The sequence below is a fragment of the Onychomys torridus genome, chromosome 4, assembly GCF_903995425.1.
Source record: "Onychomys torridus chromosome 4, mOncTor1.1, whole genome shotgun sequence".
NCBI classification, from domain to species: Eukaryota; Metazoa; Chordata; class Mammalia; order Rodentia; family Cricetidae; genus Onychomys; species Onychomys torridus.
In genome coordinates this window covers 29,874,271-29,946,359 of record NC_050446.1, presented here as the reverse complement: position 1 = coordinate 29,946,359, position 72,089 = coordinate 29,874,271, and the positions used below count along the sequence as shown (strand labels likewise).

The following is a 72,089-nucleotide window of genomic DNA, read 5'->3' as shown; positions in this document are numbered from 1 at the left end:
ATGTGTATAACAATCAAATCAATACAGTTGTCAGGTGGTTTTTTTTTTTTCTTCTTCCAAAAAACGTGGTCTACAGAATGATAAAATATAAGTTATTGATAGAAATACTTCAGTGTCACTTTCAGTCTCTCTAATGTGTTTGCTAAATGTCATTCTTGTTAAAAGCAACCCCCAAATGGAAAAACCATCGCTATATAAATTGCTCCATGCTAGGCTGGGTGTACGAAGCAAACAAAGAGAGCTGATTCAAGTTCTTCTACCAATTGTGTTTTATATGCTCAGTATTATCTTTAGAAAATATTTTTAAAAGAATAGACATTGTGTAGTGCTCACCTTTAATCCCAGCACTTGGGAGCCAGAGCCAGGCAGATCTCTGTAAGTTAGAAGCTAGCCTGTTGACATAAGTTCCAGGCCAGCCAGGGCTACATACTAGACTATGTCTCAAAACAAAAAACCCAACAACAAACAAGATTTTATTAGATGTATTTATGAAAGTTCAAAGCACTTTGTTCTGCAGTATGGACACATACATCTTAAAGCGTATACTATTTCGTTTTACTATAAATAATAATTATTGAGACTAACAGTACCTGCCATTATTGTTTCCCATTTTAGCGGAAGTACAAAGTGAAATTGAAAGAATTTTTGAATTGGCAAGATCTTTGCAGTTGGTTGTCCTTGATGCAGACACCATCAATCACCCAGCACAGCTCATAAAGACGTCCTTAGCCCCCATCATCGTTCATGTGAAAGTCTCATCTCCAAAGGTAATTGCTGCATTCCCGTTTATGGGTCTAGAAACTTACTTCTTGAGGTTCTCTCACTCTGCCCTTTTAGTTTGTGGGCAGAAGAATGTCTCGAGAGTCAGTTAATGAATGCATTTTAAAACAGTACTCAACTTCTAGGGATTTGAGGGTAGCTGAGAATAATACCACATCTCTTCAAGAAGCTCATGTCTGCAGCCAGAGATGATAATATACAAACAGGAGCACAAGGAAGGAAAAGAAAAAGTGGACCCTGGCCTTTTGTAGGCTGTATATTCCCCCTTGGCAGATTTCCTGTGCATTATTGATTCTTGAATCCCTTAGAGTCTCTGCCCAGTCGAGAGAGGGAGTACATAGTTCAGAAGGAGATCTTATGTAAGGTAAAAGATCACTGTGCACACATCACTTAGAAATGCTGCTGGCCTTGTCATTTGTGCACAGCTGGCTTCTTTGAGGATATAGTTCTTTCTTGGTTAAGCACAATTGGTCACAGATGCTACCAGAGTGACAAGAACCGGGGGAGGTGGTCCAGACCGCACTCTTGATTTTGATGTCTTTTATTCTTTAAATTACTGCCTTAGTTTCCAGTCTCTCTGGGTGTGTGCACACTTGTGCTGGCACAGCCTCTGTGTGGAGGTCAGAGGACAACTTGTAAGTTCTCTCCTTCCACCATGTGGACTCTGAGGCTTGAACTCAGGTCACCAGGCTTGGTAGCATCCACCTTTACCCATTGAGCCTTCTCACTGTCCTCCCTTTGGTTTTTACATAGTGATGGGTCTTAAAAAACTAAATATGAAATAGATACCCATGAGAGGCAACAGCTTTTTTAAAGATTTATTTATGTGTTTTACATCCCAGACTGCAGTTTCCCCTCCCATCCCCTCTCCTCCCCTCCCCTCTGTACCCCGCCTCAATCCACTGAGAGGAATTCTCCTTAATAGTTCCTTTCCATTGGCTCCTAGAGGCAAACTCAAGTCCCCACCCAAACAGTGGTTTCCTTCTGTGGTTAGAGAAAAGCCTACAGAAGCTGTGGCTTGTTCTACTTCCCAAGCTGTCAGCATCTTGGAGGGACTGTTCCTATACAGTAACAGTGGGAATCCCAAGCCCTGCCAGTTAATTCTGGGGTGTGAACAGAACAGACTGACATTGCCTCAACCACTGGAAGTGTCCTTGACTCCAGCTGCTGGGGTTCCAAGCATCCTCTGTAGTGAGGCTGAGGTCACCCCCACTTCAGCTACCCCATTGCTGTGGTGTCTGGAAATGCAGGGTCAGGGGCTTGCATGGACCTGTGCACTAAGGTATCAGAATTTCATAAAGTAGCACTGTTGACGTGGAGAGGGCCGTTTCAACCTGAACAGAAATAATGAAAGAGGAAGCATATGGCTAAATGCAGTTATAGCTGTGAGCAAAGGCATAGATATAGACTGTTTTAGGTGTAGCAATGTTCCAATACAAATGTTTTACATAGGTTTCCAATCCTGAAACAGTTTGATTAATATAAAATTAAACCAAATATTTTGTTAATTATTGAAAAAGATGACATAAGCTAAAGAAAAAGATCCTAGTGTGTTTGATTTTCTTTCAACTTGTTAACATTGACTCAGGTTCCTGTCATCCTCTGTCAGGTTTTACAGCGGCTGATTAAGTCCAGAGGAAAGTCTCAAAGCAAACACTTGAATGTTCAACTCGTGGCCGCCGATAAGCTGGCCCAGTGCCCACCGGTAAGTCAAGTCTTTTCTGTGTTAATTATTGATGACTAGTTACAAGACAGGGGTCTTCCTTTCAATATTAGCTTGGTGGCTTTTCTTCTACAGCAGTAGTTCCCAACCTAGGGGTTGTGAGCCCTCTGTGGGTCAAATGACCCTTTCTTTTTTTTTTTTTTTTTTTTTTTTCCCCAGAGCTGAAGACCAAACCCAGGGCCTTGCACTTGCTAGGCAAGCGCTCTACCACTGAGCTAAATCCCCAACCCCTCAAATGACCCTTTCATAGGGGTCGCCTAAGACCATGGGCAAATGCAGATATTTACATTACAATTCCTAACAGTTGGAAAAGTATAGTTATGAAGTAGCAATGAAAATAATGTTATGGTTGAGGGTCACCACAGCATGAGGAACTGTATTAAAGGGTTGCAGTAGTAGGAAGCTTGAGAGCCACTGCTACAGACATGGTGGTGATGGTGAGTGGTATCTTGGAGCGAGCTGCTGTTGTTACATTGGGTGGGTTCAGGCTTCCAGGATAGGATGGTGTCTGCCTTGGCATGCGAAGTGAACCTAGAGTCTCAAACCTGCTCTTCTTCCTACTCCCTTGATTACCTTGCCAGCACCCAGGCGCCATATCCGGTCATGGAACACTTCTAAGGAAAGAGCAAAGCAAAATATGCCAGTTTGGCTTTCTTTTAGCTTTTCTGCTAGAAGATTCTGGTGGACACAAGAGTGTAATGTTGAAGGTCAAAACTGGATTGCATTTAGAGGGTCTCTATGTTTATAACAGATGAAGGGACCAATGTTGGGGAGTGAAAAACTGTATGCCGCCTGGTGCCATTGCTAGAAAATACCTGCAGGGTTAGAAGGCACATGTGACAGGGTGGGCTGGGCTGGGAAAGGTGGCTGTCATCGTAGACAGTCAGGCAGTGATAGTCAGTCATGTCTGTGCTGGCTCAATTGACTGATGACTTCTGTGCCCAGGTTTCTCTAAAAGAAATAACATCTCCTTGGTTGGTCCACTAGATTTTTAAAAAATATTTATTTTGTATGCTTATGTTATGTTAAATATGTATTAAATATGTTGTAATATTACATATTTATATTTATGCTCTGTCAAAGTATAAACTCAAGTACTTGGAGAGGTGACACAACATGGCTGTTCAAAGCACAGATGAGCTATATAAACCTGAGCAAGATGCCTGCTGCATAGGGTTAGGGTAAAAAAAAAAAAAATCAAGATGCTCCGGGCAGTGGTGGCACACACCTTTAATCCCAGCACCCGGGAGGCAGAGCCAGGCGAATCTCTGTGAGTTCGAGGCCAGTCTGGACTACCAAGTCAGTTCCAGGAAAGGCGCAAAGCTACACAGAGACACCCTGTCTTGAAAAACAAAAACAAAAACTCAAGATGTGTAGGTGTGTATATGTGGAAAAAATTCTTAGACTAGTGCCTGGCACATGGTACGTGCTGTCCAGGTGCACTCTGTGCTATGCCAAATCTAGTCCACTAGATAGACTCTGTGAGGACGTTCATCTTGGCTTCTGTTGTATCGTACTTCCCTGTCCTAGTGGGTTCGTAATAAATATGTGTAGAGGGAGTGATGAATGAATGAAAGGTCATACAGGCAAGAAAAGCAAGAACAATGATAGACCCTTTCACTGGATATTTAACATGGGCCAGGCAGCTCTCGCTACAGATTATCTGGAATCCCTGCCGTGAGCTTGTAAAATACAGCCTAAGCCCCACTTTATCGACGAGGCAACTGAAAACAGAGTTGATCAATGAGTTTGCTGAGATCATTTAGCAAATGAAGATTAGAAGTGGATCTGTCTGGCTTCAAAGCAGTTTCTTCTTCTCCCAAGCACAGCCCTCCCCACCACACACACAGTTATCAGGTTACCACCCTGCAGATAAATCCAGAGAACTATATTAAGACCTTTAATGCCACGTTGCCTACTAAGGAAGTTGCTTGCAGAGTGGAATGTTTGATTAAACACGGAGAAACTATAAAAGAATATGTCATCCTGATCCTGTAATGTTTCACAGTTGAAGAGAAATAATCTTTACTAGACATCTACTAAAAGCCAGGAACTGTGCTATTCTTTCTACTTTTTAGGACAGTCAAGAGTGGTGGTTGGTGTGGCATTCCAGGAAGCAGTCACTAAAAATGGAAATGTAATTATAAGAGATTTACTGGAGAAAACATCTTTTCTTTTTATGTCAGTTTATTAACTCTTGCTCTGAATAATTACTAGAAAAAATAATTTACATCCTATGAAAACTGAGGAATTTGAGCTGCCCGAGGACATTATTGAAGTTTTTAGAGTCGAAGCCTGGGCTTCAGCAGCCCTCACAAGCACAGTCCCGCCACTTATCCTCAGTGTGCCAATAAAGAAACAAGTAAGGAAAAGTAGGGGGAGAAGATTCAGTGTGACCACACTGGGAACAAGAACAATGAGATCACTGGCTTCTTATGAAGCCCACCTTCAGGACGCTGGCATGAAGTTTAGGCTTCAATAAGGACCAAGGGTTCCTGGTCACGGTGTGGCCCTGCCCATCATTGACATGCCACCATCTCCATCTTTCCTACAAGCTGTCATCTGTGGAAACCTTTTCTTAGAGGATGAGCTCTTCCTCCAATGCCAGGGCCTCAGCCTTTTCCTCCACCTGCAAAAGATTCCTGAGGAAATGCCAATCCCTTGGACTCCATTGTTAAGAGCCCAAGAGGAGGTCACAAGTGTCTCTTCAGAATGTCTTTCTTCATGCCAGGACGATTACAAGGGGTCTAGGCAGTGGTGTATGGCTACCTCTGTGATAGGTGGGACCAAAAACAGACCCATTCACACACTTACATATACGCAACACTGGGCTTGTCCCTGGTTTAGTAATCTCAACCTGCCAGGGTACTGGGAAGACAGCCCTCCTCTATCATAGTAGCAGGGCAGACATATCTTTGTTTTGAATAATTGGTTAGATAGCCTGGTACTGTCAACAAGCAGTCTGACTAAGTACAGTTACCTTGTATGTTTCTAAACACATGATGTTGTGTGCATGGAATTCGTCATTCTGGGAAAGAATCGTGCATTCTATTTTGGCCCATGTGAAGAAATTTTCAGATTACAAAAGCTAGGAGTAATTTTTAAATGTGTCTGCATTTATCCCTTTACGTCAAGACCATAATTATCATTGTCACCCAGAGATTGGTTATCACTGTGTCATTTTTAGTTCCTTTGGGAGAATCTGCAGCTCGCTTACTTGGCCTCTGTCTCCAGTCTGGGGACTCGGCAGTTCCACTAGCAGGGTCTCACACTGCACTGATATTACAGACAGCAGGTGTTGGAAAGGGACCTCTCAAGGGGCACTGAAGAAAAATTAACTTTCTGTAGCTAGAAGAATGATTTGAGTTCCAGGGACTCTTGGAGAAAGGGCGGACCACACAGAGTTTCCTGCAGTATGCACCTCACTATGGGTTCCGTGGGATGGTGTCAGCTGATATGGGGAAAAGAATGCTGGATTCTGAGATGTCTGAGAAGACGCTAATGTAAATGCAGGTCATTGGGTTTCTTTGCTCAGTAGCCCAGTTTTGCTAATATGCTCTTTGTATCTCTAATGTGTCTGCAGGTCTTTTTCCACAGAACAGCCTGTGGGTTTAATGTTTCATGGAACACTTAAAAGGAACTACAGTTCTGTTCCAGTCTTCTCATTTTACAAGTGAGAGAACTAAGACCAAGAAGAGGAAAGACTGCCTTCCCAGAGGCCAGATGCCTTGGACAATGACAGCATCTCTTTCTGTCTTAATCCAGGGAGACTCTAGAATCTAGTGGTTCTCAGCCCATGGGTCACAATCCCTTTTGAAGGGACAAATGATCCTTTCACAGGGTTGCCTAAGACCATTGGAAAATACAAATATTTACATTACTATTCACAACAGCAAAATTACACTTGTGGTTGGGGTCACAACATGAGGAACTGTATAAAAGAGTCACAGCATTAGGAAGGTTGAGAACCACTGCTCTAGATGGTAAATGTCAATAGGTTAGTTGCTATATATATTAGGGTTTCTGTTGCTGTGATAAAACACTATGACCAAGAGCAACTTGGGGGGGGGGGGTTATTTCATCTTAAAGCTTGTCCCCATCATCCAGGGAAGTCAGGGCAGGAACTCAAGTCAAAAGCCTGGGAGAATGAAATAAAGCAGAGGCCATCAAGGAACTCTGCTTGCTGGATTGTTTCTTTCTCAGCCTGCTTTCTTCTAGCACCCAGAACCACCAACACAGAGGTAGTACTGCCCACAGTGAGCTGGGCCCTTCCAAATCCATCATCAATCAAGAAAACTTGTGGAGGCATTTCCTCAGTTGAGGTTCCCTTTCCCAAATGTCTCTAGTCATGTCCAGTTGACGTAAACCAGCCAGCATACTGCATATTCTCCACAAGAGAGAATACTGGGTTCCATGGATAAGGCTTTCACTAGAAGGGTCCATAAACTTTTTAGTAAAGGGCCAGATAGTAACTAATTTAGGTTTGTTGAGTATAGTGGTGTCCTTTAAAACACTATTCAACTTTGCCTTTGAGTTGCCATGGTCATTATGCATGTAAACCATGGGAATTACTGGACTCCATTCAAACTTTGTAGAAGCAAGAGGCAGACCCAGTTCAGATGAAAGAAATTGCCACTTTTCTTCCAGGCCAACTTTTGTTATCTATTACTGCAAAATAAATGGCCCTAAACATGGCAACTTCAAACAGTGGCTAGGGCGTAGCATTCATCTGATGGCTGACTGATCTCCCAGCAGGGTTGAATAGGAGGGACTCAGCCAATTCTTCCTATCCACTTGGTCCAGGACTTTGTTATGAGCTCTTTTCTGGCTTCTTACGTTGTACCTATATGATAAAATACAGTCTCCTAAGGTTTCATCTTAGCCCAGCCCAGCAGCATCTCTACAACATTGAACTGATCAGAGTGGTCACAGCCACTACCCAGATCCAGAGGGGACAAAATGTTCCATCTTAGTACAGGGAGGACCAAGGAGTCTGTGCCATTTAAAAATCTGCTCTAGGCAGAAAAAGTAACTGAGACAATACTGAGAGGCAAATAGGAAAGTGTCCCTAGGCACTGGGATGTAGGAGCCATCACAGAGTCTTTATTGTGTGGATAGCCAGATTATGTTTTCTTGGTGTGTGTCTACACACCATATTTTTATATTTCAATTGTCTTCTTCAGGGTATTGATATCTTTTCCTTTTCAGAGAAGTTGAGAATAGTGCATTTTAAGAAGGCCAAGTTCAACTTGTCCCTGTACCATGGTAATAAGAGTTGCATAATGCTTGGCAAGAAAAGCAGATAGACAATTGGATGATAAATGAAATATAATCCTTTAATCCCACTTAGTTACAAGCTGGCTTATGTTACCAAAAGCTGACCTGGTGGCTCTCTGAGCTGCGTAATGGCTTTTTGTGTGTGTAAATTGACATTGACCACTCTTTCTACAAGAGGTGAGCTCATCCTCCCAGCAGAGGCTTGCTTGCAAAGCTCTAACATTTTGAGAGCCAGAGTGGCTCTCTTCTATCCTGCTTTATTTCTCATTGCTGAAAAGACTCCAAGTCATTCTAGCATGCATGCAAGTTCTGAGGGGAATTTTCCACTGCCCAGTTCCAGCGATATTTAAATTATTGAGAATCCTACAGATTCACTCATCTGTTTGACACATTCTCCTCCTTGCTGCATGCATTATTATAAAACTCTGGATGCCTGCCATTTAATTTTTAACACTGCTTTTTAAAAACAGGGTAGTCTGTTCTACATCTTCCCGTGAAACAAGGCCTCCCAGGATGCAATTTCAGCATACACATTTCTAGAGATTTTAAGCAACCAACCTGGGCATAGCATGGTGGAAAGTGTTTCTTCCTTCCCATGCTGTGATATAGCACATGCAGTTGATATAAACCTAACGAAAACCCTGAGTGCCTTCCCCATGGATAACCTCACTGCCAGGTGCTGTTCTAGTCTTTGAAGACTGGGCAGCATGGAAAGACATGGGGAGGGGAACATGTTGGGATTCATAACGAATGTCATAAATAGGAGACGAACTATAAAGAATCGATGTCCCTCCATTCTTACCTTTGTGCCAGCTTCACCCATTAGTAGCAAAAACTGATTTTCTTGTTTGTCGCCTTAAAGAAGAGCTCCTGTCAGAGTCTGTCATTACTGATTGGTTTTACTTTATCCCCACAAGACCTCTTAGATCTTTCCACAACAGCAGATGCTTAAACGTGGACTCTAGTTTCCAACCAGCGGTTGAGTACTTAAGACCACAGAGACTTCAGTAACACAGAGAATGCAATTTGGGTGTGAAAGTAACATTTACTCGCTGGTTATCATGTAGTTAATATTATTATGTGTTGAGCCAGCCAGCCAGCCAGCCAGCCATGTTATTTTACTGAATAGTATTTGCTGGTCATTCTTCTTAAATGGTGGCACTTTAGGGGGCTCTCTATATAATAGTTGCAAAGAAATAGAGGTGTACAGATCCTTAGTATTGACTACTCCCTCTTAGAAATAACAAAGATACTGCACATGAGGCTGTATCTATGCACAACAAACAAATGAAAGCAAAATATAAGCCATGGAGTTTGCACACATATAATCTGCATAGCTAAAAGTCAATAGTGAACCATCTTTTTTTTTTTCTTTTTCCTTTTGGTTTTGGGTTTTTGAGATAGGGTTTCTCTGTATAACAGCCCTGGCTGCCCTGGCACTCACTCTGTAGACCAGGCTGGCCTTGAACTCACAGAGATCTGTCTGCCTCTGCCTCCTGAATGCTGGGGTTAAAGGCATGCACCACCATGGCCCAGCTCAAGAGCCAGTTAAGAGTACTGGCTGCTCTTCCAGTGGACCTGGGTTTGACTTCCAGAACCCACAAGGGTGCTCACAACCATCTGTAACTCCAGTTCCAGGGGATCTGAGGATGTCTTCTGATCTCCTTAGGCACCAAGGATGCATACATGCAGGCAAAAACACTCATACACATAAAGTGAGAAATTAAATTAAATTTAAAATTAAAGGGAAGTAAAACTAACTGCATAATTAGTTTCTAAGGTTTTTAAGCTTTGCATTAAAAATAGTAAGTTACAACTCCCTGAATAAACACGTTGGACAAGATACACGAGTAGTTTGTATTCTGTAGCCATGAAAGAAAATTTACCAGTCATTCCCTGTATGTTTTCCCTACCAAAAGAACATAAACAAATGGAATTTATGCCATTCCTCATACAGGATGAGAACACTACTGTTTCTTTTGCAAAAACTGGAGTGACCACTTCAATTTGCTCCTTCTCTGGCTTCATCGCAGACAATCCCTGCAGGCAGTGCTCAGTCCCCAATGAAACCCCTTAACAAGGGAGGTAGAGAAGGACTTAGGTGTCTTTTAAACATCAAAAACCTTCACAGTTTTCTCTCTCTTCCCAGCCTTGCTTTTTGTCAAGCCCTGGGTGTATGGCATGCCTGTTTCCACTACCTAGAAATCCCAGTGTTCTGTTCTCAGTCAGTCTTTCTGAACGTGCATATCCAGAAAACAGCTGCCCTGCACCCCTGTTCCTGATGCTCCGGCTCCTCTGCTCACTTGGTATTTGCTTTCTTTAGCAGCTGCATGAAACCCACAGGCCTCAGCTGTAGAAAGGGCTCCATCCTGGGATGCCGTGGGTGTTCAACATGACAGCTCTCTGAAACTGCTCTGTTCCTTTTTATCATGGGCTGTCACCACAGGCATGATAGTGGAGGGGCCTTCACTGCCTGGGATGTTGCTGATTAAGTAGCTCTCCATCTCTTTCCATGCTTACTTAGGGCTTCCTGCGTTGCATGGGAAGCAGCTGACTAGACAAGACTTTTATATTCATTTTAAAATGTGGCAAGCTGGTTTGCAGAATCCATTCAATTGCCTCACTCTGAATTTCTCTTTGAGTTTGTATACTTTTTAAAAAATCCCCTCCTGCTGTCTTTCTAGTATGTTGCTCTATTCAGCTGTGTTATTTCCCAAAGAGAAAAAAAAATTGTCAAGACACATAGTCTGTGAGATTCTTCCCAGTCAGAAGTAAGTACGTACGTCAGTGTCATTCAAAAGGTGAAATTCACTTTCGCTGTGCTTTTGAAAGCCTAGGAGCAGTTTCAAACAATCCTTTATACCATACAGCCACCGTTTAGCAATAAAAGAAGCAGTTTGGAAGAACTAATCGGGCTTAAGCAAACAGCCCTGTGCTGATGTGTACAAATTCTACCCATTGGCAAAGGGAAGCACTTTATTAAAATTCCTTGTAATTAACTGTGTGCTGATTGTGGTTTCCATAGTGACAGTGTAATGGGGAACAGCCAAGTACATATATACCTCACTTAGCACCTTGCAGTCTGGTTTTGAGCTTTCCTTTTTAAATTATTTTATTTATCAAATATTAATTGTACAGATTAAATGAAGTTCACTCCATTCTTCAATATGCTGTGCATTGCACACATTCACTCACCCTTCTACAACCTGGGACCACCCCCCCATTCTCTCATTACCCTCCCCGGTTCCTAAAAATCCCTCTCGATTTGTTTGTATTTCCCAAATCTTTCCCATCCCCCTGCCTTTAGTTCTATTCAGCACTTCTACAGGGTTGACATCTTGGTTTCCATCCATAAATGAGAAGGTGTGTCTTGCTGCATCTGCCTTCTTTCACTCATGACACCTTCTCTAGTCATCCCATCTGAATCACATCTGAAAAGTATTCTATTATGTAATTGGACTACATTTTCTTTACCCACATATTTAATATAGGGCATCTAGGTTGGTTCTATATTTTGGTTATTGTGAATGGTGCTACAATGATCTTGGGGGTGCAAGTCCCTTTTAGATATAAATACTTCATCTCAGATCATGTAGTATTTCTACTTTTAGTTTTATGATGAGTCTTGGTTTTTGGTTTTTTTTTTTCCATAATGACTGCACTACTGTCCACTCTCACCAAGAGTGTGTAAGAGTTTCCATTATGTCTTATATTTTGGTAATAAACATTCTAACTGGAGTGAGATGTTATTTTTTTGTTGTGTTGTTTGTTAAGAATCAAACCCAAGCCTAGGAAATGCTAGGCAAATGCTTTGGTGCAGAACTGTGTCTCCGGCCCCTGGTTGGTTTGTTTTTAGACAAGGTCTCATTCTGTAACCTCAGCTGGCCTAAGGTTTGCCTGGCTGACCTCAAACATGTGATTCTTCAGCCGTAGCTTTGTGTGTGCTGGGACTTCAGGCTTGAGCCAACACAGCACACTCACTGTAGTGTGACTGCATCTGTCCTGTGATTAGGGAAAGTTGCCGTTTGCTATGTGCCTGTTGGCCATTTGTGGGTTTCATTTTAAGAGGTGTCTGAGTAGTTCTTTAGCCTGTTTAAAATTGGAGTGTTTGGATTTTGATCTTCCTCTTTTTCAGTTCTTTCTGGATTCTGAGAGTCAGTATGCGATGTTCCATTGGCAGCTATTCCCCCTCACCTGTGGGTCGGCTCTTAATCTTGTTGTTGATTTTCTTATGCTGGCATATCTTACGGTGATGTGAGCTCATTTGCCTATTTTGACTTTTGTTGTCTGTGTATTTAGATTCCTATCTATTTTTTTTCTTGCCTGTATTAATGTCTTAAAGAATTTCCCTTATTTTCATATAGTCATTTCATGGTCTCAGGCTTAAGAGTTAGTTAGATCTTTAATCTGTTTTGAATTAGGTTTCTTGTGTGGTGAGAGAAAATGATCCAGTTTTATTCTTCTGCATAAGCATATCCAATTTTGTTTACTATTTATGGAGCAAACTATCTTTTTTCCACTATTACATTCTTATTACCTTTGTCAAAAACTATTTGTATTGGGATGTAGCTCAAGATTAGTCAAGAGTGTCAGGCAGTGGTGGCGCATGCCTTTAATTCCAGCACTCAGGAGGCAGATGCAGGCGGATCTCTGTGAGTTCGAAGCCAGCCTGGTCTCCAAAGTGAGTTCCAGGAAAGGTGCAAAGCTACACAGAGAAACCCTGTCTCGAAAAAGAAAAAAAAAAAAAAAAAGATTAGTCAAGAGCATTTGACTAATATGTGGATGGTCCTGAGTTCTAGGTATAGCAACACACACACACATACACGTGTATGTGTGTGTGTGTGTGTGTGTGTGTGTGTGTGTGTGTGTGTGTGTGTGAGAGAGAGAGAGAGAGAGAGAGAGAGAGAGAGAGAGAGAGAGAGAGAGAGAGAAACAAGCCACACACATTATTCCAGTCCAAGAAAGGATCTTTAATGTCTTGTTGGGAATAAACAAGCCCATACTAATGATTGAGACCTATACAATCAAATTTGTACAGTGGGTATCAACAACAATAGTAAGAACAGGCTCTAACTCACAGAGCATGTGAAACAACAGAGCTGGTAGAGCCGAGGGGCCCTGTGAGCACTGCCCACTGTCCTCTTCCCAGTGCTGTCCTTAGAGCCTGGGGTGCTTTGGGGCTGTAGCCATTCCTGTTCTGCCCAAGGCAGCATTGCAAAAACACTGGCTGTCAGGGCACCAAGGATGGGTCCCGGGTCTCATCTGTGACTTGCTCAAGTTTGTGCTAACCACAGAAGGAAGTTCTTGAAGGCAAGAGAGAGAAGTTCTTTGGTTTTCATAGTGGGAAGTGACATTTACAGTCAGGGTTTCTGGCAACCAAAGCTCTAGGTACTAGGTGTTCTGTGTCTTGTGGGCCACAGCATCTTCTTTACCTGTTTTAGTTGCTTTCCTCTCTGTACGGCATTATTTTACTTATCATTTCCCCTTCCTGATAAATTCAGCAAGTCTCTAGACCTCTTTGTAAGTAAGAGAACTTTAAGCCACAGCTCCAAACTTAACTTGCTTGGTTTCTGCATAGTTCTGAATTGGTCTCGGTGTGACATGGAGTAGTAAGTGTTTGGGTACTTCAAGGATTGTCTCTCCTCCCAGATGGTACGAATGACTCTCAAGCACAGGGTGAGGTCAGACTTCAATGCCACCAAATGCCTACACATCCTGGGACAAAATAAATGCTGAGTAAATGTTGTATAAGGGAATGAAATGTGCATTGAAATTTCTGTTGATAAGTGTTCTTGGGGAGCATTTTTCTACTAAGTTGACCTGGTTGAGTCTTCCCAAATGAGTCAGTGTGGACTGAAGTCACTAGCTTTCAAAGTCTCATGATAAGGGCCTTCAAATTCCTTTCCAGTTTAGGCACTAATTTGCTGTCAAGGTTGATTCGATGAACGTTAACAGTAGGCTGGGGCATCAGCTCAGTGGGACAGTATGTGTTTAGCTTTCCTGAGTTCATGGGTTCAACCCTCAGCATCAAAACTAAACAATTAGTAAACGCTGGCAACAACATAGTTCACATAGTGATGACAGCTTCAAGACTCCTTTGTTCTAAGCACTGAAGAGAATGAATTAGCTGGGACACCACCCCCTCCATGTCTTCTTGTTGCCCCTAATCTTTCCCAGCAATGTCAATGCTGGTGGCAGGAACTATTTGGCTTATGACTGGAATTCTTATTTTGGTAAAATGAATTTGTAAAACCAGGGGAATGTGGTGAAGGGGTGGGAGAAGGAAGGTTCACCACCACCCTCTGCTCTGTGGGGTGTGCTACATTTCGCCCTAGAATGGCTTTCTCTTGGCGAGGCACCAAGGTCTGCCTTTCTCTCCCCAGAGTCCATGTGTTGGGTATATCCTCTTTTTATTCCCGGTCACACCGCCATAATACAAGACCCATTCTACTCTTTGGGGGAACCAAAACAGCTTCCCATTTTTAGGTAAATGTTGAGCAAAGTTCTTACTGACATAAACGTGGACATCAAGTGCTTCTTGTGTGGTTCCTTCCTTCCCCAGCTAAACACCCTGTTCCTGACCAGCTCACAGAACAGTCTGCAATGGTAGTAACCATCATGGCTGTTCTCTAGTGTTAGGCTCAGACTTTCTTTCCTTACTGTTTTATCATGAGACAGAGAAAGTCATTTTCATGAGCATTCTGAAAATGAACTATGTACTTGTTATAACCTTCAACACAGTTACCGTGATAATATTTATTTCAAGGTCATGGTCATGGTTCCAGTAACTTTCAGAAAATTCTCTTTTTAGCATCATCATTAACTTGTTTCTTTTGTATGTTGAAATTGGTAGAATTCAGCTGTATGGGAATAGATGGACAAAAATGAGGTATGTGTATATTTCCACATTCCTCAGCACTGTCATGTCTGCCTCATCTTTTTCTCTTTAAATCAGGAAAGGTCTGCCTTAGTTAGGGTTTCTATTGCTGTGAAGACACCCATGACCATGGCAACTCTCACAAGGAAAACATTTAATTGGGGTGGCTTGCTTACAGTTTCAGTGGTTCAGTCCATTATCATCACAGTGGGGAGCATGGTGGTGTGTAGGCAGACATGGTGCTGGCTACATCTTCATATGCAAGCCATAGGGAGTCTACTGAGATACTCATGGTATCCAGAGCATAGGAAACCTCAAAGCCTAACCCCACAGTGACACACTTCCTCCAACAAGGCCACACCCACTTCCACAAAGCCACACCTCCTATGAGATTATGGGGGCCAATTACATTCAAACTACCACAAGATCCAAATATTTAATAGTGGCTATTATATATATGTATATATATATGCTCCTTCTGCCTTAAGTGGAGTTTTCAGTAAAACCTACAGTGGAAATATGACGGATTTTTCTTATAATCTGCAGGAAATGTTTGATGTTATATTAGATGAGAATCAGCTTGAGGATGCTTGTGAGCATCTGGGCGAGTACTTGGAGGCATACTGGCGTGCCACCCACACAAGCAGTAGCACCCCCATGACCCCATTACTGGGGAGGAATGTGGGCTCCACAGCCCTTTCACCATATCCCACAGCAATCTCTGGATTACAGGTACTGTATTTTTGTTTGTTTGTTTGTTTGTCTTATAACTTTTGCAACCTTATTTTTAGGATCCAATAGATAATTAAGATGAAGACTCCAATTGTTCGTAATCTGAAGAAGCATGAGAAAAGGACATAGTATTTTTAAAACACTGGGGGGCTGGAGAGATGGCTCAGCAGTTAGGAATGCTTTCTGCTCTAGCAGAGGACTCTGGTTCAGCTCCCAGCACCCACAGAGTGGCTCAAACTATCTGTAACTTCAGTTCCAGGCGATCTTACCTCCATGGGCACCTGGCACACATATGGTACACAGACATACAGGCAGGCAAACAATTTATACTTATACAATAAATAAACCTTAAAGTTTGTTTTAATTAGAGAAGAAAAACTAAACCTTATACTGATCCTGACCTTTCACTGACAAAGCCTGCCTTCCCAACAATTTCCCTTTCTGGACAATTTTGCTATGAACTGATCATGGGTTTTACTTAGATCAGTTCATCTCTGGGAGACTTCATATCGAGGCAGTGTAATGGTTCACAACTTCTGTATGGCACCACGGACAGCTGAGCACAATACATCAGGATAGATGGGCCTCTTGGCTGCCTTTAACTATTCTTGGTCCACAAGCTGCTGAACCTGCCTCCCTCCACCTTGTACAAACAGAACGAGGGAGCAGATTTGGAAATGGTGACAGATCCCTGAGTTTCCAGGGGTATCTAGAGGCCTGCCTTGGTCAGCATAGGGAATCTGAGGACAAGTCAGAGAAAGTCAGAGCTCATCTCTTCTGCTGCTCTGCTGCTTCAGTCAGAACTAGATGGTGCAGGCCAAAGGCACTGTGGTACAAGATGAGCCCTGCCTTTCTGCATTAATTATTATTTACCATTTGTCAAGCAGCTGGAATGGATCCAAACTCCAAGCTGAGGAACATACAGTCAAATGAGCCTCTTGGCAACATGACTGGTTTTGTTTTAATGGGTTATAATGATAGTCATAATTGAAGATTTTGTAGAGTTAACTTGAAGCTAAATGGCACTCTCTGAAATGCTATTATAACTACATTACTCTACTTCAGACAGTACCTCTGTAAGCAGGAAACCTGCCACGTAAATGAATTTCTTTTGAGGCTAGAAATGATAGGGAAAATGGACGATAGTAATGTTCAGCATGTCTGCATGCACCAGTGCTATTTCTTGCCTTGTTTGCCTCCCTGTGTGCCTGTCTCCGAGTAACATTCCCATTGGCTTGGGCTGGCTCTGGATGGCAATAAAGGGGATGGATGAATGATCCAGTAAACTTTGTAGTGTTGGGGGAGCTAATGTTGCACTTCGTTTATAACACATAGCCCTACGACTCTCCACCTACAGTAGGTCTCCCAGCGTCATTAATGAGGTGATGTGGTGCCCTTTATCCTGTGGCCTACTTCTCCCAGGAACCATAGGTGTTTAATGGCATGATCTCTGACCCACTGAATAAGTTCCCTTCTGTGTGAAAGTGATGTACCTGACCCTGAGTTGCATCAGGTTCCTGTCTCTAATCCATGTGACCTACCTAAGCTGGTAGACACAGACAGACGGGTGTTCCTAAAGTGAAAGAAAAAAGTCAGATGATATATTCTGGGCCATCAAATAACTGCCTTAAGATGTTAATTTCAGTTACGAATATTGAAAGAATTTGGTTTATATCTGACTATTATTTTTGCAGAACTCAGTTAAGAAAGCAAGAGTATAGAAAGGCCTGCATTATCTGGCTCCACAGTGCTGTGTGTTCCTTTGGAAAGAATATTGCTGAGTTCCACATCCATGTCAGATACAGAAACAAATGCATTATTTAATGGATAGCACAGGTAGTAATTTCAGTCATTTTTTTAAGCTATAAGGATCATCAATCTAGAGCAACATGAAGTAAGTGTAAAGTGTGGGACTTTAAGAAGGAAAAAGATTTTTTTTATGAATTCATGAAAGGAACCAAATTATATATCTTACTCTAAATTTTATTTCCCAATAATAAAATAATCCTCTTGGTTTTTTGTAATAGGAGAGAATTATTACGCTTACCTGATAGATTATGGTCTGTTTAACACTAAAACAGTTCTGTGTTTCAATAGGAAGCAAAGTCATTCAGCATCATATACTTACACCCATAAACTATCAGCAGTGAAGCATCTGTGTATGGTGTATCTCAAAGGAAAAGACCAGCTACATTTATGTATCAAATGCCTTATTAGGTCAGACAGTTAGCATCCGTTTCGCAGACCCTGTTATTGCACATGTATTAACTGTTTAGATGAACGAAGTGGACCTTATCTAACCAGTGAACTGTCTGATACTTTCAGAGTCAGCGAACGAGGCACAGCAACCATTCTACAGAGAATTCTCCCATTGAAAGACGAAGCTTAATGACCTCTGATGAGAATTACCACAACGAGAGGGCTCGTAAGAGTAGGAACCGCTTGTCTTCCAGCTCCCAGCACAGCCGAGATCACTACCCTCTGGTAGAAGAAGATTACCCCGACTCATACCAGGACACTTACAAACCCCATAGGAACCGAGGCTCACCAGGGGGTTACAGCCATGACTCCCGACATAGGCTTTGAGGCTGCCGAGACAAACACACAGAAATGCTCATCTGTTGACAAATTGTCATCACACTGCTAGGATAACCAATCGTCGTAACTGGCAAGCACAGCACAGTATCTGCTGTGGGTGGGCTGCTGTCATTTGATTTAAGGGGCAAGAATTAAATAGAAGTACATTATGCCCTTGAGTCTAGATGGGTATTAGATGCCCAATCAGATAGGCATTTTTAAGTGTTACATTTACATGATAACAGTACATTTTGTTTTCTTCATAGAGTTTAGACACATCAATTTGTAATTTAGGGTACTTATCAAGGCACATATAAAATAATTTCCCGTGTAGGAAATTCCAAATGACCAGTTCCACTTGGAACCAATTTATAAACCAATTCCTGTTGGAATTTGGGTGAATTGACTGGAAAGTCTACTCGAGCATGTTGAAATCAATTGAAAAATCAGAAAAAAAATACCCAATAAGAAAATCAAAATACCAATAGAAACCCCAAACCAACTGTGGTATTTATTTGCTAGAAGCTAAATTTACACTTCAAGTTGGAATGTATAAACATTTAAATAATATGTTAATGTTGCCAGAATGGCTTTTCAAACCTACCAATGTATTGATAGTGCCAAAAAAATCTCAGAAATCTTAATGCAGAAATTATATAATTGCCTCAGATTTTAATATTTGTATTTTTCCTGATACAGCTGTTGTATTCCGGGTGTTTTGCTTTCTGTTCAGTCAGTACTGTTAGCTAGTTTGAAGCTGACAAAATCAGGAGGACAAGTTTATCAGCAATGAGGACAGTAAAGAGAAACCCAAGCGTGGCCAGTTCTGGGAAATGGGAAATGAGGAGTTGCTTCTTCTGTAATCAGTCTGTGTACAACCACACACATCTCAAGTCAGACGACAGAGACAGGGCCAGACCTTTCTGGGGCCAGAGGAAGTCATCCATCCCACTGCACACCAACACTGGCTCAGGAATTCTGCCAGGATGGCTGATGTCTTTCCCTAACTTCACTCAGTCTCTGTCTTTAAATATAAAGAATGGGTTAGCACTACACCACAGTATTTAAATCAAATTAACAACTTTTTGTTTGTTTGTTTTTCATGGACATAATCAAATCAGGTACTGAAAGTTATGTTTTCACAAGAAAAACTAATTGGGAAAAGTTAAGACACTGAATTAAAATCTTGCAGAAACAAAACAAAACAAAACCCAGATTCAGAATATATTTGTTCATTAAAAGTAAGGCACTTTCAATGCAGGGCCTTAGAGAGATTACAGACTGCTGTATTTCATTGCTAGTGAACAGCCTTTAGATTTCCAATGAGTGTATTTATGGAATGGGTGACCCATATCCTAAAGATTAAAGAAGACTTTAATCCAAGAAACCTTTGAAATTGACTCTTTTGTACAAGAAACAATTGTCTTTATGAAAGGACTTGTTTCTAAAATGACACAATGCATGTGTTTTCTAAAACCCCAATTGGAGCTAGACATAAAGGTCTTTCTACTAATGCCTTGAAGTCCATTTTTGAAAAGTAGTATAATTAATTTTATATTGTTATTTTCTCCAAAATTTCAAGACCTGGGCCCTCAAAACTATGTACCAGTTCATTCATTTTCCTGATTGAGAGAAAAAGTTTCCTATTCTTGACCAGTTATTCATATCTTGAATCCCATCAACCTCATGTGCCCTCCCCTTGTCTTGACTGTATGTGCAACCCGTTATGAACCTGCTTACCTGACAATGAGGCTGCCTGAAATTTTGTAAGTAATCTCAAACATTGATACATTTAAACATGGGCTCAGTACAATGGACAAGCTAACGTATGATACTGGCTTGTGAAGCTCTTTCGTCATCTAGCAAGGCTTACAGGATTTTCTGTTAAGACTTTTAAGAGCGCTATATTCATTGGGCTCTTTAATAAGCATATAATATTCCATTACTGAATACTTTGTTAGAGCACAGAAGAGCATTTTCCAGCAAACAAACTATATTTATTACATGTATAGCACATATTTGCATGAGAAAGAAAACATTAGGCAAACATTTTCCTGTATGCTTTACTGGTTCCTTGTCTGTGCGCATTAAAGCATTTAATTGCAGAGAGTGCCCTCGGGTGTATAAATTTAGAGTAGACTGCTGTTCAGCTTTTTCTGCAGTAGCATTAGCAATCTGGTTATCTAACTACTTTAAGATGTTTCTATTTTATGGCGGGTAGCTGTGACAGCATTTACACATATTTCCTAGTCAACAAGGGCACCATTTCTCTCCACTTTTCTTCAAGTCTCTCCAGCCTTCTTTTCCCCCCTTGCCCTTCCATGTCATGCTGAAAGAGGGAGGCCCATTTCATCTGTGTACAAAACTCCCTCATCACTTGCCATCAGACGTCCATAGCTATTTTGCTTTGCAGTCCTATTCAAAAGCTAATAACGATGGAAGGGTAAAATGTATACTTTTGATGGTGTACTTACTATTTCACTTTAACTTGGCCTATCTTTCTTTCATCTTCCTCTTCTAAGAAGTGTCTCCCCTCCAGATGAAGAAGAGATACGACTCTTCCTTTCTTTGTAAAGGCTCAGAGTTGCTTATGTAAATGTCTAAAATCCAGATATATACTAAATAAAAAGTTTTAATTTTGCCCAGCATACCAAGAACCTCTAGGAAATACATATTACAAGTACTTTGTTTTAATTCATTTCACTCAAAATGGCAAATAATGACAAGCAGGAGAAATATTTCTTTATCATTTGAAGCTGTTTTCACTTATAGAATAAACTGTGTTAGAATTCTGTGATTTTTTTTTTTAATGATATGTACTAATGCAGACTCGTCTAACAATGTGGAAATGTGGTCCTGGAAAAAGGAGAAATGCAATTTGTGGGTCCTTGTGCTTATTTCCAAGGCTATGGTGTACTCCAATATTATAATCAACACTGTTACCTTGTTTATGCTAACACTTAAAACAATGTGTAGTGGTGTTTATAAATGACTGATGATTCGCTCTCATCTTTCTATAGCTCTGAAGGGGAGAAGATTTGGATTGTTAGCAATTTGACGCATGGTCTTTCCTAAAAAGTGTCTCAATTGTGTGACTATACAAATCATTGCATTTCATCCTTAATGGAATGAATTTTAAAGTCTGAAACAAATTGAGACAACTATTAGTTCCAGTTTAAATAATGTGCTTATTTACTCCAATTATTATTGTTGTTTGCAAAAATGTATTTTTAGAACGTTAACCTCTTTTCATACCTGCATACTTGAACTTGTCTTTTGTTGGGGGGCCTTAAATTTCATAGTAGAGAACAGGGGAAGTAAAAAGGGAATGAAGACAAGGAAATTGTGGCAAAAGAGAGCTCACAATCTTCAGCTCTTTAAATGAACATATCCCAAAATACTGAGACACAGTATGTCAGTTAAGAATGTTTCTAGGCAACCTTATTTGCAAGCTAGTATATTTTCTTACATAATTTTATTTTGCTATTTGCTAAAAAACAAAAGATCACAATACCACCACACAAATTGCCCTCTCTAATGATATGTATACTACCTCTTCTGTAGAGAAAACTGTCTTTGAAGGGAAAAGTCCTGGTGATAGAGTGTCTGTTCTGCCAACAGTGCGGCAGTTAAGTGTTTACAAGTTTAAACTCTGCCTGCCCTTTAGATTTTACATGATTTTCAAATGCTCTCACCATGGTTTCATTTCTTCCATGTTAGTAAGGTTTGCTTGGAATGGATTCACAGCTTATCATGAAGTGAGTTTAATTTAGCAAGAAGCCATCCTAAGAAACAAAGCAAACTGAAAGGAACTACCTCTGTGTGCAAAGTGTAGCCTACAGTTCAAGGTCTGAGGAAGAGAAATCCAGAGACTTGCTGTTTAAAGCAGAGCTGGTTGATCCTTGACTTGTATGGACACCGAGGGTATGCTGTAGCCCCTTACTGGGGTTGGATCTGCATTGTCTAGAACTCCCATGTAATTGGAACAAACTTCATATCAATGTTTCAAATAAATGCTTATGTAACCCTTATTCCTTTATATTTGCCTTTGTCTTTCATGACAGAGTTACAGTTTTTTAGTTATATAAAACTTGAATAACCATGAATGAAAACTTTACAGGAAATTATGTAGTAAAATCTGTTTTATTAGTCCCTATATCTTTAAACACTGTCAACACTGTAAATGTTAACTAGGTTACTTACTCCAGCTATGTCTATGTGGCAAACAACAGTCCTTCTCTTTTAAATGATAATGAAGATTAAACCAGTCAACTAAGAGCTGTTAGATGGGCATTGAGAATAACTTTTTGTTAAGCAATCTAGTTAATCAAAATAGTAAAACTGGCTTATATGGGCAGATAGCTCCAGCATTCAGAAATGACTCTTCAAGGTTTCCTCTTGTGTTAAAAGAACCTTTCTTCAATGAAATGCATCCTCCGATAGCAATGTCTTTATCTACTTGTGGATAATTTAATACCAAATGCTGCAAGTAATGAAGGTGTATTATGAAGAGCTTAAAAGAGTATCTCATCAGATAACCTTAATTAAGGGCTGTAACTCCTGCTTGCCATAAATACATATAAATAAGAGGGGATCATGCTGAGCTTTGGTGAGCTATAATTTTTCATGAAACTTTCTTTTTGGTGGATGTAAAATGTTCACAGAGAGATGGAAGAAAATGTTACCGATGAATTTATAATAGTTTAGAGAATACACTAATGCTTCCTCATGTGAAACTTATAAGAGTTAAAATGAGAACCAAGAGCTGAAAGTAGCAGGTCTCTAGCTTTTCAAGCGTTTGGGGTTATATTTTGAACACTTAAATCTCCCAACAAATGGCTCTGTCTATGTTTATGCAGGGGCCTTTCTTGCCCTACTTGTCCGCCACTTCACACCACAGAAACTAGTGTGAAATCCGTATGCACAGGGGTATTGCAGATGAGGGGTCATTAACGCTATAGTGTTGCATACTATTTTTCATATGCCTTACAGTATTTTCTGGGATGTTATTAAAATGAAAGCATTTTATTGCCAAAATAAATCTATGTTGTTACTTCTGCATTAGCAGTAGAAAATAATGTAGCAAAAATATATATTGTACAGTACAAAATTATAATATATATATATATATTTTGCCAATAAATGAAAATAGATTGAGGAGGAAGAAGCACATGTGTTCTTATAGCACAAACAACAAAACTCACTGTTAAATTTGGCAGTCCTGTTTTTAGAAGTATGTAGATTTGGTTCTGTGTTTTTTCACATCTATTTCATCTCTCACCTTTGTAACTTTGCTGCTTGATATTTTCCAGCAATTTATTTCATAGCCTTCAATCTGTGAGTGTAATTTACTTATTTTACTCCCTTATATAAAACATATGAGTTTTATTTTGTGTTAAGACTCATACTATTTTACTATATTTCCTGTTCTTGTTTCTCCTCCTTTGGTAACAAATGGCACACAGGTGAGCTCATGGGCTCCTCTGGCCTTTGGATGTTTGAAAGTTTGTTTTTTTCCCAGCCTGAAGTTAGAGATCAGTAAAATGTCCCCATGGAAAAATATTAAGCAGGGATTCTTTGTTTTGTTTTGTAATTGATACTATTTCAAGCATAAGTTAAAGCCATTAGCTGTAAATTTAAGTGGTGGGAGGGAATAAAAAAATAACATTATTAATAGAAAACATACTAAAAGTAACTATGGCAAAATGATATAAAAAGACTCCCCCTATTCTGAGGGCTGTTGATACCCCAGGCTATTACTATGTCTCTGCTGATGTGGTGGGGAAAATGCCTTTGTCAAATAACTTTTCTTTTGGTTATTTATTTTAATAATTTGTCCCTTTCATTCTTGTTATCTAGGTATGTGTAGCGTTCTCCAAGGCATGCTGGGTAAAATACACTATGCAAATGTATACGTGCTGCATGCTTTGTCCTCCCTCTGCTTTAGTGGCTTTAGAGAAAAAAAAAAAAAACGTGGTGTTATTTTTGTGAACAAAGACATTTAACAAAGAAAATGCAGAGTGCATGCATACAGTATCCTAATTTCTATGGATTTGTTTTATGGAATTTAAATGTGTACAAAAAACTGCATTCATTTTTTTCTTTTATATAATAAATTTAAAAAAAAACACTGAAACAAGCATTCTACCTCTCATTTATATTCTGTAAATGTACAGAGGAAATGTCAGAAATCATAGGGATATTCCTGTAGCTTTTAATGGGAAATAAATCTATATATTTACTCTTTAAAGAAAAAAAAAAAAGAGTCAATGACGCGACCATTTCCCAATTATTCTGCTAGATTCTATGATACAAAAAAATGTTGTATTAGAAAGAATGTATAAGTTGCGCACACACATGTGGAATATACCACAATAAATGTGTGAAATAAGGCTAAATACAGAAAATATACTAGGCAATCCTTCATGTTCTCAAGACAGCCTTAAATGGTCGTGTTGCAGTTGCCAGACACTTCCAGAATAATAGCTCTGGAATTCTGTTAGGATACAGATTATGACTGGACATTTCACATGCACCCCAGCCAGTTGCCTGTGTTCTGTAACAGGATTGGCATTTGACTTTCATCTCGTCGTGGTGTATAAGAAGATGTTAGTAGAATTAGAATGATACAGTATACATTATAGCCAAGTTATTCCACAAACTTTATCACATTTAATTCACATGAGCTCCCTGAAAGAGCAGGCAGAGACCAGATTAATAGACCCAACTACAATTAAGAACACCAAAAGCTTAGCACCACTTCTGTCTCTGAAGCATTTATAAAAGAATAATACACTTAACACTCTCCAGCGAAGTAGTAAACTGAAGCACACAAAGCCGTGTGCAAACACAAGGTGTTGGCTGCATGAATAATTTTGTTATTAGAGGGGTCTTACCTAAGACCACCCCAACAACCGGCCAACAATCTGAAACTCCCAACCGGAAAACAGCAGTTCCTCACTGTTGCATTAACAGGGTATTTGCCTTAACCACCTCTCTTGTCATTAGCACATTTCCATTGGGCTGTAGAAAGAAATCTCTTGTCTTTTCATATAACATGCAGGTCAGCCTAACCAGTGCCATCTAGCAATCACTAACTACAAGTTATTCAACGTCCCTGTGCTCACATCTGTTACCCTCACATCTTCCTTGCATGACCGTTAGATTTACATTACAATTATATTAGTGATGTCCACTTCTTGTATTCCTTTGTGGAACATCAAACTTGTTTTAACAGGCAGTTGCTCACTTGGCCAAAGTTTATCCTCCTTGAAGGCTGGTCTCAACTGGGGCCTATTCTTAGACTCAGCTCCTCTTTTAACATCCAGGCATCTGCTGAATGTCCTATGTTTGAGTTTTCTGACTGAAGGGATCACTTTACATTAATGACTCCTGACCCTTTGAAACTATTATCTGGAGATTATTTTTGCAACAATCCTGGTATGTTTTCCCTCTGGAAATTGTTGCTAGCCAACTACCTAGAATTTCATCCTATACAAGTCATATGGAGCTGAACACTCAATGGTCTCCTAGCCCATTTTCTGTAGATTTTCTTTCTTCTGTCTCTTGGTGACTCTGCTTCCCTAATCCCGGCCTCCCTGACTATGGGAACACAGAGCTGTGTCTTTGTGGCCAGGGACCATTAGCTGGGAATTGTTTTTGCTAAGGCACAAATACAGGGCAATGGAAAAGCTCACAAGTTAGGGAATCACAATCCAGAGCCTGTTTTCCAGTATCTGGAAACAGTTGTTTCTTGTGTTATATTCAGTGCTCTGCTTATTAACAGTAGAATGGTAAAGCAGATGTTTTATGTTCTATACCTTAAAGCAGAAGTCTTTCATGGCATTTTGCTCATGACTTTAAAAACTGATAAAATATTTAGAAGGTCTCAGAAGGAGAAACAAATAGTTTGACATCCCTCATCAAAGATTCCAAGTTATAACTATAGTACCAATTTTGTATTTTACCTATTAAAGTTAGCAAAGATTTTACTAGCCAACTCCCCCCCCATGCGCCTTTGTGAGGGGCACTTGGAAAATAGTCTAAGAGATCACTTCCTTAACAGAGTTTTAAAACACGGAGCCCTAACTTCACAAGTAAATATGGGTCTGGCATACATGAGTAAATTGTCAAAGATGTGTGGGAGTTTGTAAAAACATCTCAACAGTTGCTAAAGTGTTACCTACATTGGATGAGAATGGAAATACTAAAGAGTTCATGTAAGCTGGTTATGCAAACATCGTTTTTCTAAAAAGCCTACAAGCTATTAAATAAATCCAGATATAATATTCTAAATGTGCAGACGAGTCTAATGACTTTATTCTCCTTTATGTATGTCTCAAAGATTGGCATTTGGACATAAGTCTCCAAAGAAGATGAAGAACTGCCTTTTCCATATATTGAGATAGGACAGTATATGGTTAGGAGTGGGTAGAAAGGTACAGTTTGTGGATGAGGTGGTAACAGAACAGCTCCAAGAGCCTTCCACAGGTCTCCCACATTTTCCCATCTCTGCCTTTTTTCTTTCCTTCTTCCTTTTTAAAAATCAAAGGAGACTAGAAAGAAATGAAGCTGCTTCAGCTTTTTGTTTATTTTTGTGGAAGAAGTAAGCAGCAGAAATTCCTCCTTCCTATGTACTTCTTTTCCAGGAGTCAAGATTATCAGAGTCATCGGTCACTTCACAGATCAACCCTACGCTGCTTCTACATCAGGAATATTGAGATCTGGAGATCTAACATGCTTAGATAAAAGGAACTAAAAGAAGTAGACAAAAACGAAACAGAAACATGGACAAGAACTCTTCCGATCAAGTTCACCAACGATTTTATATATTATATATATTTTATATTTTAGTTTCAACCACTTGTCCTGCAGGGGAGGCAGGGTTGGACACTCGAATACCCAGAGGCACAACTGTTCAAACTGTAGGCGAGACGACTGAAGAGCACAGAGAACATTTGGCCATCTATTTATGAGGAAGGTGACTGGAATGAAAGGAAGACATTTGGGGCCATAAAGAACAGTGACTGTCTGTCTACAGTGTTTTTGGACGCGACCGCTCAGCACAGACAGCTTTTGTGACCACTAAAACGGGGGAGATTGGAAGAGAACTGCTCTAACCAAGAGCGGCCTGAGAGTGGAGGGAGAATTGGAGCGGGGAGAGCGCCAAGGTGCAAAGACAGAGGTAAGGAAAATTGCAACCACTTCAGCTACTGTCCAGGGGTAACGGGCTCAACGGAGACTTAAAGCTTACCGTCGTCGGGACCCAAACACGGGACTTTTGGAAGTGTGTGTAGGGCTGGAGATGGGCATGGTTACATATTTGCACTGTGGCTCCAGGCTCAGAAACAACCTGGAACCTGGACAACAGCGGGGCATCACTCAGCTACCTCCGGCCGGCCCTCCCCGCGGCCGAAGCCTCGGGTCCCCGAGCCCCGCCTCCAGCTCCGCGCCTGCGCCTGCGCCTTGCCCCCGCCCCGCCCCGCCCCGCCCCGCCCCGCCCCCGCCCTAGCGGCCGCTGGAGAGGAGCTGGGGGAGGACGGTGGCCCGCGAGGCTCGTGCAGACAACGCGGCGGCGATGTCCGCGAGCCAGGCGAACGCCGCGGCGGTAGCGGCGGGGCCTCGCGCGTGGCTGGGCGGCCTGGGCTGCGGCCTCCCCGCCGGTCCCTGGAAGCGGGCGCGCGGCGGGCGCGGGAGCAGTGGCGGAGGCCCCGGCGCGTCCTTCTGCCCCGCAGCCTGAGCCCGGGCGGCTGGAGGGCTCCGCTGCCCGAGGATGGGAATTCTCTTCACCCGGATCTGGAGGCTGTTCAATCACCAGGGTGAGCCTGGGCCGGGCGGGGTGGTCCCGGCGGGTCGTCTTTGTCTCCCGGGGGCTGGGGAGAGATCCCTCCCGCCGTACACCCATTGCTCGGATTGGATCGCAAGCGCCAAGGGTGTCCGGACCCACGCCGGGGCCCTAAGCGCACGACCTGGCCTGCCTCCATCCCCGTCGCCTGCAGCCAGTTGTGCTTGCGCCGCACGGAGAAAAGCTGGGCTTCTAGAGGGGAGCCTGGAGACCCTGGCCTTGGCCCTGGAGGCGCCCGCGGAGCCTGCGGGTTGCAGAATGCGGAAAACTGGAACTCGTGCTCGGCTAGTCCGCTTCGCTTGGGGCGGCTCGCTGGGGGGAGGGGCGGGGAGCCCCACGCCGCGGAATGGTGATGGGTGGCTCTGCTTCGCCTTGTTTGTTTCTGTGGTTAAAGGTCAAGCCTAAGGTCGTTTTCCTTCTTGGGTTATTAGAGCGTTTTTTGTTTTTTGTTTTTTTTTTTTTTTTGGCCCTGGTTAAAGTACGTCCCTGACAGCTTTGAAAAGCATACCTCGGGAGGCACTCGTTAGCCTTAGGTAACTAGCAGGTTACTGTTCCAGTTCTCCTAAACGCAGACGTTGCCGCGGAAATGCATAGGGGATTTATTAAAATAAAAAAACCCGAAATGAGTGTGTGAAACTGGAGAGAATACAGTTCTAACGGACCACATAGTTACTAAAATGAAATGTGCTTAAAAACAAAAACCTCTGGTTGTAATTCATTGCTTCTCAACAACGTACTGTTTTTCTCTTGTGTAAGTTGGTAGCGTTGTTGCACCCCCACTTTTCCCAATTAAAACTTAATGAACGGTGGTGCCTACTTTAGACCTTCCTCCTCCAGGATACAGCTGGTTTTATGGGAAGAGAGCATACTGGACCTTGTAATCCCCAGTGGGTTTTGCTTTTTTTTAATTATTAAAAAAAATGATAGTTTAGATAACGGTACTAAATGAAGTGGAAGGTGGTAAAGAGGATATTGCTAACAACACTGGTCAGCAGAGAGAGAGGGAGAGGGAGAGAGTGTGTGTGTGTGTTTGGGGGTGAGCTTCACAATTCTCTGGATCTAATTATCACCGAGGAGGAATTAGTGGGGCCTACAGTTTTTGAAATTTTCATCTCTAGGTTTGAAGTAATGAAGGTTAGTTACATTGTTGTAAAACTGATGATGTTTATGTGGGTAATATTTATCTAGTTCTTTCCTCTATAATCTTGAATTTAGTGAAGCTAGGGTTTCAGTTCTGCTCTGAGGTTTAGAAAAACTTTGTGCATTCAAGGGTCTCTGGTATTGTTTTCACTTTCTTCTTTGAGTCAATGATAAAACTGTTTCTGTAACTTAAAAATGAATTATAACTTTAAAAAAACCCCAGCTTGTTACAAGTAATAACAGGAATGCATTGGTATCACTACATATCTGCATTTTTGTGGTACTGTTTGCCTGAACATTTACTCAGTGTTTGAAAATTAACAGGAGACTTAATAGAGTTCAGTTTCTAGAAAATTACCAGTCAGTATAGTGAAATTGAAATGATTTGTTAAATGGTGTGTTAGTGCACAGTAGCTTCATGGAATTCACTGTTCAGTCTCAGGTATTTATTGGTATCTTTGGATCTGTGTTCAGTGGGACACATAAGTCAGGTGTGTCTTGGGTACTTTATTTTACAGAAGGTTCAGGACACATGTCTGTATTCTTTCCACAGCCTCGCCTGGAAAGAGGCTTTGGGTAATTGCAGAGTTTGTTGTGTTGAACTCAGAGACATAGCAGCTCTGTCTTCTGAAAGAGCAGCCGGCTCAGTTCAAGCCGTGATCTTGAACTGCCCACTGCTCAACCTAGAAAAGCCAGGGGTTATATGTAGGTGATGTGCAGATTCCGAAGAGCTCAAACTTCCTTCTAGATATTGTAATTTATTTGCATCACTAAAGAAGTATCTGGGGGAGCTGCTTGAGTTGACTGAGTGTTTGCCTGCCTACTTCACCATCCCCAGCTGAGATTAGAGGGGGGAGGGAGGGCTCATCCCAGCACTCAAGATTGGAAAGTAGGTGGGTCACAAGTTCAAGGTTGCTACGCAGTGAACTCAAGGCCATCTTGGGCTAATGAGATTCTGTCTCAAACAAAATAAAGGTTTCAGCAATCCCTCTAAGCAGTTATTTCCCTGGAAAAGAGGAAGCAGAGTTGTACCGGACAGTTGGCAAGGAGACAACAAAGTAATGTCGCTGCTTATTGGTCTCTACTTTTCCCTTTTTTCTCCCTGTTGACTCAGTTGCTGTGTTGTGAATATTAGTTTAGGTATAGGCTTGCCGTTAATAACTGTATGTCTAGAAGAGCTCATTATCAGTGGCTTATTAAAACCTTCTTAGCTCCTGTTTGGGTCATTCTAGGTCAGTGTTTCTCAACCTGTAGGGTCGCAGCTCCTTTGGGGTCAAATGACTCTTTCACAGGGGTCACTTAAGATCATCAGAGAACGCAGTTATTTACATTATGATTCATAACAGTAACAAAATGACACTTATGAAGTAGCAATGAAAATAATTTTGTGGTGGGGGAGGGGGTTCACCACAGCATGAGGAACTGTGTTAAAGGGTCGCAGCCTTATGAAGGTTGAGAACCACTGCTCCTAGTGGCGGGAATGAGGCCAGGAATAAAACAGACAAATCTCCATGTCTTTATGAAGCGTTTATTGTAGTCTGGGACAGCAGAAAAGAAACTCAACCTGTCTCTGCAGATAAATTAGCAGCTGGTAATATTAATGACTTTTGCCATACCGGGTTCCAGGTGTTTCACCAGGGTTGCTTAATCTGCCTTGGTTGAGTTACCCCTCCAAACTTTCTGTTTTGCAAAAACACATTAGGGCATTATTTATTTAAAGTAATAAGCCTGCCTGGGCTTTTAAACAAGGGTCTCTAGTGCCAGCGTGTTATCATCCCCACACCCACTGCGTGCCCACGCGCACACACACCCCTTTATAAAGATGATGGTGCATGAAAGAACCATTCTGACACCGAGGCTGTGGAGTTTCCATGTTGACAGCATGTGTCGCTCTTCTTATTGGTTGTTGGGAAGAGAATCAAGCTCTGAATGAGTTCTGGCAAAGCTGCTCTCTGCCTTCATCTGGTGTTGAGGATCCGTCCCTGATTCTGTTCTTCCGAGGGAGTTCAAACATGCAGGTGACTACAGAGGACGGAAGCTCGCCAAAGAGTGACTGTACCTTATCAGGAGCCTGGCTCCAGGTGCACCCTGTCTGCTTTCTCTGGTCAGTTGTACAGTGAGGCTCACTGGGGGTGGGGGTGGGGGTGGGGGCCATTGCAGGAGGAAATGCTCCTTCTTGGTGACAGTGTGCTCTCTGGACAAGCTGTTTGCAGCGCATGCACCTTTACCCTTAGACCTGGCTCTTGCGTGGCATAGAGATTACTTATATCTTCTTACCAGTCTCTTGTTTAATCGGTACTAGATATTTTCTTTGTAAAACTTCCCAACCTCAAATTACTGTAATTTTTGTCTCCTGGATTTTGCATGTTTAATGGTTTCTTGGCCCCCACCCCCAGCAATTTCTTAGTAGCAAGACCATGCTCCCAAGGCTTCCTCACTGTTCGGTGAATAGCAAGCTTATTTTCAGCTTTTAAAAATAAAATGTATAATGCTTTTAAGTCCCCCAAATTGAATTTTTAGTACAAACCAGCTTGATAGATGGTGCTTTCCTAACTCTTGTTACCTTCCAGGATGATTTCTTTGTTCACTGAAAGATTCTGCATTACCAGCATGCTTTGCTTCAGGCTCTGTACTGGCTGAGGGAGTGGTAATGGACATAGCAAATGGAGCGTCTGCTGTTAGGACACAACTTGTCATCTACACATGGTAGTCAGAGGGATGCAGATTTAGACAAGGTGTGGCTGCCTGGGTGTGTCAAAGAAAATGAAGGAGGAAGGACCCACGGACAACAGGAAGTGTTTTCATGACAAAATGGCATTGATTGGTAAGGTAAAGCCCAGATCAGACTCCTGAATCCCAGCAAAGAGTGACAGTGTGGAGGTGTTTGGGCTTTCCTGAGTGCTGGAATTCTGTGAGAAAGGCCTTCTAAAGGAAAGTCGTACACAGCAGGAATTGCAGTGATTCACAAGTGTGAAAGAGTTGGAATGGCCGAAGTCTAATTGACCTTTGTCCTCAATGACATTACTTCCTAATGTGCTGTATTGTGGGTTCCATGGAGTATTTGTCTTGAAGCACATTGTAAGACAGAATTATAGAACTTGGTGGCTACAAACTTACATTCTCTATATAAAATCTAGGTAATACATGCTGTTATATCTGGTAATGAGGAGAGCAAAGTGAAGAAAGAGCGTGAGGGAGTTGTTTAGCCTTAGAACGTGTATGGGGGATCTAAGACTGGAGCATATGGGGAGAAGCTGGTTTGTGACTGTTGCATTGCCTGCCACCCTTATCTTTAGCCTTACACAACTCTTAATGTTACAGTTCTCGTCATGACTCATACACTATATCTTTGATTGAGGTCATTGATAATTTATTGTCGGCACATTCCTCTCTGGTAGAGTTGGAAGAGAATCCGGCTTGTGGATGTGAGGCCACATGAGGAGGTGATGTACTGAGTTACAGACTCCCTGGGTTGCACTTCTGCAGTGGTATTTTTGGCTTTGGTTTTGTTTGTTATTTTTACAGCCTGTGGCTCTTCGGAGAGTTTCTTAAGTTTTGCACGTGTTAGATTTGAGTTTCTTCTTTTTGGAATGTCACAACAACCTCCTGTGTTACGTTAGCTTACATTCCCTTTGTTGATGTTTTAGAAATCGCAGTTGAGGTGTGTGTTTATGGGTTTGGTGGTGCTGTAGGACCTGGATAATTCTGTAAAGGTAGACAGAAGAGCATTGTCTCCACGGTAGAGAATGGTGCTAGCAGACTTAAATAGAAAGTCGCTGAGATCATCTGGAGATGAGGTATACTGAGCAGCTGTCTGGATTTTAGTAACCAGCCAAGAAAGGAATTAGGGGATTTGGATTAAGACATGCCCCTGCTTTGTCTCACACCCATCCCTTTTCACCTTCTTCCCAGTGATGTAACTCTCTTCTCCTACCTGCTTTATCTGCGGGGACATAGAAGGATATGTCGCCTCCAAGGCCTCTGACTTTGGGTATTTCTATCACCTTCTTACCTTTCCTGCTCCACCTTTACCCAGCCCTAACTTTTGCCTGTTGGAGCGTTCATCATTCCCTGTCTTATAGACTGTAAAGTGATGCTTCTCTTTGCTAGCTAAATCCAGTGTCTGGCTGATTGTTTTCTTCCATCTTGGGTAGTCTTACCTGTTAAAAGCTTCCCACCATGCCTCCTGATCTGGGTTCTCACAAGATATCATCTACCATATGCTCCCAACTCCCTGGCTTCTTTATTTCCAGGCACTCTATCTTTATTTAGCTTGTATCCGGAGAAAATAAAACTCTTGTGGTATGAGCCTCTGATGCCCTTTGCCTTGCCTTAGTGTATGTTACCGCATGGTGGTTCTGTTCAGTGTACTCCCCTCACTTGTCTTATTCAGCATGTGACCAGGTGTGACCCCCCCCCCCACTCCAAAAAATCTTTCTTAGGTATTTTTTGATGTAGATAACCCTTTCTAGGAGGTAAGAAAACCAGTGATTTTAAAATCAGGACATAAGTCCTTGAAGACATAGCTAAAGATCACAAAACAAACAGAAACAAAGAACCAAAACTTCTGTGCAAACCAGACAAGGGTTCTAACATGAAAGCTCCTATTTTAGGAAACCATCTGGTTTCCTGCCAGTGTCTCCTTCTATTCAATGTGTCTTTTAAAGCTCAATTTAGAATTTCATTAGAGACAAGTTTTTTGAAGTGATTCTTTATTACACAAGGGTCATACCTCATTTAACAGTAAGCTGGCACTCATTTCAGCTACCTTTTCCCTAATGACCAAGATGATACCAAGGAGATCCTCTTTACAACTCAGACTCATTTAGAAGTTGAAGGATTCATCACCATTGAGAATGTAGAACTCGGTCCCTCAGGCTCTGGAAACAAGTATGGCAGAAAAGCAGCAGTCTTTGGAAGAATGATGGTCCTGCTGAAGTGTGCTCATAACCTCCTTAGGTGATGAAGGGCTCCGCCAAATAGATAATGTGCTGATCATCCGTGGGCACATGGTTTGCACATGCATGTGTGGTTAAGCTGTTCTTTATAGTTATGTGCCATAGAGTCTTGTATTTTGTATTACTTTTGGACCAGTCCTGTTTATTTCGTAATGTTTTAAGGACATTATTTCTTTCATGGATGATTATAAATGTGTTTTGTTTTTTTCAGAGTACTGGAAATCTGTCTAAATTTTGTCCTATAGCTAATCATGGGGGTTAGTACAGAGTGTATTTCTTGGCATGAGGACTAAGTTGATACTTCAGAAAGACTCTAGTTTGTTTTAAAACTGAGTCTCACTCTGCAACCTTTGGCCTAGGATGTGCTCTGTAAACTAAGCTAACTTGGAACTCACCTGCCTCTGCTCTGGAGTGCTGTGATTAGAGAGGTACACTGCCATACACAGTCCAAGAAGGCTCAAATTTACAATCAGTATCCATCTGGGAAATTTTCTTGTTTTAATACCTTGGTCGGTGCTTGTATTGACAGAACTGAAGAAAGCATACATCATCAAATGTGGAAAGCTTACATTTATAAGAAAAAAGGAAAATGAGAAAGGCAGTCTTATACTGTAGAAACTTACTGGAAGAAAGGCACCCTAGCTGACGAACTCACTTACCTGGTTCTGGTGCAGACATGGCCCCACCGGGAAGCAGCATCCATGGCCATGGTGCCTGTCACACTTACTTGGTTGGAATCTCTTACTTCTCAAGAGTTTTCTGATTTTAATTCAGCCATAAAATATGCTTTTCCTCAGAGGAAATTGGTCTTTGTTGTTTTATTATAAAAACACTAAAAATAAAGTAAAATGCATATTTTTTAAAATCTAAAATCCATTTGGCAATAAGTGGCTTGTAGGTCTTGGGCCAGGGTGAGGGAGCCTGTACTTGTCAGACAGTTTAATTTGTTTTGGTTTTTGAGATGACATCTTACCATGTTGCCTGGTCCAGCCTAGAATTTGTGATCTTCCTATTAGCCTCTCAGGTAGCTGCGACCACAGCCATGTGCCATCATTCCTGGCTTGTCAAGTTTGTTTTCAGTATTTGTCTTTATTGTACTTACTAGTGTTCTTCTGTGTTGCTCATTTTTGTGTGTTGCTTCCTCTGAGTCTGTCTACTCTAGGATGGTAGCAAGATTGAGTTTGTGAACTCAGGAGATTCAGATTTATCAGAGTACTATCCGTTGGTGTAGCCTGGTGACTTCCCTATAGCATGCTTTGTACATACATTGACCCTTCACCTTTGTATATGAACTGTGCTTTCACCCTGGTCGTTTCTAAGTCTGAACTATGATAGGCCCTGGGGTCTTCAAAAGGATGCTGGAAAACTCTATGAGTGGAGAGTCATCATGTCACTTGAGGACCCTGGTGGTGCTAAGCTGCCTGTGACTTGTTAAACTGGATTGAGTTAGATTTTTCTATTATTTGATTCTGTAACTTTTATATAACTTAGAATTTGTTATATAAAAATTTGTTATATGAAGCTTAGATTTGTGCACATACACAGAATTATAATAAGTGCTTTGCTGTAACTCTGGTAGAAAAGAGTGGAAACCCAGACCATACAAAACAGAGTTCCCTAGATAAAGAATTAGAACTAGAGAGAAGAGAAAAGGAAAACAAGAACACAAGAGATAGGGAGAAGATTTAGGAACTGTGATGCACCGAGAAGCCAGGAGTGAGTCCCTGCCACTGAGTGGTTTGCCATGACAGTTCTGTGGGTCCGCATACTTGTTATCATTTAGTTAGCCACGGAAAAGACTCTTCTTTTTCTCCTTCTTTTTCACTGTCCACATGGACATAGCCACGGGATGCCTGAACTTCACAGATGGAGCTTCCGTGACCGTGACTTAAGTCACTTGTAATGGTTGTGATTACATTTGGGGATACTTTGCTGAGCATAGACATCCATAAGCCTAGAAAGGATAGTGCTTCTGACTGCCTAGAGAGGCCCCTGTGGAGTGAGGAGAGGCAGAGAAAGTGCATGTAACCACATTTCTTGCTTGCTGGAATATTCTCTTGATTCCAGAAAGGTTTGAAAGTGCCATGTGCTGACTTATACCACAAAAATAAAAAGTGAAGTAGGCGAGTCTGTGTGAGTCTGTCATAAGTCACTATTGTTTGTTTATTTCAGAGCACAAAGTTATCATTGTTGGGCTGGATAATGCAGGGAAAACTACCATCCTTTACCAGTTGTAAGTATTGATTGCTTAAAATTTTAATTTTGTTGTTTCTAGTTACTCTTTCTGCTTTTGTGATATTTGATCAATGTAAAGTTATGTGGCTCCAAGCAGACCAATCATAAGCCGGGAACCATATTTAAACGACTGTTAGTGGTGAGCTAGAAATTTACATGACATCTAGCATGTGTGTTGCTTTGCATCGAGCCCTTGCTTTTAGAAAACAGGGAAACATTTGTTTGTACAGTTTGCCAGAATGATCTATAATATTCTTAAGCCATTATTTATTTTGAGCTCTGTGCATGTTGTTAGCTGCCTCATTGTATGAGCTCACAGAAAAAGGACACTTGGGTATGAAATAGAGAAGTCATACTGACTTGTCCCTTGATGTCATCCTGAGATGAGCGAGCTTCCTCACTAATTTTGTGGACTTTTTCCTCCTAGTTCCATGAATGAAGTTGTACATACATCCCCTACAATAGGAAGTAATGTGGAGGAGATTGTGGTTAATAATACACGGTTCCTGATGTGGGATATTGGAGGTCAAGAATCCCTTCGATCTTCCTGGAACACTTACTATACTAACACTGAGGTAACATCCTTACTGTTGATGCAGCTTCCATGAGCATTCTGAGTCCTTGAGAAAGACGCATTCGGATTCAAATCATTACAGTCCTTTAAAAATAGGACAGTATTTTGACTTTAGAGTGTAAACATAGTCTACTGTGCTTGACTCTAGTCGCCTTCCCCTCCTTGTTTCAAATCCTTGACTGTATAGCCAGCAGTAAGTCTCCGGAAGGAGAATTGGTGGTTGATTGGTCAGGCTGTTTGATCTAGTAGTTGCTTTTATAAGGACTTGCATCTCATGATTTCCGATTGCATTTCCTTCTCACTATTTATATGTGGCTAAGTGGGAGAAATCCTAGCCAAGTGAAAGGGCTCTTCTGTGGTTTGAGTCCTAGCCAGCTTTTGCTGTGTGTTTTCTTTTATGCAGTGCAGTTGCACTTAAAGAAATCTTTTGATTATAAAGCATTTTAGACATAATCATATGGTTTTATTTACATGTTATGTTGCAAGAGAAAATTTCAAACCTATGGCTTACATTCATCATGTGGGCCTATAAATTGAAAGGTTGCACCAGTTGTTTTTGTGGTGTGGATTATAATTCCTTAAAAAATATTCTACACATATGTAAAGTTATTTAAATCACTAATGATGCTGCCAAGTGTCTCTCATACATAGCTTGGCCCCAGCAGTCCAATAGTAATTCATCATACGTTTGGAGGAAATGTATGTATAGTTTATAAAGGTATATGTAGTGCCCCATATATATTGCTCCAGGTTTTAAATTATGTCAACCTTAAAAGGGGTTTATTAAAATACCATCTGATAGAATGAGCATCACAATAATAAAGTTCTGCCAGAGAGCTAGCAAATGAAATCTTACAGTCTGAAAACTGAGGAATAAAAAGGCTGAAACCCAATGATTTATTTGGGAATGATTACCTAGTTCTAAACAATACAAACTGTTTTAGTAACAGGCAATATGGGCATTGTAAGGACAGTAACCGGACATTGGCTCTGTTTCCCCTTTGCCTGCTGTGCTCTTAGAGTTAGGAGTGCAGGGAGGTCTACTCCATAAGAGCCGTAGGCTCCTCATCTGCTCAGGACAGGCCATACTTGTGGAGCAGTGCCCTGGACATAAGGAAACCCTTGTTTTTAGATGCCAGCTGATGCTTTCAATTTGTTCATTTCAAGGTTTCAAAGGATAGTAATAATACTTGTCTAAAGCCCTTGTTTTTAGATGCCAGCTGATGCTTTCAATTTGTTCATTTCAAGGTTTCAAAGGATAGTAATAATACTTGTCTAAAGCAACTTAAACTTAGGACCTTAAGTGGTTTTTGTTTGTTTGTTTGTTTGTTTTTAAAAATTGTATTATAGTGTAAATACAAGGCTATAGCCCCATTAGTATTTATGTAGTAATTTTGAAAAGAAAAAAGTATTCTAGTTTGGTTAGAATGTTAGTATCTTTTTTTTTTTTTTTCTCTTAAAAACGAGTAAATGTATTTGAGTTAGAAATGAGTCAGATCCTTGGGCTTAAATAAAGTGAGAATGATAAACATCCCTGGTTCTCTTACAATACAAAAGATTTCAATGTCTCAATATTATTGTATAATTAATTAAGTACCTTATTTTGTATAAGTACAAAATAAGTACCTTGGGTTTTCAAATGCCAAGTTCTCTAAGTCACTAATGATCTTTTTGTTAATTATTTTAGTTTGTAATAGTTGTTGTGGACAGCACAGACAGAGAAAGAATTTCTGTAACTAGAGAAGAGCTGTACAAAATGCTGGCCCATGAGGTAAGTCTGCCTTTGGTAGTAGGTGGGAATGAGCATTGTATCATGTTTGATTTGTTCTTTGTAGTTTCTCTTAAGGAGTATTTCAGATTAAAAATAACGTATCTGTTGGTCAGTGCTTGTCATTCCTGCTTTGTGATTATGATACTTCCTAAATTTTAAATGTGTCTAGAAGCAGGAGGAAGATTGTGTGGACAATCATAGATTGATTTAGCTTTGGTAAATCTGATTTAGATGTTTCACTGAGCAAAAAAAAATTTCTACAAGTAGCTTTCCTTTTACATTTTGGGCAAATTATTCCTACAGTGGATTATCATTTGACAGTTGGACAGGTATCACAAGTACTTGGATATATAACAGTTCTCGAGTATTCTCTGTTATCAAACTAATATTTAAACTTAGTTATAATTAGGGTTTTTTGTTTGCTTTTTAATAATGTCCCTTTCACCAAATGAAATTATATGACTAGCTTATAATTATGCTAAGTCCTTCAAAATACTACTAGTCACATTAGTCAAAATTGAACTAAATTAGGGCTGTGGATGTAGCTCACTGGTAGAGTGCTGGCATGCATGAGGTCCAGGCCTTGACTGGCCTCAAACTTCAGATTTCATTTGCCTCTGCCTCTGAGTGCCTTAATTAAAGGTGTGCACTACCACACACAGCCAGAGGCTTTGATCTCTGCAGAGCCCTCCCTATTGCAAACAAAGAAATTTCCTTTCCTAACCTATTGAGGCTGACAGCAACAGTAACCTGTGAGTGTGAGAGAGGTTTAAAAGGCCGTTTGACAGGCACATCACAGTCATTTAAGGAAACAGGAGCAGTGGCCTTCTGTCTTGGGCTTGGGCCTTTCCTTGCCATGGGCTTTTGTCTGCCTTACATCTAGTGGGTTTTCTCCTGTGGAATCAGCCCTAAATCCAGTTGTAAAACAATAGGTCATACTCATAGCAGCCATGCCACTACTACACCAGTAGGCTCACGTTTTCCTTGGGATTCATAGCCATCCAGGATTGCTGGTGACAGTTCTTCCCCAAGCAGCCTACAAGAGACCTTCTAGCACTGTGAAAGCAGCCAGCCATTGGGAATGGAGCCCATTAACAACTCTTTTTGTCTCCATATCCTGTAGCCAAAGCATGTATTGTCTTCAGCAGTATGGACTCTCTCTGGTTTGGGCCTGCAACCTAGAGCAGTGGCATACCCTTATAGTTTGTGAGGCCTCGGGACCTTCCCGGCTGATTACTCATTGAGAGGTTGCCCACCTCTGGTATTGGACCTTTGCCCAACCACCTATGGCTCCTAAAGTACCTGCCCACTCATATACTGTCTTAGTTTCTTTTCCTGTAATAAAATAACTCTGATCAAAAGCAGCTTACGGGAGAATAGGTTTGTTTTAGCTTAACAGTTCCAGAAAGGATGTAGTCAGTCGTGGTGGGGAAGACCTCGCAGCAGGCAGGAGCAGGAGGCTGGCAGGGCAAGTGCGCCTGTAGTCATGAAGTAGAGAAAGCCAGTGGGAAGTGGACTGCTAGACAGCTTCAAGTTACCCTGGGGACTTCATTCCTCCAGCAAGGCTCTGTTCCTGAAAGTTCTCTCATCTTCCCAAACAGCATCACTAATGGGAAGCAAATGTTCACACATTTGATTGTGGGGAGCATTTCACATTCAAACTACAACACAGTACCTTATTTATTTAAAACTGTGATCTTCACTGTTTTGAGTGTTTTTACAAATCTGTAGAACAAGTGTTAGCATCACGTAATGAAATCTTTTTACAAAGCATAGGCAGGATCTCTGAAAAAACACCATAGTAAATGCCAGTTGATCTTGGATGGCTGAAGGGGTACTAAAAAGGAAACATTATACAGCATAAAAAGATCTCATCACATCTAGCAGTTTTGCTGTTAAAAGAGCAATGTTGAAAACAGCATAGATGGGAGACATTGCCCTTGAGTCCTCTATAATCCAAAAACAGTTACCATAAGCCATCCTACTTCCTTGTCTGTGTTATTGCTTCCATGTTTCTTTAACACCAGCAATCTTAACAGGACTGCCTGGCATTGCTCATCTCGGTTCAGGACCAAGTTGGGGGGAGCAGTGCTGTTATCAGAGTATTTTTATTACACTTGCCTGCTATGTCTGGCCCTGGAGGCAGCTCCTTGGTTCTGACATGCTCTGGGCCATCGTTGTGCCATTGCTTTTGTATCAGACAAACCTGGCTGCTCAAAAGACTGTAGTGGTCAGTCTCCACTCCTGGTGTCCTTTTACATATATACACTGGGGTTATAATTGCCCACCCCAAGGCAAGCTTATCACTTGGCTGTTTTATCACTTAAATCTTCTGTAAACTGCTGCTCCAGCTTTTTAAGCCTTCTAGAAATATAGTAGTAGCACAACATTTGGCTCTCTGTTGTTTTTCTGGGACTTCCGGTTTAACAGAAGCTTTATCACATTTGTCTTGGAGGAGCATAGACAGACTACCTTTGACCTTCTCTCATTCCCTCTTGATTGCTTTACCATTTTACAAACCTGGTCCACATGCCAGTCTCCTTCATTATATTCCTGAAGCGAGACTAACCTCATAAAGATCATGTCCCACCGCCATAGGGCTTAGCAATGGTAGGGTACCAACCATTGTACCACAGTTCATATGATGAATTTGTTGACTTGCATGCAGGAGGGTTAATTAAAGTAATGCGGCTGACACAAAGGCAGTATTATCCAAAAGCCCACACTCTACTGGCTGACTTCATCACAAAAGCAGCGGCCTTGGAGTTCCTTGCTACTTGCAAACAGCTCTGATGGTCCAGAGAGTTTCCTTTCCCCAGTAGTCACTACTGGCATACAGCCCTGGGGAAGAAGCCCTTTGTGGTATATCTTAGAAGTTTCAGGACCTTTCTGAGACTTGTGAGTTGTTTACTTCCTGATTCTTATAATGTCTCCTTTCAGGATACAATGTTCCATTTAGGAGGAAATTGTTACACAATAGGTGTATAGAATTAAATTTTTTATTTCAGTGGAATTTGGTAAAGCCTAAGAAAATGGGATACATAAAGTGAAGTTGTATGTTACTATTGATTCAATGATTTGAGTTTTGCTTTACAGGCTTTATTTTGTTTCAGGAAGATTTTCAAGAGTTTAGGAAACCTGATAAAAAGTGGTATTTGTAAATTAAGAATACATGTTTGCTTTTAGTGATTGTGGTGGTGTGAATGAAAATGGCCCCCATAGGCTCATAGGGAGGGGCACTGTCAGGAGTGACCTTTTGGAGTGGGTGTGGCCTTGTTGGAGGAAGTGTGTCACTGGAGGGTGGGCTTTGAAGTTTCAAATGCTCAAACCAGGCCCAGTGTCACTCTCTATTCCTGATGCCCGAGGATCCAGATGTAGAACTCTCAGCTACCTCTCCAGCACCATGTCTACCTGCATGCCGCCATGCTTCCCACCATGATGACCATGGATTAAACCTCTGAACTGTAAACCAGTCCCAATTAAATGTTTTCCTGTATAAGAGTTGCTGTGGTCATGGTATCTCTTCACAGCAATAGAAATCCTATCTAAGACAGTGATCATGGCTTCCAATGTATACTCTTTCCTTATTTGGGGCTCAAGTTCTGGAATTCATGTCAAACCTTTTGGGGTTTAGAAAATACATCTTAGGGGGCTGGAGAGATGGCTCAGTAGTTAAGAGCACTGACTGCTTTTCTAGAGGACCTGGGTTCAATTCCCAGTACCCAAATGGCAGCTCACAACTGTCTGTAACTCCAAGATCTGACACCCTTACACAGACATATATGCAGGCAAGAAAATAAAATTTAAAAAAAGATTTTTTTCTTTCCAACTGAATTTTATAAAAAGAGTCAGAACATTATTCGATTTATTTCAGAGTGGCGTTTTATGGAGACTTTAGAAGGTGAAAACACACATATATTTGGTGTCTCTTGAATATATATGTGTACCTTTAGCAGGAAACCTCTGTGTGATTGCTCACTCATTGGCTGATATATAGCAAGCTTGGTGTTTGAACCTTTCTGCCCAGGGACACGAACTTGGCTCCTTCCCTCTCTCTTGTCTGTTATACTGAGGCCCAGAAAGTTTATGTGCTGACCAGTTTTTTAGAGTCAGGATCTGAACATAACAGCTATGTTGTGTTCTTGAATGGCTTGTAATACAGGTACAAATACGCTTATTTAGATTCATAGCTAGGAGACAATAAAAAGGAGAAAAACAAAGTACAAGGCTGGCTAGAAAGTGAAAGGAGGCCGAGTAGGGAGATCGGGAGAAGCATAAAAGATGGTGTGGGGGCCACAGGAGACTCTATGGGCTGGAACCGAGTCATCGGGTGGAGCTCTGGAGAGTGACAAATGGTGACAGAATGAAAGCACATGGATGGAGGTAGTGGGATGTTTCATAGTTACTGGAACACAGTCTTTGTTGGTTTCTCTCTGTAGCCCTGCCTGTCCTGGGACTTGTTCTGTAAACTAGGCTGGCCTTGAACTCAGAGATCAACTTCCCAAGTTCTGGGATTAAAGGCATGTGAAAATGACTCTTCTGTGCATTCCAAAACATAAAACTATAAAAAGGTTTTAAAAGCATCTTAAGACTTCATCTTTTAAGAAATATTAAACTTTGAATATAATTAATTTTAAAATAGTTTCAGACACCAAAATCTAAAATTTTCTTTACATGACTCAAATTCTTGAAGTAGTCTTCACAAATGAAGCTTCGTGAAACAAAGTGACGGTATTGGAATATGACAGAGAAGAAGACGTTTGCATGTGTTGCTGTTTGCTTGACTAAACTAATAGATGTGTTAGATACTTTTCTTTTTCTGTACCGGCCATTGGACCTAGGGCCTTACATGTGCCTGCCAAGTACTCTGCCCCGGGCTATGTCCTCGGTCTTTAAAAATCATGTTTGTTTTTGCCAGAGTCTCCTTAAGCTACCCAGACTGGCCTTGAACATGCAGTCAGCATGCCTCAGCCTCTCAAATAGTTGTGAGATTATGGGCCTGCACCGCCAGGCCTGGATAGCTCACATTCTTAAGATCAGACATGTAGTTTGTATAGTAGAGACCATTTAAATTAGCTTGTGAATGAAAGATTACCATTGTTTACCCTAGATTTTGATAACTCACAAATACAATTTAATGAGTAGCTTTTAATCCAATATGTTTTTTGTTATTGTCATAATATTACCTTTGGTCTTGAAGTTCTGTAATAAAAAAGCAGAGATTCTCTCTATATCCTTCTAAATATTTAAAACAGTAAAATACCTGTTTTATGGCTGCTGTTGTGATCATTTTAAATAATCATAAACTCCATTGATGACAGTCTGAGATACATGAGATTCTTTTAAAGTGTGGGTTTTGAGATCTAAACAAGAAATTACAGTTTTAGTTCAGAGATTCTTTCTATTTATTTATTTTTATTGTTGTATTTATATGGAGTGCATGCTTGTGTGTGTGTGTGTGTGTGTGTGTGTGTGTGTGTGTGTGTGTATGTATGTGTGTGTGTGTATGTGTGTTCACATGCTGTGGAGGCCTGGTGTTGATATTGAGTTGCCACGCCTACGATGGTGTCGCCTGCGTGACAAATGCCTTGGATGAGGTAGTTACGTGGGAAAGGGGGGCTTGGGGCCCTCGGGTCTATGACCCCGGCGACCCCTCATCAATCTGCCCAAATCAAGATGCCAGGCTACACAGAACCATACAGATCTGCTTGCAGAGGCTGGCTGGCACTCTGCCTTCTTCTCTTTGCAGCTGTAATTATTGTTGTTTCCTTGTGTATTAATTCCAAGAAGTTAACTCTTAATGTTCCTGATGTGCCCCATGAAGAGAGTATTGATTCCTCAAAAGTGGCTTTGATACCCGCACCTATGATTCAAGCTCTTAGGCAAACAGTTCAAGAGGGTCCCTAAAGTTTGGGGGAATTCATGAATAATTTGGAGCAGAAAGAACTTATGATTCAGAAGGACGAATATTCTAGTGAGGAGAGAATGAAAGTAAAGGTACAGGCACTCATAGGCAATCCACATGCACAGCCGACAGCAGCTGCGAGGAAGCAGTTGCAGGAATTAGTCATTCCTACAAGAATTATCCAGGGACAAATAAAGTTTCTCATCAAGGGGTGATGGTGGCAACCCCCTAACTTTAATCTTAGATATAATAATTATTTAGAGCCATTACCTTTTACGGGAGCTTATGACGTACATGGGAACCAATGTGTGAATCATAGTGGTATGAAAACAGAATGGCATAAGTTACAGTTCATGGAAAGATTAGCTAGGTACCGACCCCCCTGGTGCCTTCTCACCCACAGGCAAAGGTTAAAATATTTTCACACAAATGAGACCATGGTTAGAACAATGATGGAAAGGGTTTAATTTTGATACAGAACAAAGGTGTAGAAGAAAAACTACAGCTAGGGCCGTAATGTTCTCTGTCTGGATGAGGAACCACAAAAGAAAAAGTAAAGGCTATGCTCATGAGATCTGTTAATCATTCTGAGAAAATTGTGTGACTACATTGTTGATTCTATGTCTATCACCCTACTGGCCGATTGCCGTGTTTCCTCAAGTAACTGTATAAAATTCACTGCTTGGTCTGAGTAAAATTGCAGCAGCTTCACAACATACTCTCGTGTCTGTGGCTGTCTGTCACTCGCCGAATCCCACTTATCCTGAGTACCTTCACCCCGTTCTCCCTCGGTCTGGTGGTCTAGCTGAGATCCAGTCTGCGGCATTGAGTGACTTCTTAGATTCATCTCCATCTTTAGAGAGGCAATCACTAGCTAAACTTGGAGCTCTATGTTTGGGCATGCCTGTCTATGCAACTTTCTCTGAGGAGTCCTCGGCTCCACCTTCTGCACACACTGGGAGTATAGGCAGGTCACCACGTCCATCGCTGCTTTTCCTGAGTTCTGGAGTCCTGAACTCTGGTCCTTATGCTTACTAACACAGCAGACAGTTTACCTGAAGAGCCATCTCTCTAGTACAAGACCTTTAGTGACTTAATTTTCATAGTTCTAGTTTAGGAGCTTCTCTAAATTTTATTACTAAGAATGGTGGGTTTAAATTACTGTATTACTAAATTATTACAGAATATGCTTCCTAACTTGACCCAAATACTTGTATCAGAATTTTGTATTTTGAGCATTCTATCATTAGCAAACCTTGCTTATATATAACAAGTTCCACATACACTGATATCAAAACCTCTAGATGATAAAATAGAAATTAAATTAAATCCCACAGAAAGTCTGTCTGCTTATTAACTCAGCCACATACCACCTATCATAGTCCATTTTCATTTAGGGGAAGATTTTAAAAATTTATATCTTGAATAATTACTATATATATTCAATTCATGATCTAGCTCTTCAATTTTCATTTTATTTTTAGATGTCTAGTAACTAATTAAGTATGCAGTCTTAACAACTGTTAACCAGCCACCTGTGTTTTTGTCTGTTCTAACTTAATCAGGCAGCTCCATCCTGCAGAGGGCACTGTAACTAAGTCATTCTTGATTGTACATCAAACACTCTGCAAAACTTTTAACTACACACACAAACACACACACACACACGCACACGTTTCCAAACTGAGAATTTATCCCTACATGATATGTAGTAGGTTTGTTTGTTTGTTTGTTGTGTGTTCAGACGATGCCAGCTGCACACATTGTTGGAAACTTGCAGTGTGGTCATTTTCTGAGGAGTTTAATTCTCTTCTGGAATCCGGGTTGTGAAGGTTTGTTTAGGGGATTGGAAGAAAAGGGATGATATATACAGAAAAACAGTTGGAACAGTGTTGAGAGAAGACTGTCCCAAATTGCCCAGAGAGTAAGTTGATAGCTTGCTAATTGGAGTATTTAAGATGTAAGCAATGGCACACACTTGAAATTCTAGCACTCCAGAGTGCAAGGAAGGAAGATAATGAGTTAAAAATCAGCCTGGGATGCATAGCAAGACCTCAAAAACATAAACAACTTACATGTTTTAGAGTGTATAGTAATATTAATAAAGCATAAAATGTAATGTGGAAAAGAAAGGGCAAAATTTTGGTACAGTAGTAAAGGATGACTATTAGTAGCCATTGAAGTTTTGGATTTTTTTTAATTTGGTTTTTGTTGCTGCTGTTGTTTTGTAATTGATGTAGTAGACATTTCTTGTGCTTGAAAAGATGATGTTAAGTGTAAGTACTTAGGGCCATAAAGCTTATCAATTAAGACTAAATAGTTGGTGCTGAGGATCTTCCAGATAGCTCAGTTGGTAAAAATGTTTGCTGCTCAAGCATGTGATCTGAGTTTGATCCCCAGCACACACAATGTAAAAAAGCAGCACACACCTGCAGCTCCAGTGCTGAGCTCAGTGGCCAGCCAGTGCAAGCAAACCAGTGAGAGGTCCTGTTTCCAAAATTGAGGCATTCAGCACTTAACCTCTTGCACATACAGTGCATCAACTACACACACACACACACACACACACACACACACACACACACACAACCATACACTACTGAGAAGTATGTAAATCCATACAAGGATTTGTTTGTTTCTGTCAGTCGAGGAGATGTGAGATAGTATGTATAAAATGTTTAAATTCTAGACTGGTGGGGATGCCTATGAGAATAAAAGAAATTTAATCAAGAAAAAAACCGATAGTCCAGATTACTACAATTATGAAAAATAACCAGCTACGTTGAAAGTACATGGGGAAATGTACTAGCCTTTAAATCTTATTTGCCTTTTCAGGACCTAAGAAAAGCTGGGCTGCTGATTTTTGCTAATAAACAAGATGTTAAAGAATGCATGACAGTAGCAGAGATCTCCCAGTTTCTGAAGCTGACATCTATAAAAGACCACCAGTGGCATATCCAAGCATGCTGCGCTCTCACTGGCGAGGGGTAAGATGTCTTCTAAGTGCCATACATTTGGCTTACAAATATGTATGTCTTCATCAAATCAGTAAGTATGTAAGGAAGTCAGTGTCTGTAGCCAGAGACTTTGGATGATTGTGTAATAAGATATGCAACACAGATGGCATATTTGAACTAACATGTAGGCATGTAGATTCTGCAGTTGCTACAGCAGCATAAAGAAATGACGGTGTCGCTGAGAGCTGGAAAAGCCAAAAAGTCCTTTTTATTTTTTTTAACCTTTTTATGTGTATAGGTATGTTGCCTGTGTCTACACCACATGCATACTGTGCCCACGGAGGTCAGAAGACAATGTTAAATCTCTTAGGATTGGAGTTACAGGCAATTGTGAGCCACCATTCGGGTGCTGGAAATTGAACCTGGGTCCTCTGTAACAGCAGGCAGTACTCTTAGCTGGTGAGCCATCTCTCTAGCCCCTAGAAAAGACTTTGATAATGAACCTGGGACTTAGGAACTAAAGCTTGAGAGAGTGTCCTGCCACAACTATTTCCCATGCAGTGTCTTAGTCCTCACAGCAACTCTGGACTCGTCCACATTTTATGCATAACAAAGAAGGAATAAACAAGGATTTATATGTAAAGCTAGCAGATATCCACCATGGCCAGCAGTGTTGTCAAAAGGAAATTGTGCTGTCAAAAACTGCTGGAGACTGAGGGTGAAGCTTGTTAGTAGAGTGCTTATCTATGCGCTTCCTACCATAGGTTGAACATGCTCCATATTTTTACTCTCAAACCCCCATGTATGACACAAGAGTCCTTGCTTCTGGAATCAAGAGTATTGGAAGACAGTGTGATTTTAAGAAGGAAGGGGTGGTTATTTGTGTCAAATGTGTGGTCAGGCACCAGGAAGATGGAAAAAGTACTGTTGAATATAATAGTGAATGAGTGAGTGTTGGAAAATTGGGCAGAAGGAAGTCAGTGGCAATTTAAAGAGAAAGTAGATTTTGGGATAACAGCTGTAAAGTCCTTTTTAAAAAAAAAATTATTTTATGTGTATGTACCTGAGTGTATATATTCCATGTCCATGCAGGAACCCCTAAAGGTCAGAAGTGGGAATTGTATCCCCTGGAACTGGTGTTACAGGCAGTTAGTTGTAAGCCATCATGTGGGTACTGGGAACCAAATCTGTATAGTAGAATATTTTAAGTTGTGTTACTTTTGTTTATGTTGCATTTGTTTTACTCTGTGAAGCTGTGTTACTGTGCCTGTGTAAAACACCTGATGGTCTAATAAAGAACTGGCCAATAGCAAGGCAGGAGGAGGGAATATATAGAGAAGGAGAAAACTAGGAGGAGGGATCTAAGAGCTAGCAGCCAGAGGAGGAGCACTCCAGGGGTCAGCCACCCAGCTACACAGCAAACCATGGAGTAAGAGTAACATTTACAGAAGTAAGAGAACGGGAAAAGCCCAGAGGCAAAAGGTAGACGAATAAGTTAAGGAAAACTGGCTAGAAACTAAGCCAAGCTAAGGCTGGGCATTCATAAGTAAGAATAAGCCTCCATGTGTGATTTATTTGGTAGCTGGGTGGCGGGTCCCCCAAAAGAGTAAAAACTTTCAACAATAAACTTGGGTCCTTAGAAGCGTAGTAAAAGCTCTGAACTGCTGAGTCACCTCTTCAGCTCAGCTGAAGGAAAGAAGGAAAGATGAAGTAGAGGAAGTTGGGTATAGGGTGACAGCCTAAAGGAAGAGTAATTGTTTTGCTACTTTTCAAAGGTCTGGGGATCTGTATCTATTCAAAAGCAGCAGAAAGGAACGTGAGATTATAAATGAGGTCTTGAGTGTTGGGCTGTGGCTCTTGATATATTCAGTAGGCTCAGAAACCTAGAGTCCCCACTGTGGGAGGCCAGCTCCCACCTTTTCAAGGGTTCTTATGAGGAGGAGAGTGCAATAAGAAAAAACAGAAGCTGGGCAGTGGTGGCCCACACCTTTAATCCCAGCACTGGGGAGGGGAGAAAGAGCCAGGCGATCTCTGTGAGTTCAAGGTCAGCCTGGTCTACAGAGCGAGATCCAGGACAGGCACCAAAACTACACAGAGAAACCCTGTCTTGAAACAAAACAAAATAATTAGGTAGAATGATAGCAAAGAGGAGAAAGACAGAAACACAGGATAGCTTCCTGAGGACCTGGGTCAATACCCAATGGCCCTTTTCTGTTTATTCAAAAGGGCTTTTTATAACAATGCCAAGGGGTGGGGCAAAAGACCAATCCCCTCCTCCCCCTTGCTAGATCAAAGCACACTGCACAGCCAAGGGTAGACCCTTCCAAAGACCTGGTAAGCATGCCTGTGGTCAAATCATCCCTTTATGCAGCCCTGCTGGGTAGAGCAAGGTCAGACTCTCAGACCCTGAGTAAGTTCTCACTAGGAAACCTCTGTGGGTCTCTACACCCAATAAATGAATTAGGTAAAGTGACAGGATTTCTTTCCCTTTGAAATCTTGATAAACAGTGAATGAATATGAGTTATTCAAATCAAATTACTGTGAAATAGACCAAATCTTGGTTTTCATTTGGGTGCCATTTTGACTCAGTTGAAGATCATGGGCTATGGAGCATGGCCTTGCTTGACCCCAGTTCTGCCATTTGCTAACCTTTCAAGGATAGCTTGTCTACCATGGGAAGGGTTGCGGGCTAATTGTTGAGGAGACTAAGATTGCTGTTAGGTACTTAATGCAATCTGTAGTGTATTTCTAGTATTTCAGCTGCTGTTAACCTTTAACAGTTTGAAGCCATTTGTTGTTTTACTGTTTTCAATTAGTTTAAAAGTAGGAGTCTTAATTATGGAGAAAAGAGCCACTCCCCAAAATCTTCTGTTTGTTTTGTGGCTATCTGTGTATTCTTTTACACTTTTACATTCATATCTACAAAGCTTATCATAAATAATCGATGGTTTTGGAGCTTACTGTATTATCACTGATGACTCTTTCCTTCTCGCTCAGCATCTGGTTTCTCTTGTCACAGGATAATCCCTTTCTGTATTTTGAATTAGTTCAGTTACTTGTTGGTCAATAGAAAGTAATAATAATTATATACTTTATTGCCTCAGATATTTTGCATAGTAATATATGTATACTTTGTGTTAAGAACTTTATGTTTAGTATGAAATCCCATTATTTTTACTTCATTTATGCCAAACAATTTATGTCAAGAGTATTTTTTGAAAGGGAAGGTTTTACCATGATCTGAGTGTTCTAAAATATTGTGGTTTTTGCTGATTCTAGACATTCAAATTTCACTCTTTCCTATTAAAAAATGCTTCATTGAGTAGTCTTACACAAAAATCTGCTTACCTCCTGATTTTTATTTTTAGAGTACATTGCCACTCTGTGCTTGTTTTTCTAAATATATGTACATATATATATGTATATGTATGTATGTGTGTGTGTATGTGTGTATATATATATATATATATATATATATATATATATATAGAGAGAGAGAGAGAGAGAGAGAGAGAGAGAGAGAGAGACAGTGCCTAACACAAATAGGGAACTCACATGACCAATGCCCATAGAACGAACAGAATAATAAATAAATATATATATAAAACCTGTTCGTTCTATGGGCATTGGTCATGTGAGTTCCCTATACATGTTACATACTGTTCTAAGAATTATTAAGATAAAAATGAACCAAAAGCTTGTGTGGCCTAGAGTGTCTTTAACTCAACAGCACCTGAATTGATTGCTACTGCACTCAGTTTATTCTTCAGATTAATAAAAACTATTGTTTGCAAGTGTATAGCCTGTAGCTTTTTAGTTCATAATTTAATCACGTGATTTTTGTTGTCACAGGTTATGCCAAGGACTCGAGTGGATGATGTCACGGCTGAAGATCAGATGATCTCTACTGACCTCTTCTCATAGACTGTATCAACACAGTGCTGGACTTTTCCTGAAAGCTGCAAAAAACGGTTGAGATATATTTATAATAAACTGATTTAAGAGTTTTTCTATAAGAAGAAAAATTAAGACCACTTATTTGAAAACAAAGATGAAACGTCACCATCCAGTTTGTGCTCTCATTCCTTCCAAAGTGCATCAAAGCTGTGACATTTTCTCACAAAGAATCCTCTCAGGATATGGTAGAGCTGTGGCGAGTCTGAAGGGAGAGGAAGACATTTGAACTGTAGAGCTTTATTGTCCATGGGACTTACCCTCCCCACCCACCCCAGGTTGAATGTTCCCTTCTCATTACGTTGAATCAAATATAAATCAGCACAGATACCGTTCCCAGTTTTTGAAAATGTAATATTATGGAAAGTATTTTGCTTAATGTTGAATATGTATTGTGTATATACCTCAAGTTCAGGTTAATGGCTTTGATTTTGTGTTCTAAAGAAAAGCAGATAACAATAATAACCTTAGTTATTACCCTAATGTCAATCAGTACCAATGTTTGTGTTAAGGGTCAATTTTGTAGTTTCTCCTCTCTTCTCTGTATTGTCCTAACAAGCCAGCCCTGACCTAGAATTGTTGAGCTGCTCCTTAAAAACAAAACAGAAAAACGCTTGACATTGTATACCAATTTTTCTTGCTTAGTAATTGAGATGGACAGATGTAACGCAAGTGAATAGAGTCTGCTAGACTCCTGGCCAGGAGTGACTGGGCAGAATTACAGAGTGAGCAGTTACCAGACTGTCCCTTCTGTTGATCCTATGCCAACTCAGCTACTAATCAGTCATAAGTTGTGATTAAAACTACCAGGTAATTTTTCATTGAAAATCATGGTGTGAAATATATCTTCCCAAAGAGGAAACATTCTATAAATAGTAGTAATTAATTTAGCTGCAGCTTTTTAGGTATAACATGACAAACAGCTAAAAATGAACTTGAGAGTAAGCATAAGGCATAGTTTTCAATGAACAGGGATAATTCTCAATTTGCAGATTTATTTGTTTCTGTAGGTTTTCTTAACATGTTCTTCTACTGCATAAAATATCTTGTTTAATAGTTAGGAAATCCAAATACTCTGAATGCTTTCAAGAATTTGATTGAAAATTTAACATGTCATATTAGTTGTACTAGAAGTAATTTGACCCAAAACACCTTTTATATTTGCTGTTTTTTTTTTAAATTTATCTAAAAGTTGAAATTATTTCTGTCATAACTATAAACAAAATTACCATGTGTTTTAATATATTCTTGGTGACTTTATATGCCTTTAATGCCCTGGAAATTTGAAGGTTAGTCAAAACTGTCAAGATTCAGGATATTAAAAAAAAAAAAAAATTTAACTAGTTTTAGTATCAGACTTGAAAATTTCCTAAAGATTTTGATAAGAAATAGAAGTCCACATTACAAGTATTAATGTAACTTTGAAAAATCTTTCATTAAATGTGAGACACTTAACTGTCTAAACCCATCGGGTGCAGATGAGTGTTAACAGGGATGCTTTGTGTTTGAGATCTGCTGTAAGCCTCCTAGTACACTCTCAGCATTTAATGTTTGCCCACCTGCTCTGCGAAAATCAGCCCTCAATCACTGGGCTCTGTAGTGCTAAGCTCTGGTCATACATTCTCATACTTCAAATCACGATGAGAAGTTTCCTCTGGTGTACTACAAAATCCCCTTAAAGACTCACATCTACTCCATAGTTTTGTTAAAGGCAAACAGCCTCTAATGGAGCCCTTCCCACCCCTCTAGAGCCCAGACCTACAGCTTGCTAAAAAGGTAAATTTTTATTTTTTAATTTGAATAATCATGTGCATAGTTGCTTGGATCACTGTTACATCAGTTCAACTCATACCAGCACATTCTGATGTTGCCAGGGTATTGGCTAAAGTTTATTCTTAGTTGGATGTTTAAAGTGTTTGCTCCATTGTTAAGGTTGGCATAGTATAGTCAGTTATTGACATGTCATAAGAAAGCATGAAACTTTACCACTTTTACAAAATGAAGTTTTTGGTTTTTTAACCCTTTTAAGCTAAGCATCAAAAAAATATGATGCCTGTGTACTTGTACATAAAAACAAAATTATAACTGAATAAAAAGATTTAATATATGAAAAATATCAAAACTTTCAAACAGTATTAGGCCTAAATATGGCACAGTACCCCTTGATGTCATGCTGGCAGTTTACATGTCCTGGGGCAGAACTCAGTAAGCCCTGTGGTTTCAGATGTTAATATGAGACTTCTGGGTGTAAACAAACATCTCATTTAACCTCACTGTGCTCAGCTCTGAAAAGAACAAAGATTTATACCTCTGTACATGTGAATAGATTTAAGTGTCCTGTTTTGATACTAATTTTGAAAGTTGTTTAACTTCTCTTGATATCTTGGTAAAAGTGGCCATAAGATAAATCATTTGAATATATTTGATTTTGTCATAACATTTACAAGTGTGTTTCCCATTATATTGAGAGTTTTATTTTAAAAATTCAGTTTCCCTTATATTTCTAGCACACCTTGGCCATCATAGTAGACAAAGAATACAGAGAAGGCAAGTGGGCTGGACAGTGGGGAATGAGTATTCATTTTCTTGTGACATTTTGCCTTAAGAATAACAAGGTGCATTAGCACTGCTGGTTGGCATTTTGAATGCAGGTGGTAAACCTAGTCTTACATAAGCATAGCATGAGATATAAGGAATAAGAGTTTGTTTCCTGGCCTTGAAGAAGTGCCTCGTAGGTAGTCACAGGAAGTCGCAGGTAAGTGTGGGGAGTGTGAGGACAGGCAAGAGGTCCCTAAGGTGTCTTTTCCTTTTGTCTGAGTGTATAGTATTAAGAAGCCGAGAAGAGGGGCGGTATTGGTCCTCTCTTACAGGCACTTTATATTTCTTGCTGTAACTACAGCAATCACATACAGTACAGACAACCTCAAAATCTGTTTATATTAGTGTAAATAAAAAAAAAATTCATAGCCAGCTGTCTAGTTTTCTCTGCAGGCATTTTTAGGAATGCATCTATAGTCTCTTCTACTTTGTTAATAGGGATAACAGCACATCCTAGATCTTATGTGAACTTTGGGATCTTCTTATTGCCCTCGGTATCCTGGTGTCATTCTCTTTTTCAAGGCAAGGAAGAGAGGGTTTCTTTATACACCAGATTTGATCACTTCATTCTCCAAACACAACGTGGAATTTCCTGTTCAGGAGCAACTTTCAGAGCTCAGCTAGCCCTTACTGTCCTAGATGTTTGCTCACCACCAATGAAAGTTGTTCTTTTTCATCTAAAGGGATCCTAAACTGCCCAGGACCATTGTTCCCAAACCACTGAGTTTTCAGTAACGACTTTAATTCTGTTTGTCCACCTACCATGACTTGACCCACTGCTGGGGACCTTGGCATCACCAGAGATTCTGAGTCTATTAGGAGACTAGATTCAGGTTGGGGTATAGAGAAACCAGTGGAAGAATCGTATGTTATACTACATTTAGCCCCTTAATTCTACTTAATATTAACTTCTTACACTGACAGCTAGATTCAGAAAGACAAGAAAAATACGACTATTTCAGGTCCTTGAGCTACGATTTAGGACCAAAGGCCATTGCTACATTCACATTATCCTCATATAAACAAGATTGGTGATGTTTTGGAGAATACCAGTTCAGCTGGCTTAAGATGGAGAAGGTTGACAAAACAAGACTGTATATAGGGTTGAACCTGAAGACAGCCTAAGTTGATTTCCCACATTCCATTTTTCTTCATGTTTGCTTAAATAGCAGAGATCAGCATCCAATGTCTAAAGGAACTTGTAACTTGAGACCTGGTATTACAAAATAAACTTGCTGAAACAAGCTTTACAAGAGCAAAATACGCAGTACCTGGTGGTGTGAGTCTGTAATTCCAGCATTCAAAATGTGAGACAGGAGAATTGCTGGGAGTACAAGGTCAACCTGGGCTGAATAGGATCAGCCACCAAGACTACATAGCAAAAGTCTATCACAAAAGGAAGGAAGAAAAACAGCCAGCAACCAACCGTCATGTGTTTCTGTCGAATCAGATGTTATAGAAAGTAAAGATTCAGGATGCTACTTAAAATACAACTTCTGTGCCACGTTCCTCAGCAGGTGCAATCATTTAAGACCATGATAGTGAGTAAAGGAAAGAGCAGAATTTAGCACTCTGGATGCTTAAGAAGTGAGTGCTTGTATTTAACCCTAAAATTGTTTGAAACTGGGAAGAAATGTAACAGGATACAATTGGGCTAATTATGCAATATATCATCTTTTCAATTCTCTAACTCTCTGTACTGTTCCTAAAATGGAGGAGTGAGTCTCTTTGGTGTTGCCTGCTCAATGTACGGATCTTTGGTAGACATTTCTCATAGTGTGTACTTAAGAAGTGCCTGACATTGATTTGTGTTGATTTCTAAGTCCATGTAATAAATGATACGTGTTTTCTATGGTACCATATGTTCTTGTTCTGTTTGATTTTGTTTTCGAGACAGGGTTTCACTATGTAGCTATGGCTGTTCTGAAACTTACTATGTAGGCCAGGTTGGTCTCCAACTCACATGGGATCTGCTTACCTCTGCCTCCTGAGTGCTGGGACTGAAGGCAGGTGCCCCTACTCCTGGCTAATATTATATATTCTTGTCTTCTTGATGATACAAGCCACAGGGGTCCTAAGTTACAATTTACGTTTGATTTAAATGAAAACACAAAGTTGAAAATACCAAACCATGTGTAAGGAAACATGAATAAAACTAGTTTGCCCCCACCCCAAAGGAGTTGTAACAGATTTATGCATTGGGTAACAGAGAATGGTTTTTTGGGAAAGGGCAGTAAACTCCCAAGTGTGGCTGTTTGCTTATTAAGAGATAGGGTGGCAGGTACATGGAGTGTTCTAACAAAGCTACATGAAGTGCAGTGGCTTCTGAAGTGTTCAAAGCATTCTTGGTTTAGGGAGTGGGGTCATGGGGTGATGGAAGGAGCAGGGCTAGGATTTGAGACTAAGGCAGCGGTCACCGGGTTTCCTGCTGTGCTAGGTTACAGGAAAGCACGTTTGTAACCTTGTTTGTAAGAGTCTCAGAAGTTACATGTTAGAGCTGGCAAAGCAGTAAAGTGAACTCACATAGATCATATTTTCTTCGGCCTCACACATGGTTCCTTGCTGTTTCACTCTTCTTACCTGAAAAGGAGTATTGTTTCAGTGTGGACAGTCTTCACAGTCCAGTCCAACTCCATGGTGAGGAGGCTTCTTCCTGTGTCCCTGAACTTTCCCTATTTTGCTTCCATCTCCTACTCTGAGACATAAACCCCTTAATCTTAAGAATCAATGGTGGCTAGAAATCTGCTTTCTGAAACTTTTCCTGCTGAATAGACCCTCTCTATCCAGGAATGTATAGTGGGCCCAAAAAACCCCATATATCTACAATAATCTAATGTTCAGAAGAGATGTCAAAACACACTGGATAAACGGTGCTGGGAAGACTGGATATCCACCAATAGAAAGACAACACAGAGCTCCTCCCCACAAGACCAACTGGCATGTCGGGATCTGTAGCCTTTTGGCTCTTGGCGTTTTTATAGTTCCAGAATTGAACCTAGAGCCTCATACTTGGTAGGCAAGTCTTCTACCATCATGCTACACCTCCAGCCAAAGTTTATTTCTTTATTCATTCACAGTATATCAAACTGGCACTGTAGTTCACTTAACTTTGAGAGGGCTGAAGAAGAAACAATGTAGACTGACCCTCTAATGTTTGAGGAGAATAAAGCCTTGGTCGTCTAACACAGTGACCAAGTCCTGAGCCTCTGGCTGCCCACATGGCTTACAGCGGTCAGTCCTGATCAGTCCTTTGACTTTCTAGTGGAGCTTGCTGGTTTTATTGAAGATTTCCATCATTTCTGTACTGTAAACTATACATGATCTCAAGTGAGACCGCAGAGAAGACATAGGAAGTAACAGATTTATCATCGGCAACAACATCATGCTTGCTATTTTTTCTGATGCTGCTTTTGAACGTACTGACTTCCATATTGAACACAATACACGGGGACTTTAAAGCAGCGCTGGATCATGTTTGTTACTTCTAGAGAATCTGGTTAGGGCTCAGTTGGCACAGTGCTTGCCTGGCATGCAGGAAGCTCTGGGTTCCATCCCCAGCACTGCATAAAAGTAGGCATGGCAGTACATACCTCCAATCCTAGAACTTGGGAAGTAGAGGCAGGAGGGTCAGAAGTCCAGGGTTATTCTTGGCTACATAATGAGTTCTAGGTGAATCTGGGCTAGGTGAAAAACAACAACAACAAAGAAGTTATAGTAATAGGAATGGAAAAGACTAGAAAAGTTTTAGCTTCAGTTTGTAAGTAAATGAGATGCTCCTCAGTTTAGAGGTCTGGGTGACTAGTAGACACTAATTTGTGGGCACAGCCATCTGCATCCTCCAGTGGAAGCTTGAAATTGGAAACATTTTGACAGAATCTTGTCAATTATTGCATATATAAAGAGATTGTTTCACTTATTGCCTTATTTGATTGCTTTCGAAGAATACTTGAGACAGCTGCCTCCATTCTGAAGGTCATTTAGAAAATTAAATACAAGCAAAATGCAGGGAATGGGGAGGTATGTTATTTGCAGCAGCCAACTGAAGCAGGCCGGCAGAGCCAACTGATTTATATTCCAGAAGCTCCATGTGTATGCCTAGCCTCAAGCTCATTTCCAAGGCTGGGAGGCTTCAGCTTTGTTACAAGCTAAACCTTTTCAGCAATGGAAAGTTTTTCCGTTACATATTTACAATTACATTCATAACAGTAGCAAAACTAGTTATGAAGTAGTAATGAAAATGTTATGGTTGAGGTCACCACACCATGAGGAATTTTGTATTAAAGGGTCACAGCATTAGGAAGGTTGAGAACCACTGGTCTAGAGCCTGTCAAGTTGACAATAAGAACGAATATGTATGCTAACCTAAAAAATGAGTTAAAGAATTATCCCAGGATAGGTCCAGGGAGATTCTGCATTGTGCTAAGCAGTAAGAGCCCTGACCTGGCAGGTGACATGTTTGTCAGGGATGGCAGTGGAAAGCAGCATTGTCAACTTGGTAGTTCTGTCGCCCTAAAATGAGATTCAGAAGCAGAAGTTGACTAGCTTTTATGAATACTGAAGCTTTTCTTGCTGACCAACCGTCATAAAGCCTGTTTAAAGTTATGGATGGCTTTTATATCAAAGATAATTTTAAAAATCCCATGGAGACAAACAAAGCAATCTTGAGCATAAGGAATGAAGTAGGAGGCATTGCACTGTCTGGTTTGAAATGTGCTGCGAGCCTATAGTATCCCCAACCAGCTTGGCATTGCCATAATGCAGAACATTCATGGGACAAAACTGAGCTCAGATGGAGATCATGTATCCACAGCCAAAGGATCTTCAACAGTGGTGGGAAAGGTGTTGGGAGAGCATTCCCTTCTATAAATAACAGAGTCCATGTGCAGAAGAATGAAAGTAGATCCCTCCCATCAGTTACATTAATAATTCAAAATGGATTAGACTTATGCACAGGGTCTGAACCCATGTTCCCTCCACCTGGAAGGCCCTCTCCTCCTAGTCACAAATGGCAACCTTTGCTCTATCTTTGAACACCAACCTTGACAGTCACATTGGGAGACCATTCAGAACTTCCTTCTGGTGCCATATCGCAAGATTCCTTCCCCACTTTTTGACAGGTTCTTGTGCAACCCAGGATGGCCTAGAACTCAGTGTGAACTTGATGTGAACTCATAATGTTCCTGCCGCTACCTCCTAAATGATTAGATTACAGGTAGCTGCCCCTGGCCAGTAAGATTCCTGTCCGTTTTAGCAGAACACTGTAGACTGCCTTTGAGGTCAGGAGTTCTATTCCATTAAGTTTCACATCAACTCAGCTAGCATGACGTTCTCCAGGGCTGTGAATGAGCACACTCTTGCAGAGTTTGGCCATTTTAAGTGCGATTTAGCATGTGATTGTTAGAAAGTGCTATAAGCACTGGATGCCTAGACTTACCTTAGGAAAGAATTCATGGGGCAACTTAGTGGCATCTTTGAAGCTCCCTGGTTCTTGGTTAAGAGCTGGGTCTGTGTATCTGCTAAAGTGTTCCATTTCTGCACTGTAGCGTTTATACTTACCTTGAGATATATGTCAAATTATACATTTAACTAGCACAGGAAGCTGGGCACATAGCTCAGTTTGTAGGGTGCTTGTCTAGCATGCAGAAAACTGTGGGTTTAATCCTCAGCACAGCACAAGTAGGGCATGATAGCACATCCTTGCAATCCTAGCACTCAGGAGGTGGAAGTAAGAGGGTTAAGTTTTCAAGGCTATCCTAGGCGACCTGGTAAGTTCAAGGACAGCCTGGGATACACAAGACCCTGTGTCAAAAAGGTATTAAAAGAGATAACGTGACATACTTTTGTTCATGTCATTAATAAGTAGCAAACTGGGCTCACTAAACCAATGGTCTATATACTAAATTAAAGCTATTTTTAAAGATATTTTAATTAAGTTAATTAAACATTTTAATTGGTTTTAAATCGTAAGCTGATCAACATTACATGTTAGTTTTTTTTATTGTATGTGGTTTTTATTTTAAGGGAAACAGTTTGACTTTTGGCCTCTCAGGATGCAAGTAAAATCACCTGGGTAATGAAGAATGAAGGAGCTTTGTCTTATTTTAATCTGTCAACATGAAATCTGTGACAGTTCCATTAAAATGTGTATATATATTGTTTGTACCAGTTATTTTATTAAGACATTGTAATTTTTGCCTCATAAAGTAAATCTAAGCTCGTCCACTTAAGCTAGTATGTAAACAAGGGCTCGTGCAGAGTGTCCCTAGATAGCAGCAGCTTCTCTAGGGCGGGGGCAAGGCTACCTTTGGTCTGATGGCCTGGGTGATCCTAGCACTCAGGAGGCTAAAACAGAAGAACTGTGAGTTCAAAGCTATACTCTGCTACATAGTGAGGCTGTCTTCAAAAGAAATTATAGTATCAAGTTGTTTTATTTCATAATTTATTTTAAATATTTGAGCACATCAAGTTTATAGAAAATAATTTTATTTAAACAATGCACTATGAATTTGGTATAAAATTAGAACCAAAAAACCCATGAGAATGAAAAATGTGTAATGAACAGGAACATAGATAAGATGCTTAATTTGGGGTTGGGGGTGCATTGAGACAGGCTTTCTGTGGTTCCGGCTGTCTTGGAATTGGCTATGTAGACCACGCTGACCTTGAACTCATAGAGATCCTCCTGTCTCTGCCTGTAATATGTGTCTTATAATTTTCCATTCAGATATCACATCACTAATTAAAATGAATATGTTCTGGCTACCAGAGATGCCAACAGTTTAGCTATTAGTAATAATTGTTTTAAAACTAAAATAACTCACTTTAAAAGAGGATGTCTGTCAACTTGACTACATTTGCAATTAACTAAAACCCAAGCAATTTGCTACACCTGTGAGGGATTCTTAATTAATCCATTTGAAGCGCAAAGAGCCACATTAAGTCTGGGCCACACCCTCGGGAGGGCAGGCTGTATAAAGGTCACAGAAGAACAAAGCTTTTGCTCTCTGTCGACTTGCCGTGGATCTTGCTGGCAAGTCCATTTCTTCACTGGCACCAGCGTCTGCTTCTTCGGGATTCCAGCATATACTGAAGTCCAGCCTGGTGGACTGAACAACTAGGGCTACTGGGTTCTTGGCCTTTGTGTTGGTGGACAGCCATTGTTGGACTAGCTGGACCACAGCCTGTAAGCCACTCTAATAAATCCCCTTTCATACACCAAGTAAACAAAACTCCCTCTCCCTGTCCCTCTCTTTCTCCCTCCTTCCCTCCCTCCCTCTTCTCTCCCTCCCTCCTCCCCTTCCTCCTCTTTCTCCCTCCCCCCACCGTGTGTGTGTGTGTGTGTGTGTGTGTGTGTGTGTGTGTGTGCGTGTGTGTGCGTGCGCGCGCGCGCGCGTGTGTGTGTATAAGATGTGGACAGGCATAAGCTTTGTTTGACTTTAATCAGTAGACAATATGCTCATCTCCCTTAAAAACACAGCCCCTGAACTGCAAATTACTTCATGGTCTTTTTTTAAGTGAGCCTCTTCTTAGATTGACAGAGCCAGCTGCTGAGACATACTGTCTATGGCAAGGGTATCATCAGTGCTCAACTCTTGAGTAAGACTACAGTCCTCACACTTTGGCTCCTTTCACACAGCCAGAACACAGTCCACATTTATTTCCAGCACTCAGAATGCTATTGTTACATGGCCCTAGAACTTAATAGGCCCATAGGCCTTTGCACCACTGATGCCCTGATGGAAATACCATTCAGGTCTTGGAACTCAGCATGTAGGCAGCACCACCTGCGGGCCCCTCCTCACCCCCTCCCCATGAGAACAAACACCTAATCCATCAAAATCCAAAGATCTGGGAAAGTGCCTAGATGTACTAGCCTTGCTTTTTGGCTACTGTAGTTCTGCTTCCGGCTAACTGTTCTTACTGAGATGTGGTTTTTGTGCTTAAAAATCTCACCCCGAGAAAGAATGGGGACTGCACTTGGGTCCTAAATTCCCAGTATAATTGCTGGTTGGCTACTAAAGGCTTTCTATTGGTTTGAGCCCATGTCTGAGTGGTTTTCTCTCATGGAGACCTCTCAACACTATTTTCCTGTACACCAGCAGTTAACAAAGCAGAATCAAAGGTTAGCAAAAACAAACAAACAAAAAACCTTCATTCTTCCATGACCTTTATACAGCCTGCCCTCCAGAGGGTGTGACCCAGATTTAATGTGGCTCTCCACTTCAAATGGTTTACTTGAGACGAATCCCTCACAGGTGTAGCCAATTAGTTAACTCCAAATGTAGTCAAGTTGACAGCCAAGAACAGCCATCACAGCATAGAACTAGAGCAGTTTGCATCTGCTACACTGGGAATTCAAGAGAGGGTGCAAGGGTTGGAAGGTTGCCTCAGAAGAAACTGTTGGGAGGGGTGGGGGGGGTTGATGTCTAGAATTGAAGACTGCTTTGTATTGGTGAAATTATTAAGGTGACTCCACATAGTTAAAAGGGAGGTTTATTTTGTGGTGTAACTTACAAGTGAAGGGATAGGTAGATTGTAGGGTCTGGCAAAGGTATGGCGCAGTCCAGCAGTGTTCTCTGGAGAACTCTGTTTGGTCTACCTCCAGCATGCAGGGTCCAGGCACCAAGAGATCCTTCTTTGGATCCTGGGTCTTTGGCGTGACTGTTACCAAAGCCTCAATGGGGGTTGGAACTTCCAGGCCAATGCTGGAATGGCTACCCACTACATTTCCCCTTTTGTCTAAATAAGAAGGTTCTAACCTAATACAAGACTATATACAAAGAAATGGCTAACAAATATTGTCCAGGAGTAATGAGGGATAATGACCTAGATAAGATGGAACTACAATCAATGCAAACAATATCAAGCAAGAAACACATATTAAAATCCAGGGAAGTCTAGAGCGTGGGTAGGTGGCATGTTACGAAGATCATTCCAAAAGGTGTCCTATCCTAAAGAACCTGAGTCTAATACTTAATATATTCTATCTAAGATTATATATATATATATATATATATATATATATATATATATATATATATATATATAAAGTTGTAACTATAACTGCTAGTCTTCAATCTTATCAAAGACCTGAAAAGGAATATAATGGTACCTGAGAAATGGAAGATGGATGCAAGCAACTTTCGGGAGTCTTGCAAAAGTAGACAGAGACAGCTGGCAGCCTGGACAGTCACCTAATGTTTCTCAGCATCGTTGGTGCATTCAAATTGGCTACAGGCCTAGAGTATCTGACACACCATTTTCAGAAGCAGGAATTCTAAAAGACCATCTTACCTTGTTTTGGCAGAGTACAGTGGTTGCTTTCCTTGTGTCCTGCTTGTCCAGAAAGGACAGCATTCGTACTGTCAGCAGTTGAGGCAAGGGCAGTTCTTTGCCCAGTAGGCCATTTTGTGCCAAGAAGACAAACTTCCAAATGGAAATGTTCCTGTCTGAGGTTGGCATCTTTAGGCATGGCTCAAACAATGGCTCCCCCGGGGCACATGTGTTAAAGGTTTGGTTCCCAGACCATGGTGTTATTAGGTGAGGGTTGGTCTTTGGAAGTGAGGTCCAGTGGAAGCATGTTAGATATTGACAGTATGTCCTAGAGGGGCATAGTAAGACCCCAGACCTTTCTTTTCCTCTTTTGCTTCTCAACCACCATGAGGAGAGGACTTTCCTAATCAGGAGTCAAACTCCCTACCCTCAAGGGCTAGAATGAGGGTACCACATCAAGGGGCCAGCAACCTGGACAGAAGTCAGTGTGCATCTCTTACGGCAGCATTTTAATTGCAAATAGTTATTGATATGATTCTATCTTCTCACCATACTCTTTCCCTTTCCCTAGTGTTCAAAAATGTATCCTTGGAGATCACATAGATCCAGATAGACACAATGGTTTAATTATGCCACAGTAAACTTTAGCAGGTATTTGGGTACTCATCCCAACTCAACCAAGGCTTGGGTTTGGGCAATGCTAGGGTTCAACTCCAGGACCCTGTGCACACTAAGTATGCAGTCTATAATTCAACCCCAGACCCACCCTAGGGTCTGGGATCTAGAAAATGACAACACTTATTTCTCAGGCTGCTTGATGTGGTGGACTGGACTCAGAAACAAAGAGTGTATGTGGTGCTAATGCATCAGGGGATATAAGTAATTCCTCTGGTGATGGAAACATCTGCCTAACATCCTCAAGTGACTCCAGGCTTCAGTCCTTGTGGGATGGGCTATCTCCCTGCTTTACTGGAAGTCAGGAGCAGGCAGAGCGAGCCTCTTGCTCTTACTTGTGTCTCCTGACTTCACTCCTGTGTCACGGGCAGTCCTTGTGAAATGCCTACACCCTTGCCCACTACCACCATTCAGGGTTTACTGGGCTCCCTTCTTTTCCTTGGCTTTTCGACCCATGTAGCCAATGTAATTACCAACATAAATGCCAAGTGGTTATGGCAGCTCACCTGGATCCTAGGGATCAAAAAGAGAATATAGAGCAGTGGTCCTCAACCTATGGGCTGTGACCCCTTTGGGGTGACATATCTGATATTTACATTGTGATATGTAACAGTAGCAAAATTATAGCAATGAAGTAACAGTGCAATAATGTTATGGTTGGGGGTCACCACAACTATGTTAAAGGGTTACAGCATTAGGAAGATTGAGAACCACTGATAAAGAAGATCCCTGGAGCAAGCTGGCCAGCCAGACGATCTATATTGGCAAACAGTGTTCAACTGAGATACCCTTTCTCAATGAATAAGGTGGAGAGTCGTCAAAGAAGAGCCTCAAATAAGACTAACCATCTCGACCTTAGGTCTCCACAGGCACACACACACATGCTCCTGCTAACATTCATAGACATGTACATGTATGTATGTATACATGGAGAAGGAAAACAGAATTATAATAATCATGACAGTTAATTCAGAGGGGAGACAGATCAAGAAAAGCCCTTCGACAGAGGTAGCATTGGAATCATAATAAATTAATAAGATTAAAAGAAGAGGAGATATATATATTTTTGGCAGAAAAAAATCAAATATGAAGACAAGAAACTATGAAATAAGCCTTTAGATGATGTAAGTAGACAGCACTACAGAGCTGTAAAGCAAGACAGAATATGTGGTTAAGCCATGCTAGGCTCCAAGAGAATACATCTGAGAAATGTTTATGATGTAGGCCTTGCTGTCTCAGAGGAAGACATAAGCTGAACATGGGAAACAGCTGGCTCAGAGAGGCTCTGGGGATGCCAACTCCAGGCTGAGAGAACAGCCCATGCAAAGTCCTCCAATGCCACAGGAGTAGAAAAACAAAACCAGCAAAAAACAGGCATGGATAAAGGAGGAGATCTAAGTTCTCTCTTTTCTCTTCTCTTTGACAAACTGTTTATTAACTTTTACATCAGTATGAATATCTTCTATTACACCCTAGAATACCAGGATTCGGTGGGGGGGAATAAAGTAGCAATGGTGAATTGGGGTATCTGGTCTCCCAAAAGTACCTGCCGCTCTACTCTGGATTCTTGAATGGCTGCCAAGCGGATCACCCCTCCACTGGAGCAGCCATCTCGTTCCATAGCCAAAGCGAGAGCATTGGCGGTGAACTGCAGACATTCGTCCTTGGTCATGCCTTCCTGATAGGTAGCATCAATATAGCCATAGATATATGAGCTCCCAGAACCTCCAATGGCAAAGGACTGCCTGACCATCATACCCCCCATGGGAACGGAGTACACCTACCTGTCCTCCTTTTTGAGGGTCCCAGCATGCAATGATGATTCCTGCCATCAGGTCTTCTCGGTATTGGTAGCACATCTCCTTAAAGAGACTGGCTGGCTGTGTGTATTAGTGGAGGCTCATTCAGTTTGATACTGTGGAAACCAAGCTGGTAAGTGACAGCATCAGCTACTGCTTGGGTATCAGCTGCTGAGCCAGATCGGCAGCAGAGGATATGGTCATGGATAGGGGTCAGCTTGTCAGTCACTCGATTGGCGATATAGGACCCAGTGGTCGTTCTCGAGTCTGCTCCTAGAACCCCGCCCCCATCAAACTGCACAGCCATGATCGTGGTCCCTGTGGAGACTTCCTGGTTTTCCTAGTCTGGGGTGATAGCCTCCGGCCCAAAAGCCGCTTGCAGAGCCCACTCCTCCAACAGCTAAGGTGGCCGCCATCTTCCTCTTCTCGAGATCTAAGTTCTTAAAAGAGACATTTTTGATGCTGTTTTGCATAAGCCAAACCAAGACTCTGAAATGTCCTTCTTGTGTAAGATAATTTCATCATTCTCCAGTAGGCTGTGCCTGCTTCCCACAGAGTCTATGATAGGTGATGGCCAACAACAGCAAGCAGAGGATTCTGGGAAGAGGTCAAGAGAAGTTCAGGTGAATTGCAACTGAAAAAAAGCTGTTTCTAGGGCAAGATGGCTCAGTTAGATAAAGTGCTTCCTAGGCAAGTCTGAGGACCTGAGTTCAGTTCCCCTAGGGCCCACATAAAAATCCAGGCATGGAATTGGTGCACACGTCAACCCCAGTACTGGGGAAAGGAGCTCAGTGGCCAGCCAGACCAACCCAATCAGCAAGTTCCACTGAGAGACCCTGACTCAAAAGGCAGGGTGGATGGCACGTTGGTTAGTTTTTATTATCCACTTACCGCAAACTAGAGTCAACTGGGGAATAGAGAACCTCAATTGAGGAGTTACCTCTACCAGAATTAATCTGTGGCTTGTCTGTCAGGCATTTTCTTGATTGCTGGTTGATGTTGGCAGCCCAACTCCACTGTGGGTAGTGCTGCCCTGGGAAGGCAGGTGTAAGAAAGCAGGCTGAACATGAGTCAGAGAGAGCAGTCAGTGAACAGCATTCCTTCGTTGTTTCTGCTTCAAGCATCTGCCTTGGGTTCTTGCCTTGGATTTCCCCGATGATAGACTGTAACTGTTAGGTGAAATAAACTCTTTCCTTCCCAAGTTGCCTTTGGTCACGGTGTTTATCACAACAGCAGACTAGAACAGATGGACCCTGAGGAATGACACCCCAGGTTGTCCTCAGGCTCCAAATGCAAAAGCACCCACTTGCATACATGTAAATAGTGACACATGGTCAAGTGTGTGGACAGAGAGAAAAAGAAGGAGAGGAGGGGGAAGAGGAGAGGAAGGAAGAAAGGAGGAGAGAGGAAAGGAGGAGAGGAGAGGCGAAAATCCTGAGGCTGAGGATACAGCCAGTCAGTGATTATAACCTGAGTTAGAAGAAGGATGTGGTGGCATACATCTGTAATCCTGGCATGGAGGATGGGGGTCAATTATAAGAGGATCCCAGAGCTCACTGGCCAGTCAGTATAGATTCAGTGACAGACCTTGACTTGAAAAATATTAAGTTAGAGAGACCAAGATACTGTGGCCTTCACATACAGTTGAGCACACATGCACAACACTAGAACATGGCACAGACACAAATAAACAAGCGAAAACCCACTTCCCAATAAGAACCTGGGACAGGATGGTCTGGAAACCTGCAAGTTAAAGAGCAAACCTTGACATATTTGCCTATATCAAAGGGAGCGAAGGGCATTCCTAAAAGCAGTCCTTATTCAGAACTGTCACGTCTGAACGTGTTGAAAGCAGACTCTGGGAGCAAGCAGCCCTCCCCTATGCCAACTCAGGCTTGTTTCTATCAAGTGTCCTCCCTACCCTACGGTGACCTGGAGAGGGAAGAAGAGGGAATTGGCCAAGAGTGGAAGAGATGCAGCCTTGAGAACAGTAAAGGGAGAAGCCATCTTCCAAAGGGCTTGCTTACTGTTGTTTACCCCTGGAGTCAAAGGTCTGACTTTCCTGTTCTCCTTTCTCTTTCAGGTTCAAGCATGCTTTTCGGGACACTGGACTTCTTCACTCTCTCTATTCCTCATCCCTCTCCCGTGCAGCAGCTGCAGCCCTCCTTTGCTGGCCTGGCCGGTGAAAGGTTCTTTTCCTTTGTCCCTCTTCTTCCTCCCAGCAGTCACCTAGATTTACAGCTTGCCTGGCCTGTTGTTTTTCTTGAAAACTCTGGTAAAATGACCCTCGAGTTGTCTTCTGAATCTGTCATTAGATTCTTTTATTAAGGAGACAAAGAACCCACATAAGGCAACCTCAACTCCCAGGTACACATGGATACCAAAATTATCATGCTGAGTATAAATCAGACAAAGAGTACAGAATTTATGGAAACTTCTAGAAAAGGCCAAGCTATCTATAAGGAAAGGGAGCAGGTTAGAGGTTGCCATGGAATGGAACCTGGGGAGGTAAGGCTGCTGAAATTATAAAGGGACAAAGGAACCCTTTGAAGATGAGAGGCATACTCATTATTTTTATTGTGATGATGGTTTCACACATGAATGCCAACTCAAACTTTAGCAAATTGTACAACTTGCTGTGTATCGGTTACACTCCCTCAGTGCTTGGTTTGTTGGTTTGTTAAAAGTCTCCATAGTGTTTAATGACATTAATATAACTCTTTTTTTTGCGAGGGCACAGAAAACACCAGTGTTTTCCAGGAGCCGTGAATGATCTGTGAGTTAATTACAAAGTGGACGGTAGACATTTCTGGTGGTGGGATCATTGACATTTAATTATTGTAGTGGCTTATGTCTATATATTTGTCAAAGTTCACAGGAATTTATTTATACTAGAGAGTGTGAGTTTCATTGATATTATGAATCATAGCTTAATTTTAAAAGTGGAAAAGATGAGCAAATAATTCTGCAAACACCAGAATTTTTAAAATTGATTTCTACAGAGTTGCACATATATAAAACCAAATATATAAATACTTTTAAATCAGATAGTTGCTTATATGTTCAAAATAAAATGCAGTTGTAAAACAACTCTTTAAAACCATAATTTCAATGCTGCCCAAATAAGTAGTGCTTATTTGGTAAGCTGGATAATGTTATTTTTCTGGAAAGGAAATATTTTAAAATCCCCTCTCTCTTCCTGGATGGCTTTTCCCTTCTTTTGGCCCTTTCTCGAGTCTTGGAGCCACCTACTCTTGCAGTTTCTAGCTCCTCTCATGCCTCAGGCATCCATTCACCCTGGTTTCCTGTTACATAAGAGAAAAGGAGCTTCTCTTAAATTTGCAAGGGGAGAGAGCAGAGTAGGAGTAGAAAGTCTGAGAAGCAAGCTGAAGGTCACCCTCTGTGGTCCAGGAGTCTTTCCTCACACTGAGAATGTCTGTCAGTCAGTACAGGAGAGCCCCTCTGGTTGCCTTCACTTTTCCTCAGAGATTCTAGACCTGGGAAGCCATGGAGGCAGACATGTCCTCTTACCGTCTTCCATGATGTGACCAAGCTCCTTAGGGTCTCTTGGATCTCTGGTTCCTGGGAGCATCCTATTACCACGTCCAGTCAGTTCAGCAGGAAGTGGTGAAACATGGGTCATTTGAAGTCGTTCAACTGTGACGCACTGAGTAAACATTCCATGAGCAATGGTGTGTGCAACCAAACAAACTCAACGTTTACCTTAATTATATTATCAGTAGGCATGACAGTGGCATCTGATGCATTTGCACCCACTCTCAATAACACTCAAGTGATATTATCTTTTGTAGATGTTCTGTCACCTGGAGGTGGCTTTGGGATCTGATCTTCCCACAGGTTTGTCTTTGTTGAGTTTCCTGTAGCCCAATTTAACTACATTAAGGGAGAACATTTATTAGGCTCACAACCTGAGGTTATAATCCATCATTTCAGGAAAATCCAAGTAGTCACATTACAGCTACAGTCAAGAGCAGAGAACTATGGATTAATCCATGTATAGTAGTGCTCACTTACTCTACTCATATAATCCAAGATACCCTGCCCAGAGAATGGTGTCACCCGCTGTCAAATTTGGTAGTATGAGAATCACCCAGGTGGTACTGGTTTGGAAGGCATGAAGGATTCATGTAGAGCAGCTAAGGCTCTATAAGACCCAGCTGTAAGGCATTTTCTTAATTAGTTATTGATGGGGGAGGAACCAACCCTGTGGATGGTGCCATCCCTGGTCTGGTGGTCCTAGGTTCTATAAGAAAGCAGACTGGGGGCTGGAGAGATGGTTCAGCGGTTAAGAGTACTGACTGCTCTTCCAAAGGTCCTGAGTTCAATACCCAGCAACCACGTGGTGGCTCACAACCATCTGTAATGAGATCTGGTGCTCCCTTCTGGCCTGCAGCCATATATGCAAGCAGAACATTGTATACATAATGAATAAATAAATCTTTAAAAAAAAAAAAAAGCAGACTGGGCAAGCCATGGGAAGCAAACTGGTAAGCAGCACCCTTCCATGGCCTGTGTATCAACTCCTGCTTTGTTTGGGTTCCTGTCCTGACTTCCTTCAATGATGATCCTTCAATACAGAAGTGTACACTGAATAAACCCTTTCCTCCCCAACTAGCTCTTTGGTCATGGTGTTTTGTTGTATGTGGAGGCCCACAGAAGCTTCCTAGTGAGACCTTACTCAAGGTCAGAGAATCTGAGCTTGTTTTACCCAGCAGGGATGCATAATGGGATGATTTAACCATGGGCGTCGTTACCAGGTATTTTGAAGGATCTGCAGTTAGGTGTATGGTATGCTTTGATCTTGAAAAAGGGAGATCTTTTCCTCGCCCCTTGGCATTGTATAAAAAGCCCTTTGGAATAAATCTCAAGGCAGCTGGGTATTGACCCAGGGTCCTCCCTAAGCTATCCTGTGTCTCTGTCTTTCTTATCATCTCCTATCTTTCTATCTAATACTTTCTTATTCCTCTCTCCTCCCCCCAAGAGCCCTTTGGCATGTCAGAGCTGGACTCTTAACAGACTCCCACAGTCATAGCAATAGAAACCCTAACTAAGACAGGAAGCCATCTAAGTGGTAGATTCTGGCTAATCTTTGTGTAGACAGTTTCCAAAGGCCTTCAGGAGTTTGTGGGTGGGTAGGGGGTGTCTCATTCTATGTGCAGCTGCAGGAACCCAGCCTGCTGCTCACGGGGCAATTTTTAACAATTTGATTTCTGTCTCAGTCCCAACTTTCAAATGGGATCCGCAGGAGACCTGTGACTTACAAGAGATCTTGGCAAGAGTAATTTGCAAGGCAAGTGAGGAGAGAAAGGGTTGCAGTATTCTTTCTCAGCTCAGCATAAGAACCCTGCTAACTTTATAAAACCTCAACTGCTGCTTGAGGACAGACAGACCTGCACCCAAGAGTACAGCTATCTCCTTCAGGCTGTACAGGGATGGATGGATGAGAATGTTCCACCAAGTAGATCAATGTCTAAAAGAAGTGCTAGTTCCCACTCACCACAGGTTTTCACAGTAAAGAGGCAGGGAGACATCATTGACTGGTTATGCTAAGGGATTTTCTAGTCCTAATGGGTGTTAGTGTTGGTTTTCCTTTTTAACTTTTTTATTTTCAATATTTGTAAAGAATATTACAGTGCTATTTTACTGAAATAAAATACTAAATATATTCATATGCTCCCTCTGGGCTTTAGCTCTAGATCTAATGTACTAATTTTTCCTAGGTTCATGAACATTTTCTTTTTCTTGCATATATAAGTATGAAGCCATAGGTAAAGCAAGCATTGCCTTTGCATAGTTTAAGATGTAAATAAATGGCGACTATGGCTAATAGATGTCTTCTTCCATATAGTCTATGAATATACAAACACACATATTTACATAAATGAATTCATATTACATATACTTTTCTACTTATGCTTTTGACTACTGTATCTTACATATCCTTTATATTCACAAGCTAACCTTTTTGTTGTTGTTGTTGTTATTTAGAAAGGGTCTCAGAACTCAGACCGGGCTGGTCTCAAACTCATCCTGTCTCTGTATCCTGAGTGCTGGCTGGGAATAAAGATGTTTCCAGTTTACTTCATTCATTTTTACATCTGTATATATTTTCTGCTAGATGGGCCTTGCCTTACTTATATCCCAATTTCTTACTTATAAACACCTAAGTTCTTTATTTCCCTGTAACAACCAATCTTTATTACATACTTTGCTGATGACCTCTCTGTGCATTCTTAAAAGATCCAGGCAGTGTCAGGGGTGGGCTTATTCTCCTGGCATGAGTTTTAGGCTAGACCAGTCATTGGTTGGCCACTCCCTCAAACTCTAGGCCACCCTTACCCCAGCATATCCCATAGTTAGGATAGACTGTAGACCGAAGGTTATATGGCTGGGTTGATGTCCTAATCTCTCCACTTGA

At 41.2% G+C, this 72,089-nt stretch overlaps 2 protein-coding genes and 1 pseudogene across 6 annotated transcripts in view; 2 read left to right on the top strand and 1 right to left on the bottom strand.

Moving 5' to 3' along the window:
• Cacnb4 (calcium voltage-gated channel auxiliary subunit beta 4) overlaps positions 1-22,005 on the top strand; it is a 262,761-nt gene extending 240,756 nt beyond the window's left edge. For all 5 annotated transcript variants that reach the window (XM_036186494.1, XM_036186495.1, XM_036186496.1 and 2 more), the window contains 4 exons: positions 616-767; positions 2,390-2,485; positions 15,204-15,389; positions 17,715-22,005. In XM_036186494.1, coding sequence (XP_036042387.1) covers positions 616-767; positions 2,390-2,485; positions 15,204-15,389; positions 17,715-17,975 — 695 coding nt within the window. In that variant the 3' untranslated portion in view covers positions 17,976-22,005. The remainder of the gene's footprint in view (positions 1-615; positions 768-2,389; positions 2,486-15,203; positions 15,390-17,714) is intronic.
• A 5,462-nt stretch (positions 22,006-27,467) lies between these two features.
• On the top strand, positions 27,468-55,765 carry Arl5a (ADP ribosylation factor like GTPase 5A). Its single transcript, XM_036184470.1, has 6 exons — positions 27,468-27,784; positions 36,081-36,141; positions 36,571-36,718; positions 38,405-38,488; positions 47,229-47,380; positions 51,204-55,765. Exons 1-6 carry the CDS (start codon positions 27,739-27,741, stop codon positions 51,250-51,252), a joined length of 540 nt encoding a protein of 179 aa, XP_036040363.1. The 5' UTR covers positions 27,468-27,738; the 3' UTR covers positions 51,253-55,765.
• A 9,551-nt stretch (positions 55,766-65,316) lies between these two features.
• Positions 65,317-66,066, bottom strand: LOC118581744 (annotated as a pseudogene).
• Between the last annotated feature and the right edge of the window lie 6,023 nt (positions 66,067-72,089).

Excerpts from the sequence above, each read along its gene's own strand:
- Arl5a (XM_036184470.1), top strand. The coding sequence starts at position 27,739 with ATGGGAATTCTCTTCACCCGGATCTGGAGGCTGTTCAATCACCAGG. Across the intron at positions 36,142-36,570 it reads ACTACCATCCTTTACCAGTT|TTCCATGAATGAAGTTGTAC; the intron begins GTAAGTATTGAT and ends TTTTCCTCCTAG. Across the intron at positions 47,381-51,203 it reads TGCGCTCTCACTGGCGAGGG|GTTATGCCAAGGACTCGAGT; the intron begins GTAAGATGTCTT and ends TTGTTGTCACAG.